Raw genomic sequence first — 72089 nt, 5'->3', positions numbered from 1 at the left:
CAGCTCGTCCCCCTACACTATCCCAACATCATCATCCATGTACTTATCCAAGGATTGCTTCAATCTCCCTAATGTGGCTGAGTTAACTATATTGGCAGGTAGGGCAGTCCATGCCCTTACCACTCTCTGAGTAAATAACCTGCCTCTGACATCGATCTCAAATCTATCACCCCTCAATTTTGGTAGTTATGAGCCCCCTCCGCCCCCCACCCCTCCCCCCACCCACCCCCCGTACAAGCCAACGTCATCATTCTAGAAAAAAGACTGTCACTCTCTACCCTATCTAATCCTCTGGTCATCTTGTATGTCTCTCTCAAATCCCCTCTTAGCCTTTTTCTTTCCAATGAGAACAGACCTACGTGTCTCAGGCTTTCTGCAGACCTTCCCTCCAGACCAGGCAACATCGTGGTAAATCTACTCTGCACCTTTTCCAATGCTTCCACATCCTTGCCGCTATATGGTGACCAGAACTGTACACAATATTCCAAGTGTGGCCGCAGTAGCGTTTTGTATATTTGCAGCAAGATATTGCGGCTCTGGAACTCAATCCATCTACGAATGAAATCTAATACACCGTATGCCTTCTTAGTAGCACTATCAAACTGGGTGGCAACTTTTATGGATCTATATACATGGACTCCATGATACCTCTGCACATCCACACTACCAAGAATCTTTCCATTTACCTTATACTCTGCCTTCCTGTTATTCTTCCCAAAATGCGTCATCTCACATTTAGCTGCATTGAAATCCATTTGCCACCTCTCAGCCCATAGAGTCATAGAGTCATAGCAATGTACAGCATGGAAACAGACTCTTCGGTCCAACCCGTCCATGCCGACCAGATATCCCTACCCAATCTCGTCCCACATGCCAGCACCCGGCTCATATCCCTCCAAACCCTTCCTATTCATGTACCCATCCAAATACCTCTTAAATTTTGCAATTGTACCAGCTTCCCCCGCTTCCTCTGGCAGCCCATTCCATAAACGTACCACCCTCTGTGTGAAAAACTTGCACCTTAGGTCTCTTTTATATCTTTCCCCTCTCACCCTAAACCTCTAGTTCTGGACTCCCCGACCCTAGGGAAAAGATTTTGCCTATTTACCCTATTTATGCCCCTCATAATTTTGTAAACCTCTATAAGGTCACCCCTCTGCCTCCGAAGCTCCAGGGAAAATAGCCCCAGACTGTTCAGCCTCTCCCTATAGCTCAAATCCTCCAACCCTGGCAACATCCTTGTAAATCTTTTCTGAACCCTTTCAAGTTTCACAACATCTTTCCGATAGGAAGGAGACCAGAATTGCATGCAATATTCCAACAGTGGGCTGACCAATGTTCTGTACAGCCGCAGAAGGGCACAACTTTTGCAATCCCCCAGTCCTCTGATCCTAAACCTGTAGACAATGACGACTCAAATATCAAAGCTAAAGGCTCTGTTATCTCCTCCCTAGCTTCCCAGAAAATACTTGGATAAACCTCATACGTCTCAGGGGACTTGTCTACTTTCACTCCTTCTAGAATTGATATCCACAACTCCACCGACCTCGGTGTCATTCGAAAATTTTCTAACCCGTCCTTCTTCGCCCTCAGCCAGGTCATTTATAAAATTGACAGACATCAGTGCACGCAAAACAGATCCTTGCGGTGTCTAAACAAGTGTCTAAACTCCAGGATGAACATTTCCATCAACCAGCACACTGTCTTCTTTCAGCAAGACATATTCTGATCCAAGCCGCTAAATCGTCCGCAAGGCCATGCCTTCTTATGTTGTGCAATATCCTACCACGGGAACGTCATTAATCGTTTTCCTGAAAACTATGTCAACCGCTTTGACCTCATCCACCTTTTTGGTCACATTCTCAAATAACTCAGTTGACGTTTGTGAGGCATAACCTACCCTTCACAAGACAGGTGTACCGTGTTGACTGTACCTAATGGAAACATTCCTTTCTAGGTGATTATACATCACATCTTAGGTTAGATTTCCCGCATGTTCCCGACAGAATGGAAACAGGCCATTGGGCCCGAACAAGTCCACTCTGACCCTCAAACCCATTCCCCTACATTTACCCCTGACTAATGCGCTTAACAATATGGGCAATTTAGCATTGTCAGTTCACCTGATCGGCAAATGTTTGGACTGTGGGGGAAAACTGGAGCACGCGGAGGAAACCGATGCAGACACGAGGGAGATTGTGCAAACTCCATACAGGCAGTGCCCGAGGTGCAAATTGAACCGAGTCCCGGGCGCTGTGAGGCAGCAGTGCTAACTACTGAGCCACAATGCTACATATAGTTTACCACAACAAAAGTGAGGTTGGCTGATCTATAATTACCAGGGTTGTCTCTGCTCCCCTTATTAAACAAGGGGAGAACATTCGCTATCCTCCAGCCCTTTGACACTATTCCTACAGACAATTACGACACAAAGATCAAAGCCAGCAGCTTTATAATCTCCCCGCTGGCTTCCCAGAGAATTATGGCTTTAAGACCATCAGGCCAAGGGAACTTACCTTTTTTCATATGTTCCATAATTGGAGGTGTTGTAGCAGTCAATTAGATGCAGGTAGATATTGTGGTTACAATACTTGTGAAAGGTGAAATATTGGAGGAGGAAGACACAACATTTTGGAGAATTGAACCGAAATTGGGAGTCAATAGTTGAGTGGGGGCACAATATTTGGAAGGTGCAAAATTTGGGGGTCACAAATATAAGGGACCAAATTTTAGGATGTGCATAATTTAATGAGGGACAGAACAAAACATTTGGGGTCTGTGATATGGTGAGGACCAATTCTGCTGTTAAAACCCGACACAGCTCAGTGTGAGAACAAGAGGTCACCTTCACAAACATTTATTTGTGTTTATCTCCATCGATACCAGAAAACCTGTGACTCCGATATTCATGGGATTCGGTCAAATAGATGTTTCCCTTATGGTATTTTCACAATTTGAGATGTGATAAATCTCTCCAAATGGCGTGCCCAGCAGGTTCAGTTGTGATATTCTTTCTCTCTACCTTCGACCATCTCAGTGACAACCATCAAAACTTGACCGATGACAATCTATTCTGTGCCCTTACTTTCCCGAAAGCTTTCTCCGAGTGGCAACTGAGAAGAAGAGAGTTTCTGGATCTGATGGAGGATGATTGGTGGGAGACAGCAGGGATTCTCTTTTCCTGTGTTTTCCCTTACCTTACCTGACATTCCAAAGCATGTTGTTAACACTAGGAATTCCCAGAGAAATCCGCTTCTCGACTGTGTACAACTGTGTTGTCAACTCTTTTGTATCGAAAACTTAGTGAGACAGGAGACAACCAGGGCTGGTGCTGTACAGGCCAGGGTCATTGCCTTTGTCTATTCTTTTAAGCAGTTACGCTCTTCTCCTCGATATCACTCTCAGTTCGTCAGTTTCCTTGTTATAGCATTCTCCCTCATTCTTTAATCTCCAGATTTCTCATATATCTCTCCATTTCTCATTCTCTCTCTCTCTCTCTGTCACTCTCTTTCTCTCGTGTGACGTTATAATTATGAGGGACATGGACAGGATAAATAGATTAAGTCTTTTCCCTGGAAACATTAAATATTTGCCTCGGCATCAGATCTGACTTGTCTCAAGTCACCGCCCTGTCTAACGTTTATAAGCAAAATTGAAAGGGATTACCTGATCCTATACATGATCCTGTAGCTTACTGATAGTCATCACCGAGATGATCTAAGGGAAAGAGGAATGATTACACAACTTAGCCAGTTGGTCACGTCCTTTGGAGAGCTTTACCGCGTCTCCGGTGGTGAACATACCAAGAGGGAAGCATCCACTTGATTTAAGTCCCATCAATCTCCGACTCACATATTTACCAGTATCAGTGTGGGTTAAATACATGGAAGTGTTTGTGAAGGTGAACTCCTGTTGTCACATTGAGCACGTTGTGTGGAATTTTCACAGCAGAATTGGTCTTCCTAATTTCGCAGCCCTCGTGCGTTTTGTCCTCTCCTTCCCTAAATTACATATTTCAAATTTGTTCTCTTGTTTTTGTTATCCCGAAATGTTCCACCTCTGAAATATTGTTTCCCCTTCATGTATTCTCCCCTCAACGTTTTAAACAATTTGTAGAGTCCCTCCAACATACACATATTCTGAGCAGGACAAAAGATGTAAGAGCAGTGCCACAGAACCCCGAGATACAGGTGGACTAATAGATGGAGAGAAAACAAGGGTGGCAGAGGAAGAGAGATAGAGAGAGAGAGACGAGCGGGGGGTGAACACCAGGGCAAAAAGGGAGAAATAAATACCGCTCCAACAAATTTTGCACTTGCACACAAATTTTCGCACCATCACGTTTTGCTTGGTACACATGCTGCAGTGCACTCCAATTTTTTGGACCTCCCAAAAATTTGCATTTTCCCATATTTCCCTTCTCGAACTCTTCCCCTCTTGATCAGTGTGACCGCCTTTCACCGTTAAGCTTACAGACTTACTTCACACACACCCTGGTCCACGACTGCAAAATATTCTTCTGCCAAATTTTGCACTTAGCACACAAATACTTTGCACTCGACCGAATATTTTTCTACCTGCATGATTTGCGTTCTCCCCAATTTACACACTCAACTATTTCCAACTCTTCAAGATTTGCACCCACCCTAATTTTGCAGCCCTCTTCACTTTCGTGTTCCCCCAAATATCGCCCTTGCCTAACATTGTGAACCCTCCCAAATACTTTCCTGTCTCCAATTTCCATTCCACCAAACAATACGTCTGTAATTTGTTACCCACCTTCAAAAACTACAGACTCTCAGATGTGTACCTTTACCTTCCAGGGCAAATCGTCGTCATTCCCAATAAATTCTCCAGGACACACCCACTGGAGATAAACGCCCCACCATATCTCGACACTTGTTTTGCACCACGTCTCCTTACCCTCACTGAGCAGCAGACAGAGAAAGGGAGTGTGAGAGAGAAGGAAAGACAGAAGGACAGAGCAGGCAGACACAGAGTGAGTAAGATAGAAGAACATGCAGAGCGAGTGAAAAACTAGAAATAGGGAGACAGAGCCCAGTTTGTGAAAAAGAGAAATTATTACAAAATGAAGAGGAGAGAATTCATTATAACAGAGGAAATACTTTTGCATTTTCTCCTGGATAACCTCATTTCATACATTTTGTGCTTGGTGTGCCTGTTCCATGATACACTGCCCTGTGCCTCTCCTACGACGTCTATTCCCTGTATTAGTCCCTCTCCCGCGCCCTTCTTCCCCCACTCCCTATCACCTCAGCCCTATATACCCCCAATGCTAACTCTTGGACAACGCTGTTAGCATTTCTGTACTGGAAATGGCAAATGTTTTCTTATATTAGATTGCATGAAATGTCATTAGAGTACTTTGCTGTTCAGTCTGAATCGTGCAGTAATCCAGTGTACCTCTTTTGTCTTACAGCACACTCAAGTTCTCTGCACAGCAAATGACAATTTACCCAACACTATATGAGCTGGAACCCTGAGACTATCCCCGAATATCTCAGGCAGCGTTGTTGCTGCCAGCTTGGGCAATGCTGAACAAGATCTCTGTTACGAGACAGATTTACAATTCTTCACAAATAAATAGAGAAATTGCTGAAATAGGTCAGCAGGTCTGACAACATCTATCAAGAGAAATGAGAATGTTTCCAGTCCAGTGAATCGTCCTCAGAACGATTCTTCTGTCAAGCCTTCCAACTCTACCTGCATGATCTCTGGATCAGTGCAACTTCGAAGTCTTGAAGTAGGAAGGGGATAGAAGGAATTAGTATATGCACCGTTTGAGTTTGGTCTGTGGTGTCTCGGAGGACTTGGTTTAGACTCTGGTCTTGCAGTAGAATAATGCGTTCGTGAATGAGGCAATGGTCTGAATCAGTAAGTTGCTGAGTGACGATATTTTCCAGGTAGACACATGATTCAGGTGGACACCAACTTACGCTGTACTTGATGCTAATGTATCGGTGGTAGAGAAGCTATTAAGTCTTTGAGGTATCCTATTAAGCAGAAGCCTGGGTATTCAGCTGAGAGGAGATGAGCAGTTATTATGTAATTAAATCATGCTGTGAAATGCATAATTGGTGATGTCTTATGGGAAGTTAGGTCTGGTCATCAGTGAGACAATTCATCCAGATGGACTTTTTTTGGTCAGCTGAATGAAAACGGTCAGTTACGTTGTTAGGAGAAATGAATAATAGCTTTTCTGAGGAACACGTTAAAATTAGTTCGTCTCTGATTGCTCGAGGATTCGTTCATACTGGTTGTGGGACAATCACTTCAGACAGGTGTGCTCTTGGTTATCACTCGGTCATGACGTTCAGAGTGGAATTGTTTGCTTTGTTGATTTAATACACTCGCCACAATCGTGGAATATTTTCAAGGTAGGAATGCAGTTAAGTCCTCACGAATTGTATTAAACCTATAATGATCAGATAGAAGGCAATACAGGCTCAATGAACATCAAGTGGTGATCGCATCTATGCCTCGAGCATTAGCTTATTTTCAGAAGTACACAACATGTCATAATTTATTGCATTTACTCTTTCCAACCATGATTTTAAAGGAGTCAGCCTCCCTTGTAACTGGCGATACTACAGCCAGTAAGAAAACATAAATTATTCAAGATTTGACACGACAGCTAAATTCGCTGAATAGGAGAAAGCAAACGAATGACGTGACAGAATTTTTCTCAATTAAGCAAGATATTTATAATGGTGAACAGGGAGAAAAAGTATTTCTACTTGTGGAAGAGCGCGAAAGCACCTGAGACTGACTCCTTCAAAAATCAATCAGTTTCCTTATTTTGTAATTAAAATGGGGCAATAGTTATGACACAGTTTGGTGTTCAGCGATAACATGATTACATTTTGGGAGGAAGTTAGGAAAATGAGAGACATCAGTGGGGCAAATAAACAGTCCCAATACAGGTTTTGAATTATATCTCAGATGATTCATTAGTTGGGATTTAATATCACACGTTTAAAAGTCTCATAACAATAACACAATACTGATGCAATAATCTGTTTAAAGTTTCCTAGCATCTTGTGTGAAAGCCGTATGCGTGAGTGACAGCGTGTGATTGCATGTCTGGATATACTTGTGCATGTAAGTTCTTTTGGGTGAGATTATTGGCGTGCGCTTAATTCAGAAGTTTTTTGTAACATGTAGAGTTAGTGTGTGCCTGTGTCTATGTGTGACCGTTGGACTGTATATGGCACGTTAACTCCAAAGGACACAAACCACTTCAGAAAATGGGAATATTTGATGAAGAGTCATTCTCCTTCGAGACTCCCTCACGTTTTTAATAAATTCTCTTGGCACTTACCGACAAAATAGTATGCGTCTTATTCATTGGCTGTGCCATCATCTTAACTTCCTGATATTTGTATAAGGACACTCTAATCCTTCTGCTAATAATGTTCAATATTTTCTCATTATCTCCGAAAAAAACACCTTTCAACTCCGAATCACATTTCACCACATTATGTTCCATCTCCTAATACTTTGAACATAATTCCACCCTGATACTGAGAGGTAAGCATATGATATGATGGAATGTAGCTATTCCTGTTAGAATCAATACATTCATGTTGTAATGTCATAATATCCAATAAGAAACCTGCCCTCACACAGGGAAACAATGTCACTTGGTCTGGAAGTGTGAACTGGGTAGTGATCAGGTATTGTATGATGTCTCTGAGATAGTTTGTAAATTACTGCTGGAAACAGAAATTCACTCCTCGTTGAATGTTAATTTTTCAATCCAATGTTCCAAGATTTTGTGATTTGTTAAAATTTACAACAGCAAAATTATTTCACACTTACGACTAATATGATTTACATTTCTATACCATATATTACATCTGTAAATTGATTGTACATTTCATGAACTTGTACATTTCATCTGTCAACAGACTCTTGAGTCCTCCACATCGCTTTATGTCCCACCCAACACTTTCTTGTCAGTGAACCTGGAGACAATACACTTGTTACTTTTATCGAAGTCATTGATGCCGATTGTAAATAACTTTAGCTTTGCCCGTAATCTTTCTAGCACACCATCCGTCCCAGATCGTCATGCAAATTAAGACGGTGTTTACTGCCCACCAGGCAACTCTTTCTGCAAATTAACAGCTTAACATCAAAGCAGTGAGCACTTCACTCGTATAACAACTTTTCATGAGGTTTTATGGAGGAAGGGAGTCAGTGGTTGTGCTTGACTCACAAAAGGATCAAAGTTCATCTTTTACAAATGTTACATGACTTCATGCAAGTAATACACAAAGACCTCACAGTTCCACTTTCAAACTCCAAATCATTAAAATTAAATGAACCCCACATTTTTTGCAACACAGCAATCCCCAAACTTAAATCTTCGCAAGATAATGCAAGAAAAGACCGGTATTTGCATCTACATCTTCCAGCTTCCTTTTATTCTTTCGGCATTTCATCATTTTCCAGGTGTATTTTTTCACCAATATTTGTTCGTCTGTTTCCACAGAATATATCACAAAGAGTCACAACTTTATTTAAAGACATCTGCGTGCATGGATATTGAATGACCCAAGTAAAAACTGATTCAGTTTTAACAAAGATATGGTGCCAGTTCCTGGGTGCCTAATAAGACGTGCAATCATTGGGGAAATTGAGCAAATTTACTTTCTTTTTAAATGTCAGAGATTGTCTCAAAACCATATCTTGTCCCATTTTAGTCGACGAGAAGAACTAAAAAGGGCAGCAACTTTACATTAACATTTCAATGTTACCTCGTCAGAGAATAAGTTAACTTCATAACCTAATTTGACAGCAATGATGTGATCTGGAACCGCTGAGCTATCGAGGATATATTTGTACCGTGCTGCAAGTTACTGATTCTACAGCCAAAAGGAAAAGGAGACTAGCAATCGATGGAAGATCAAGTAAGGTGATTGCCCGGGCAATTTAGTAGTTGAATTGCAGATTCCTGACCGGAATAGAAACCAGAAGAAAAGTCCAGCCACGACTGTGGAATGTGGTGTTAATGAACGGGAGCTTAGGGCAACTGCCAGAAAAAAAATGAGTAGTACAACTGATTGTCGAATGGAACGTTCGAAGTATTATGGATCCTGGGGCACTATACAATATGTTGCATATAACATGCAATCACTTGGGAAATTGGGCAAATTTATTTTCCTTCTAAAGCACAAGGAATGTTTGAAAACCTTATCTCCTCCTATTTCAGTTGAGGAGGTGATGAATTAACAAAGGCAGCGGACTTGGATAAACATTTCAAAAATACTTCGTCAGAGAATGAGTTAACTTCATAATGCCCCAATTTGGCATGCCAGCAAGTGCTGGCTGAACAGATTCAGACCAGTGTTCATACCAGTTGTACAAAAAAAACAAGTCACTGTATAGCAATCCTTCCACAGTAAAAAAACGCTTACTTTATTCAAAGAAACTGAATCACATGACAGAAAAATTGCTGATAAATCGTGATGCACAATGCAACAACAATCGCTTGCGTTTGATCTTTAGGTACTTAGCACAATCAATAAAGCAGATTTTGCAGTCAATTCAGTCGATCATCATTATTTAACTTTCGCTAAAATATTAGTTGTTAAATTACCGATTCAATGAGAACCTGAGATTACTGCAGGTTGTGGTGGTTGGGGAAGCATTGCTGCCTCACAGCACCAGAGACCCAAGTTCGATTGCAGACTTGGGAAAATGTCTGTGTGAAGTCTCTCCGTTATACACATGTCTGCATGAGTTTTATTGCATGAGTTTCGTGGCTCCAAATGTTCGAAAATGTCGAGTTGAGTTGAATTGAGTACGTGGGTCGAGGTGAGAACCTCTTTGTTGGTTCGAATTTGGACCTGCATGGCGTGCTGCTGCATTGCAGGGATTCTCTGCGAATGTTAGCACAAAACTTAATATGGAACGTTTTTAGATGTCTCAGAAGCAAGCTTTTACAAATGAGGTCTAAGTGAAAAGGGAAAGTGCAAGGAAGCCACAGGAGATAGCAATGCTGTGATCCAGAAGCCCGAGATTACCGAGTACATGTACGGACCGTGCAGCAAATGATTCATTCTACCATCAAAGGGAAAAAGTAAACAGCGACCGATAGAGACTCATGTGAGGTGACTGTAATGTCTATTTATTACTGGAATTACAGATTCAGGCCTGGAACAGAAACGAGAGGAAAAGGGCTCTGAACGTGGAGACAGGGCAATGAAGAATGCTTTTGGCACGCTGACCTTCACCAATCAGTGCACTGAGTATACATGTAGGCAGTTATGGTACAGTTGTGTCGGGCGCTGGTGAAATCGTAGTTGGAATACTGTGTTCACTTTTGATCACCTTATTACAGGAGGAATGGTATTAACCTGCATAGGAAGCAGAAGATATTTATAAGGATGTTGCCTGGATTGAATGGTCTGAGTTGCAAGGAATGTTTGGACAAGTTAGGAGTACTTGTTTTCTTTAGAGCGTAGAAGATGAATGGAGAAGGGAAATTTTGAAAACTGGATAGGGTGAATGCACTCAAGTCTTTTTGCTAGGGGTGGAAAATCACGAACTGGGGTTCATTAGATTAAGGTTAAAAGCAGAAAGAATAAAAGGGAAGCTATGGGGAACCTTTTTTTACACCGAGAGTGGTACACATATGGAATGAGCTACCACTGGAAGTATCGGATGTATGCACATTAAGAACATTTAAGTGGGATTTGTGCAAACACATGGATGGGAAAGCATTAGAAGGCTGTATTTGAAATGCAGGAAAATTGACAAAGCGTGGAAGGACATTTTGATCCGCATGGATCAGCTTGGGCCAAAGGGATTGTTTCCATGCTGTCGAATTTAAGACAGTCCGACTCTATGACCGTAACGACTGTAGAGTGAATAGTTAGTAAACAGGCGCTGAGTAGAGCTTCTGGAAATAACTCATGAGGAGGGACATTCGATTCTCAATTCGGAGATTAACAGTTTAATGGATCAGGGCACTCTTTTGCCCGAAACGTCGATTTCGCTGCTCGTTGGATGCTGCCTGAACTGCTGTGCTCTTCCAGCACCACTAATCCACTATTTGCTTTCCGGCATCTGCAGTCATTGTTTTTTCTCTGTATAATGTGTCGAATTTGGCATACATTCCGGCTATCAAAAACTGGAGAAATGACAAAATGTTTTTAATGCATGGCAGTCAGTGTACCCGAGTAAAAATATTATGTCGTCTACATGCACGTTTATTGAAAGGGCAACGCGATGCACTTTTGAGGTCCTTTGTGCCTGTGTCAGCGAAGTGTGGAATGAGGAATGTTGCAGAATATGCAGATGTGTGGGCGCCAACATTATCATAATATGTATACCTTTGTCCCTCCCAAGAACGTGCCTTATCCTCTCCTCCCTCTTACAGAGGAAAATTAAAGTATCAAGAGTGACTGGTTAAAAGAATAATACTGCTGAACGAGAGAGAGATATCGTAAGATAATGTGAAGTAAAGTGATCATTACCTCGTCTATTCGAGTGCTGTGGTATTGCTCAGCACAATCAAATCGATATGTATGGTATGAAACCTAATGTTGTATTCCACCAAGCTGCTGGTGCCACAGGTGCCACTAGAACACCATAGGTTCCGCAGAAACATGAGGCTGGCAACAAACGGAATTTTATTTGGAATTAACACAGGAATGCTCATCGTTAATACCTTAGACATGCACGGCATAAATGAGAACATGGCACGGTTCATAATAAAAATGAAAGAAGTAATGGTATGAACAGGGGAGGCCCAAAATGATCGGGCTTGCTGGTTCAGAAAGCAATAGAGATACATTTAGACGGGGTAGCTGTGATGGATTGCGCTCGCTAAAACAATCAATGGAAAGGATACCATAAAGGTTCGACAAGGGCAATTATGTCAAACATGTAAACTATGGAAAAGAGGCCGGATAGGGTGCAACCTCGATAGGATCCATAGAGGTCGTTAATGGACTGATTTAATAGCACGCAACTGCCACAAGTAACTAAGACTAATGAGAAACTAGATAATTTTGTATCAAAAGGCCGATCAATAGTCTAAACGGTAGTGATCGACTGAAGTCAGCAACATTATTAACAGATGATAATATTGAAGATGCTTGACAGCAAACCTAAAGCCAGGTTCTTCTATTAAATTGAAAGGATTTCCTTAGAAAGAAAATAACTTTCTTCTAAACGACATCACAAGCACAAATGCGAAACGTATGATTAATAACTTATCTCTCTTGCCGGGTTTAAGTAAAATATGAGGATCATTATATGCACAAATCCAATGCAAGGAGATCTAATAGAATGAGGATTCAATTTCATGCAAGTATGTGTTCTGAGCATCGCCTGTGCTCCCACTCCCCACAACAAAGTACACAATGATTCGCTCAAACAGTGTATGTGTCAAACGGATGATGGTGTGCATCATCCATACAAACATCATACACATCTGGAAGTTTGCACTTTTCCATCATACATCCCAATTTCCGCTTTCCAGCAATTTGATTGAGGGAAAGCTCAGATGATGCCCGTCTCACAAGAATTTGAAATGCTCAAGGTAACTGACATGATCCACAACCATGGACTATATGGAGGTAGAACATACCCCAAGACAGGCTTGAATGAGCAATTGAGTGAACTCATATAAACGTTAAACAGGCAAGTTCCATCACTAGTTGCAATTGAAATTAGACATCTTTGAAAAGGATACAGAACAGGACTGTCCTAGACAGAAATAGTGGTCAAAATGTGTATGATACGGTGTTGAACATTAATGAATCCACCTGAGGAAAACATATCACAACTCAGGATAGTATCTCACTTAGTAATCGGAGTAAAACTATTATTGAATGTGACATGAGTAGAAAACGCAAACATTGGAATTTCCAGATCGGTTGCAAAGTTGTAGCTATTGGCGTCAGTCTTTCTTTCCATATATTTATTGAGCTGAAATTTAGGGATTTCTGTGGTGAGGTTCTAACTCACATCCACAGAAAATTGGTGCTTTATAAGATCATGCGACCAGAGGATATACGAACGAGGGTAGACTGCTCAGGTCTTCAAACTTGCCCTCATATTAAATAGGCTGAACTTGCTCACGTCTACTTGCCTGAATTTTCCCATTAACCACGACTTCGCTACTGATTGGAAGTCTATCTGTCACATCACGGCACTGCCCCCCCAAACCTCTCCATGATAATGAGATTCAAATTTGAGCACACGCACCAGCGTTTTCAAGAACAGCTCCTTCTCTGCCGTTACTAGGATGACGAAAAGTTTCTAATTTCAATTCATGTTGGTCTCGTTCACCTTTTCCTTGCCTCACGCATGCTCTGTGTAATGCAACCTGTCCACCCTATTCTGTCACCTTTTTTTCACCTGTGATGTCCATGCCCTTGTTTTCAATAGTCTGCCTTCACTGTTTTCAAGCAAAATTTTCACTGTACGTGACAATACATTAACTCAAATTAGATCAAGGACTCAAATCTCTAGGAAGAAATCCCTCCTCAGTTATCAATCCGTTGTTCTGAGAGGCTGCCCAGTTGTCTTTGACTCTACTATGAAATGGAAAATATTCGTTATATTTTCAGGTCACACCACTTCTGAGTATTTTTTCTTTCATTGAGATAACTACACATTTTTGTAAACTCCAGTGAGCAAGCTTTCAACCTGCTTAGTTTATTTTGTTAACAGTACAGTGCCTTCATACCAACGATGATCCAAGTGAATTTCTCTAAACTGCCCCCAATGAAATTATACCTTTTCTTGATTGAATGATGAGGTCACTCGTCCTTTAAAAGAACAAATGCCCCATTGAGTCCAATGGGGACATATTTCACACAGACATGTAATGCAACTTACACGGTTTTTACCAAGCGTAGGGACAACCTGATATATGTTTTCATTAATATCTTTAATCCACACTCCATTTTCACTTGCTCATATTCCACATTCTGTTAACCACCCACAACACACTACTCCCCACTTACCACATGAACCCCGTTCAGCACCACGCCATGCTTGGCTAGTTTGTTATTACATATATTACTTCTCATCTTGCACCCATTCATTTCAATCTCAGTTCTGCAAACCCTCTCATTCCTAATTTTACGTATTTCGTTTCCTGACTCCTGTTCTGTATCTTTTTCTAAAGATGAAAGTTGCCTGACACTGCACAGATCACATCCTGCATCATGCCTAAAATTAATTCTGCATAAACGATTCTCTGCACTTTGGAAGAAAGATACACAAAATCGCGTTCTGATGGACACCACACCGTGAAGGAGCTAGTTCGATATGAAATGCGTTTAAATAAAAGCTTTACGTAGAGAAAATGTTTCAAAGTTATCGTTTTGTCCCTCATTTCCTACTTAATCTGATAAATAGCATACAGGGAGATAATAATGTATTTTTCAGTTGTTCCCTAAATACCCTCTGGGTTGCTGCATAAATCCATGGGTTTAGAGAGGAGCTAAAATACCTCAAGAGAGCTGCAACTTCAGTGGCGATGTAGCCTGGGTCTGTGCGATCACCTCGGTAATAAGTAGTGTTTGTCAGTTTGGTCGTTACTAATGTCACAGCATGTGTTAACCACAACAATATGAAGCTGCTTGAAATAGCGAAGAGCAAGATAACGGATTTCTTTCGATTCTTCATCTCAGAATCACTCTGATTCTCACGGGTATGGTTGTGGATTCTTCTTCTGGTTCGACTGCTCAGCACAATCTTTCTGATAGTTAAAGAGTTAAATGTGGCAATCAAAACGAAAGGGAACCAAATGAGGGAAGAGCTGTGAAACCACACAAATGTTTTACCAAAATCTGAGGAGAAGAAAGATGCCTTTGCCCGGCATCCCCACTGTATTTTGTTAACTGTTATCTCAGGATCAAATGAAAGCAAAATTGGGACGTCTTTCAAAAAGACCAAGAGAACGAGAATTGTAACAACTATAACCGCTGTTCTTTCAGTACAGTACTTTGTCTTAAAATTCCGACAGCATATCACCACAAATCGGTCGAACGTAAAGGAAACAGTGAACCAAACAGAACAATCAAGCATAACACCTGTCATGTAGATAATGAATTTACAAACGGTGGTCTGTGACAGGAATGAAGTTGGAAAGTGATAACTGAAAATATAGTATATTAAAACATTATTGAGCATGACCAGTAGATCTGCTGTTGCCATGGCCACCATATAGACAGAGATACACTTCGAAAGAGCGCAGTTTCCTCGAAAAAGAACCACAATTGTCAGCAGGTTCGCTGTAAGAAACGAAAACAGATAGCAATGTTCCATTGTCTGTTGAAGATTGCAATAGATATACCTGCACAGCAAATGTTCACCCTATCAACGTGAATGCAAACTATCGTGTAGCAAGATGATTTCGTTTAAAGCAATTGCCTTGGAAACCTACCGTAATGAGTAAAGGTTTCTTACAAACCTGGCTTTTCAAAAGGAACTGAGTGCCAAGCAATGCGACTAAATTATTCTACTAAACGTTCAAAAGCAGTGCAACACAATCTGATTAAATTACGAGTAAACTGCAAAGTAAGGTTTGGCCAAATAATACAAATATCTACTAACTGTTCAAATAAAACATAAAGAACTGCCGATAGTCGAAATATGAAACTGAAACAGAAATTGCTTCAAAGAGTCACTCGTTCAGAAACGTTACCTCAGTTCTTCTTTTCACAGTTGCTGCCAGCATTTTTCCAGCAATGTCTGCGTTTGCAACTGTTACTTGTGACTTTGTATGAATGTGTTGCATTATTCTCCATTTCGAGCGAGAAAGAAGAGAGACAGTTCATGCACGATAACAATACAAAGTAAAGTAACTCACCAGGCACACCAATGGCTGCCAAAATCGGATAGTAAATTTCTTTCATCAACAGAATTCCTGGCTGTTCCATTTTCTGTAATAGTACGAAAATTGCGTCACAGCTGAAGGACTGATGCACGGTTGAGGCAGTGGAAATCATCGTCCATTTGTACATACATCAAGTCCCCTGTGACACACTCAAGTTACGTCATCGCTAACACTATTTACAATTGTTCAATTCATATACTGAGATCAGTTTAATTTGGATTCAGCGCCTCGAAAACAAGCCAGTATTCATTAAATATAAAAAATACTAAATGGCCATCCTGGCAGGTATGAAACAGCGTAAATATGTGAAGGCAAAATATAATGACTCCTTAAGAGGCCCAGCCAGTACTCAGTCAATTTCAATTATTCCACGTGACATGTGAGTATAACAGATTTCACAAAGGAAGTGAGCCAAAAAAAAGTACTTGGCCTACGGTAGTGAATACTCCAAAACCTGATTTGTCACAAACAAACTTTTGCAATCCAAGTATAACAATGACATCTACCTAATACATTAAAAACAAATATCCAGTGATGTGCAGGGCATTTTAAGCAGGGAATTCACGCCCTATCGGCATCTTGGTTCAATGTACGACAACTAGACTGCAGTGATTCCAGAAGGCAGCTTACTGCCAACTTGTCAAAGGTAAATAGGATGGGCTAATAATGCTGGAGAACCAGCGAAGACCAAGTGCAACAAATGAATTTTAGAGATGTCTAAACCAATTAACAACGGCTCCATCAGTCTGTTCTTAGTTATCAAAAAAAAAACAGATATTCAGTGTGATCAACAGAACTATCAAGCACAATTTGCTCACAAAACATCCTGCTCACTGGCACTCGTTTGAGTCCGCCACAACGACCTAGTTTATTTTATTACAAACGTCTTGGTTTAAACTTGGTCAAACGAGCTGACCAGAGGGGATTTGTTATTCAGGTCGCATTTATCCATGAGAATTCTTAGCTAACCCCTGGATAACATGAAAGTTCGCCACAAGTTTCAATTCCAATCCCAAATGAATATTTTTTTTGAATTTATTTAATCATTTACGAAGTGGTTCAGTTCAATAATTTCTCACAGCTCCACCTCAACCTTTATTCCTCTCTTTCCTGTTTGACTCCTTCCCTTTCTTTTTGCCTGTGGCTTCTCACTTCCTTCCCTGTCATCTAATTTACTGAGAGTAAACAACAACATTTGAAAGCCTGAATACACTGTGTAATGCGTCTAAAGTGCTGTTTGTACCCACTAAAATAGAAGATTTTGTTGTGGACCACAAAAGACTATTTTGCAGGTTGGTGTGCCCGTACTAATCGGCTTCCAGAAACGTCACTCATAAAGTCGCAGCAATATATCATTCATATCAATAACTTGGATGAAGAGAAACAATGTCGTGCCTCCAACATAAAAGACAAGACCATGTTGTGTGAGATGACTTTGGTTAAGATCAAAGGGAATGCAAACAGATATGGACAAATCCACTGTTTGGAAAGATATTTGTCACATGGAACATAACATGGATTGCAGTCAAACTGCAATTGCAAACGAACTCAGTGACATGTTAAAATCACACTCTATATCCAATCTATACTTTCAGTTCCAGTCAGTATTTGTCTCTGACGGAAGTCAGTTTTCTGACTAGAAATTATAATAACAATATGAAAGTATTGAATATAGTGGAGCTTCCGACATCCCATCATACCACTTACTTTTCTATATGTATCTTATAGATGATTGTTTTAAGAATTGCAGTTGGAATATAACGTGGTGAAAGGTGATTCACGTTTGTGGGAAGAATAGAAGAAATGAAACAGAATGCCTCTGTTCTAAATGGTGCGAAATTGTTAAATGTTTTGGTCCGTCGACTTTATGATATCAGAAATTTAACATGACCATATAGACAATAATTGGAAGGACAAACACTGCATGACCAGTCAGAGCTATTTATTACAAATGCAAGGAAATGTTGTGGTTCCCTCTCAATCAGATTTACTATTTCGCTGAAGATATTAGTGTTCCTTTGGAGTTCCTCCTTCACACACATAGACATAGAAATACATAGACAAAGACACTCACGCACTCAACCTCTCACATGCACACACGCCCACATATGCAAACACACTGTCATGCTTTTGTACACTTTCTGTTGCTCACACACGCTTGCAGATACACACATTCTCACACAGGCGCTCACTTAAAGGGCATTACAATTTCACAATGTGACCGCATTTCTCAATTGTACACATAGATAGAACATGTAACATAGAACAACGCAGCACAGAACAGGCCCTTCGGCCCACGATGTTGTGCCGAATATTTGTCCTAGCTTAAGCACCTATCCCATTCGTGCTTAAAGGTCACCAATGATTCTGACTGCCACTCCCACAGGTAGCACGTTCCATGCTCCCACCACTCTCTGGGTAAAGAACCTACCCCTGACATCCCCCTGTACCTTCCACTTTTCATCTTAAATTTATGTCCTCTTGTAACACTCTGTTGTACCCGGGGGGAAAGTCTCTGACTGTCTACTCTATCTGTCCCCCTGATCATCTTATCAACCTCGATCAAGTCACCCTCTCCATTCCAATGAGAAAAGGCCTAGCACTCTCAACCTATCCTCGTACAACCTATTCTCCATTCCTGGCAACATCCTGGTAAATCTCCTCTACACCCTCGCCAAAGCTTCCACATCTTTCCTAAAATGAGGCGACCAGAACTGCACACAGCACTCCAAATGTGGCCTTACAGCTACAACATCACCTCACGACTCTTGAATTCAATCACTCTGCTCATGAACACCGTAGGCCTTCGTACAAGCTCGATCCACCTGAGTGGCAACGTTCAAAGATCTATGAACATAGACCCCAAGATCCCTCTGCTCCTCCACCTTACTAACAACCCTACCGTTAACCCTGTATTCCGCATTCTTATCTGTCCTTCCAAAATGAACACCCTCACACTTGACAGGGTTGAACTCCATCTGCCACTCCTCAGCCCAGCTCTGCATCATATCTAAGTCCCTTTGCAGCCGACAACAGCCCTCCTCACTGTCCACAACTCCACCTATCTTCGTATCATCTGCAAATTTACTGACCCACCCTTCGACTCCCTCTTCCAAGTCATTAATAAAACTTACAAACAGCAGAGGACCCAGAACTGATCCCTGCGGAACTCCACTTGTAACTGTGTTCCAGGCTGAATATTTACCATCTACCACCACACTCTGTCTTCGACCGGTTAGCCAGTTCTCTATCCAACTGGCCAAACTTCCCACCATCCCATGCCTTCTGACTTTCCGCATAAGCCTACCATGGGGAACCTTATCAAATGCCTTACTAGAATCCATGTGCACTACCTCCACTACTCTACCTTCATCCACATGCTTGGTCACCTCCTCAAAGAATTCAATAAGACTTGCAAAGCAAGACCTACCCGTCATAAGTCCGTGCTGGCTGTCCCTAATCAAGCAGTGTCTTTCCAGATACTCATTCATACATACATAAGTACATACATATCAAGTACATACACCCCAAAAATATTCAAACACAATCTCTCACTCAACGCAACTCAACCACAAACTCTCACTGGCTCAAAATCACACACATTCCCTCACAATCATACTCACTTCCTCACACGTACCAACAAACAAAGCATATGTATATCTGGGAACTAGGTTTTTTTTAAGTTGCTGAAGAATTTAGTTTGTTTTTACACAGCACAGCTTTTGAAGTCACAATTGGTATTTTATAACTTAATGTATTCGGGATAAATCAGTCTGATACCAAGTTAAAACGCAGATAGGTTCTGAAAAACAGACCTGCAAAGCTCCGATTGAATGGTTAAACAGGCATGTGATTTTTTATAAATTCCCTATCAACCTGTGTGTTTCAAATTGGATTGCTCGCAAGACACTGCTGAAGCACTTCATTATTTTAGGCGAGTGAGTTTAAAGACTTTCTGAAATTTGCATCTTCATCAACCAAAATTTGTGTATTCTTTCCAGCTGAGTTATCCATATTGTGCTGATATCTTGCTGTGGCAGATGAACTATTTATATGGCTTATTCAATTTAGTTTCAGTTTAATCATAACCATTCCGAATGTTCAATTTGGTGAATCAATCAATTTTCACTTTGGTGAATGGATGAAAACGATTATTGGTGATCACACATTATTGGTGATCTGGTGTTTGCCTGTCACGTGTGTAGTTAGGACGTTATTTGCCCAGTCAGGCCCAGTCTGAACATTTGAAATTTATCTGAACGTACTTTACTCGGTCATCAGAGAACATTCCCACGTTCCCGCCATCAGCAATGGTGAAGAAGGGCTTATGCCTGAAACGTCGATTCTCTTACTCCTCGGCTGCTGCCTGACCTGTTGTTTTATTCCAGCACCTCACTCTCGAATCTGATCTCCAGCATCTGCAGCCCTCTATTTCTTCGAGTTGCAAGATTTTCAGTGTACTGTTAAATTTTTAGATGGTCATCCATGTCTTAAATCCCCAAGAAGCACAACGCTTCTTTGTCTGTGGCGGCACGGTGGCACAGTGGTTAGCACTGCCGCCTCACAGCGCCTGAGACCCGGGTTCAATTCCCGCCTCAGGCGACTGACTGTGTGGAGTTTGCACGTTCTCCCCGTGTCTGCGTGGGTTTCCGCCGGGTGCTCCGGTTTCCTCCTGCAGGCCAGGTGAATTGGCCATGCTAAATTGCCCATAGTGTTAGGTAAGGGGTAAATGTAGATGTAGGGGCGGTGTGGACTTGTTGGGCCGAAGGGCCTGTTTCCACACTGTAAGTAATCTAATCTGTTTCGATTATTCTATTGAAAATGTTTAATCATTCCAGATAATTTAAAATTCACCCAACGTTTGTATCATTCCAGTCCCTCGCCTTTGAACTCTTGCTTTCCTGCTATTATTCTGGTAAATCTATGTTGCATTCCAATGGATACTGATTGCCAAGTCTCACTCTTTCTTCCCTTTGTGTAAAGAAGTGCTGTGCGAGCATCATCTCGGGTTTGCAGATCAAAACACACCCAACTCTTGGACTCCTGGAGTTGAAACCCAGTCTGAAATGAGCCGCTGCTTTTTAGATGTTAGACTGAAGCAGGACAATATCAACTAAATAATGTACTGTGAAACTGGATTCATGATTGGAGAAGGCTTCTGTTTATGTCTGGAAGTCTATCAGCATTCGAGAGTGGCAAATGGTTCTAACGTTGTTTTCATTGAATTGACTTTTCCATTGGAGAAATGACAGTTTGCTTGCAGAAACAGGAAACTCTACCTGAGTTATCCATATCAGAAGAGATAGGAACACTGCAGGGTCATGCAAGTGTGCATTTACATTGTGTTGAAATTTCTCCACTCTGCACTATGCAGAAAATGTCAGACGTTCCTGACCATTTGGATGATCAACAGACCAGAACATGTGTACAGTTGTACCGACACAAGAGGAGATTTCTGGAGCTTGGTGCCGGGTCCGTTGTTGTTTGTGGAATATTTAAATGTAGGATCTATGACAAAGAAATTTACGGATAACAGCAAAATGCATATTGTGACAAATAGAAAGGAGGACAGCTGAAAACTGTTGAATGTCAATGGATTCTTCGAATGAGAAGATCTGTGTGAAATACGTTCAACCCAGAAAGGATGAGGTAATGACTCGAGAACATCTCAAGAGGGCTTAATTGGGCAAGGCCCAATTACTTCCAAATTAGACAGCAACTGGGACATGTAGATTGGGAGCAGTTCTTTTTTCTTGATGGCGAATTAGTGTCTGGCATGTGGGCGGCTTTTAAAATCAGTTAATTTAAGTGTAGGATATATTCTGTCCCTGCAAAACTAAAAGATAGGATGTTTAGGATTCAGAAACCACAGATAACAAAGAAAATTGTAAGGTTCATCAATAAGGAAAATGTAACGAACATGTCTACGGAGTTACAAATTGACGAAGCTGTTGAGCAGTATGGAGAACGTAGGAAGGAAAGTAAACCTGGAATAAGGAAGCCTAAAGGGGTTCATGAAATGCCTTTGGCAAACAGATTCAAGGAGAATCTTCTAAGCATATATTAGACGAAAGAGGGCAGTGAACGAAAGATAAGGCCCGCTCAAGGAAAAAGGAAAGATTTTCTGCATGGAGCCAGAGAGGGTGGCAGAGATCCTCAATGAGTACTTTGAATGAGTATTCACAAAGAAAAACGACACGACTGATTTTGAAGTTTGGAATGAGTGTGCGGGTACTCTAATGTCAATATACTTAAGAAGGAAGTTTAGGCTATCATAAATTTCACTAAGGTGGGCAAGTTCCCGGGTTAGATTGGATCGATCCCAGCTTGCTGCGAGTGGGAAGGGAAAAAGCAACTAGATTATTAGTAGATGTTGTCATATCCTCTTTGACCGCAGGCGAGGGTCCAGAGAACTGGAGATTGGCCAGTACTGTTCCCATGTTTTCGAAAGGAAGCAGGGATAATACTGAAAATGCTGGGGCAGTGAGCTTGACGTCTGTGGTAGGGAAGCTCTTGCAGAAGTTACTGAGGGCCAAGATATATGATCTTTCTGGAGAAAATGGAGTAATAGGTGCCAGGCAGCATTGCTTTTTAAAGGAAAGGTCATGCCTCACCAATCTGATTGAAAGTTTGTTCAGAGGAAACAAAGATAACTGATGAGGGAACAGCCGTGGGTGTATTTTATATCCACTAGTTTTTTGCATCAATCTGTCATGTGGACTTTAGTAAATGCAGATTTGCACAAAGACAAATCACATGAGATTCAGGATATGTTGGCTAGAAGGATATATTGTTGCCTTTTGACACAGAAGACAGGTAAGTGATGGAAGTGTATTTTCAGCAACGCAACTGGTAACTGGTTGTGCTCCACAGAGATCAGTTTCTAGAATCTCTTGCTTGTAGCATATGTAAATAACCTGGAGGATAATCTTGGTGGTCTGATTAGCAATTTTGCAAATAACATGAAGATTGGTTTAGTTACTGATATTGCTGATGTTTGTGAAATGATACAACATAATATAAATAGATTACTTACTTGGGCAAAGATATGTCAGATGCAATTTATTCCAGGCAAATGCGAGGTGATGTAATTTGGACTATCAAATTTTGTTCTGAGTCGAACTGAAAATGGCAGAATCCTTAGCAACATTAATGGATGTGCAGGTGCACGTTTCCTTAAAAGTGGCAACACAGCTGGCCAATGTGTTTAAGAAACTGAAGAAGGAAGTTTAGGTTATCATAAATTCCACTAAGATAAACAAGTTCCCAGTGTAGATTGGATCGATCCCAGGTTGCTGCGAGTGGTAAGGGAACAAGTAGCTAGATTATTCGTGGATATCTTCACATCCTCTTTGACAGCAGGCGAGGGTCCAGAGAACTTGATTCGCCAGTGTTGTTCCCACATTTTAGAAAGGAAGCAGGGATAATCCAGAAAATGCTCCGGCAGTACTTGGGTATGCTTTCCTTCAAAGGCCGGGACATAGAGTATGAGAGTTGACAAAGCATGTTGCAGCTGAATAAAACCCTGTCAGGTCGAATTTATCGTATAGTGAGCTATTCTAGTCGCCAAACCACCAGAAGCACGTGGAAGCTTTGGAGAGAGTGAAGAGAACACTCAGAAGAATGTTACCTAATCTCGACAGCATTTCCTAGGATAAAAGTTTAAAAAGACGAGGATTGATTTCCGGGGAAAGACGGCAGCTGCGAGGAGACCTGATTGATGTCTACGAAATCATGAGTCGCATAAATAGGCTGGATTGTCAGGTATCTTTGTTTCCAGTTTTGAAGTTTCAACTACAAGGGGGCACAGATTCAAGCTGAGAGCAGTAAGTTAAAGAAGATGTGCGAAGGGCATTTTTCACGCAGAGAGTGATAGGAGCTTAAAAGAGTCAGTGGAAGCAGGGACTTTGGCCACATTTAAGATGTGATGATTACATGATTACATGAATAGGGAGGAAATAGCGGGGTATGGACCAAATAAGGGTAGAGAATTGTGTCTTAGATCCCGTTTGGAAATTATGGTCAGCACAGCTTTCGATGGCCGTGGGGCATGTCCTGTGCTGTACTTCTCAGTTGCTCTTTGTTCTTTTAAACACACACGTGAGTACGTTATGAATTGAAGGAACATGAAAAGTGCAGGAGAACAATGCGAAATCGATCTGCATATCCATAGATGTCTGAAGCATCAGTGTTGTTGAATAAATTAGATTGGCAGAGGGTGGAATTCTCAACAGCAGGGAGGCTTTAAGGACCTACCTCAATCAGAAGTAATAAAGTGAAGAGTCAGGTCAGGCCAGGACACGACAGGCAACAGTGTATTAAAATGCATACATCTCAATGCAAGAGGGCTGAAGGGGAAGACCGATGACTTCAGGGTGTGGACAGGTAAGTGGGAATGGAATATTATAGCCATTATAGAAATCTGCCTAAAACCGGGACACGTCTGGCAGCTAAATGTAGAATTGTATCGGTGCTTTAGTCACGACAGAAGTGGGGAGGTGGAGTTGCAATTTTGATTTAGGCGAGTTTCACAGCATTAATCAGAAATGAAATAACTGAATAATTATCCAGTTAAGCTTTATGGGTGCAGCTAATTAAAAAGAAGGGCATGGTGATGTGATTGAAGTTGTACTCAAGGATTCAATTAGTCAAACAGGAATTAGAGGAAAACATATGCAGGGAGATTCAGGAGACATTCAGGAGCAAGAGAGTTGTTAGAGTAGGGAATATTAATTTTCCTGACATAAACTGGGACTACCAGAGCTTTATGGGGTTAGATGGGATGGAATTTGTTATGTGCGTTTAGAAAAGTTGCCTTAAGCCGTATATTGATGGTCCAGTCGGGAAGTGGCAAATTCCGAAAGGTTCTTGGGATGTACGGCAGGACAGGTGACTGTATTGTTCAGTGGGGGAACAGTTTGGAGCCTTCAATTATTTTTGAATAGTTATGGAGAGGGGGAAAACTGATCGACGGGTTTAAGTTTTAATGTGGGGCAAGGCGAATTTTGATGCAATTAGACAGGAGCTTGCAGGGATTGATTAGCATAATGTGTTCTCCAGCAAGTAGGAGAAATTTAAAAGTTAGATCGATAGCGTTGGAGGTCCATATGCTCCGGTGAGGGTGAAAGGCAAGGTGGACAGGAATATGGAGTTCTGAATGACAACAGATATTGACGCATTTAAACAAAAAAAGGAAATGTGGCTCAGGTACGGGCATCTGGGATCAAGGGAATCACCTGCAGGTGTATACAGAATACAGGAGTATACTGAAGAAGGAAATGAGGAGGGTGAAAAAGGTGCATGGAATAGTCTTGGTTAAGATGATTTGAGTAAATCTAAAGAGGTTGTTTAATATATTAAAGGAAAAAGAATAACGAGACAAACAATTGCACCTCTCAAGGACCAAAGTGGACTTGCATGTGTGGAATCGCAGTAAGTGGTCGAGTTCTTCGATGGATATTTTTTCTAAATGCAGACAGAAACACATGAAGACCTTGGGAACGTGGGGACGTTAGTGGTGATATCTTGAGGACCGTCCATATCACAGTAGAAGAGGTGTTGGACGTATTAGAATGAAAAATAAACCTGGGATCTATAAACCAGTAATGCATCTACGTGTGGTGGATATGTTACTTGGAAGATTCTAAGGGATAAGATATGGGAAGATAGGGCTTGTTGAGCATGAATTTCTGCGTGGGAGATCATACCACACAAATTTGTTAGCGTTCATTGGTGAAGTGACCAGGAAGATTAATGAGTCCCGGGCTAAAGCTGTCGTTGATATGAATTTCAGTAAGGCCTTTAATAAATTTCCACATATTAGGCTGCCAGTAGGTTAGATCGATGAAAGCCAGAGGTGCTGGCCAATTGGGTACACAATTGCCTTGATGTTAAGAGTTTAATAGTTGAAGGGTGCTTGTTGGGCTGGAGACCTGTGAATAGTGGACAGTCCCGGGACAGTATGGGCCCATGTTTGTTATCTATATTAATGATTTGAATCAGAATGCGTAAGTCATGATTAGTAAATTTGCTGATAACATAAAATAGGTGGGATTGGACAGTACAGAAGGTTATCAGAAATTGCAGAAGGATCTTGATCAGCTGGAGCCAAGAAATGGCAAATGGTGTGAGATGTTCCTTCTTGGAGTGTCACATCAAGGCAAGAGTTTCATGGTGAATAGCACGACCTTAAGAATTTAGAGGAGCAAAGGGTCCATTGAATTCAAGTGCACAGTTCACTGAAAGTGGAGTCACAGGTAGACAGGGCAGTCAAGAAGGCTTTTGGTACTTTGGCCTTCTTCAGTTAGGGCATTGAGTATCAAAGTTGGGAAGTTATGTTGCAGCGATACTGATGTTGGTGGGGCCACACTTGTGGTATTGTGTCCAGTTTTAGTCATCTTGTTTTAGGATTTATGTCATTACAGTGGAAAGAGTGCAGAAGAAATTTACACAGTTGATGTCAGGACTGAAGTAACTGAGTTACAGGGAGAGTTTGGACAAGCTACGACTTCTTTTATTTCGAGCGCAGGAGACTGAGGGAGAACTTAATAGAGGTTAATGAGATCATGAGACACATGGATAGGATGAATGCTGACAGATTTTTTTCCGGGTTTGGTATTAGCATTAGTTTAGGTGTAGAGTGGAAAGAATGTGAGGGGAACGTGAAGGGCAGGGTTTTTTTACACATATGGTGGTACACATGTGGAATGAGCTGCCAGTGAAAGTTGTAGAGATAGATATGTTACTAACATCTGAAAGACATTTGGACAAATATATGGATAGAAAATGTTTAGAAGGGTCAAGTGCAAGGGTTTGCGTTAGTTTGGATGGACATCTTGATCTCCATTTGGTAGTTTATGCAAAAGGGACTATGTCAATGCTGTTGGACTCTATGACTCCAATGAAGGTCCGTTCGTTAATTAACCTAATATTACGACATAACATATGAAAATTGCAGCAGTCTAATGTTATGCAACTCTTCTTCATTGTTTTGCAAATAAATACACCATGTTACAATAATGGGTCCCAGTATCCCCGCCTGATGGAAACACATTCCCAGCCTCCACCATCTCTAAGTCTTGCATTATCTTGTAAATTGTTATTAGATCTCCCCTCAACCTTCTAAACTCTAATACATACAATCCCAGGATCCTCAGCTTTTCATCACAGCTACCATTGCAGGGATCATCCGTGTGAATATTCCGCTGGACATGCTGCATTGTTAGTAGTCGTACCTAAGGTGTGGGACCCAAAACTGGACACAATATTTCAAATGGGGCCGAACCAGAGCTTTATAAATTCTCAGTAGAGCATCATTGCTTTTGCATTCCAACTCTTTTGAGATTGATGACAACCTTACATTTGCTTTCTGAACCACTGACCCAATCGGCAAGTCAACCTTTGGAGAATTCTGGACTAGCACTCCCAGACCCCTTGGACTTTGGCTTTATGCATTTTCTCACCCTTTAGAAAGTAGTCCATGATTGTATTCTTTATTTCCAAATTGCGAGACCTCGCATTTGCTCGCATTGAATTTCATTAACCATTTATTGGACCATTCTCCCAAACTCTCTAAGTCTTTCTGCAGCCTCTCTGGCTCCTCAGAACTACCTGCCTGTCCGTCTAACTTCGTATCATCGTTGAACTTCACCAGAATGCCCCCATTCCATTCATCCAGATCATTAATATATGAAGTGAAGAACTGAGACCCGAACACCAAACCCTGCGGGGCACTGCCATTCCAAGAAAGAGCCTTTTATCACAACGCTCTCCCTTCTGTCAGACAGCCAATCCTCAATCCATTCACCGAGAACACCATAGACCCTCACCATATTCAGCAGCCTTTTGGAAGTCAAGGTAGATAGCATCCATTGTGTTTCCCTGGTCTAACATACTTGTCACGTCTTCAAAAAATTCTAACAGGATTGTCAGGCACGACTTCTACTTACTAAATCCATGCTGCCTTTCTCTTGTCCGACCCTGCACTTCCAAGAATTTGAAATCTTATCCTGAACAATGGATTCAAGAATTTTACCGACAACTGAGGTTAGCCGAATTGGCCTATAATGTTCCATCTTTTTTCCTGATCTTTTCCTGAACAAGCGGGTTACAATAGCGATTTTCCAATCAACTGGGACTTTCCCTGACTCCAGTCAGTTTGAAAGTTTACAATCAACGCCTCCTCTATTTCTTCAGCCAGCTCCCTCAAAACTCTAGGATGCAGCCCATCTGGGGCAGGATATTTATCAATTTTTAGACATTTTAGCTTTTTTAGCTGTTTCTCTTTTGTAATAGCTACCATACTCAACTTTGCCCCTTGACTTTCCTTAATTGTTAGGATATTACTCGTGTCTTCCACTGTGAAGACTACCACAAAATACTTACCAAGTTCTTCAGCTATTTCCTTATCTCCCACCATTGGCCTTCCAGCAACAATTTGGAGCAGCCCAATTTCTACTTTTTTCTCTCGTTTGTTTCTTACGTTTGAAAAGAACTTGTTTTATTATTTCTGATATTGCTGGTTAGCTTGCCTTCATATGTGATCCTCTCCTTCCTTATTTCTCTCTTTGTTATACTCTGTTTATTCTTGTAATCTTCCCAAACTTCTGATTTCCCAGTGAACTTGGCCACTTTATAGGCTCTCTCTTTTTCTATGATGCATTCCCTGAATTCCTTTGTCAGCCATGGCTGTCTAATTCCACTCCCTGACCGAGATAATCTCCCTTTTCTTTGCGTTGAACCTCTGTATTGTGTCCTCAATTATACACACAAACTCCTGCCATTGTTGTTGTACTGTCTTTCCTCGGTTTTGCCTCCAGTCGATTTTCGTCATGATCCTCTCATTACCTTTACAAAGCTGTAACACCATTGCATCCTATTTTGCCTTCTCCCTTTCAAACTGCAGACTGAACGCTACCATATTATGATTGCTGCCTCCTAAATGTTACGTTACTTTAATATCTTCTATAAAGTCTATAATATAATATCTTCCATAATTAAAGTCGATAATATAATATAATTCTATAATATCATCATTACATAGCACTGAGTCCAGAATACACTGCTCCCCAGATGGGCTCCATCACAAGCTGCTGCAAAAAAAACATCCTGCAAGCAATCCATGAATTCGCTTTCTTTGGATCCTCCTGCAACATTGCTAACCCATCCACTTGTATATTGAAGTCCCCCATGATCACCATGACCTTCCCTCTCTGACATGCCCTATCTATTGGGAGAAAGTGAGGACTGCAGATGCTGAAGATCAGAGCTTAAAAATGTGTTGCTGGAAAAGCGCAGCAGGTCAGGCAGCATCAAATGAACAGGAATCCTGAAGAAGGGCTTATGCCCGAAACGTCGATTCCCCTGTTCTTTTGATGCTGCCTGACCTGCTGCGCTTTTCCAGCAACACATTTTTATGCCCCATCTATTTCCAGGCACATCTTGCGCCATTGGTAATGACCTCTGCTGGGAGGTATGGACATAACTCCCATTATGTCGTATTTTTTTGCCTTTGTGATTCGTCAACTACACCCACACAGACTCCACATCATCTGACTCTATGTCATTCAGTGCAAGAGATTTAATTATATTCTTAACTAACGAGGCAACCCCACCTCCTCTGTCCACCTCCTTGTCTTTTCAATAAGTTGTAAATCCTTGGATGTTTAACTGCCAGTCCTGAACCCTCTTCAACCACGTCTCTGTGATGACTGCCACATCATAATCACTCACGATGATTTGTGCTGTTAATTCATCTACTTTGTTACAAATACTACCAGCATTCAGGTAAGCACTTTAATACTAATTTTTATATCCTCATGATTTCTATCACCTCTCGTAATGTGTCCTAAGTTATCCTTCCTTTTTGCTTCAATCCTAGTCTGCCTTGAACTTAAACCCTGCACACATGATAACCTGCTGGCTATCTTTCTACTTGACTCCATATTCCCTGTTGCTTTCCCTTTCCATTCCCTCCGACTCACAAGTTTAAAGTCCTAGTGCCCAACATATTTATCCTTTTTGACAGAACATTGGTTCCAGATCGGTTCAAATGGAGACAGTCCCAAAGGTACAGATCTCCCAGGTTCCAAAACTGATGCCAATGTCCATTGAAATGACTTCCCTCTTTCCCACACCAATCTCTTAGCCACGTCTTTGCATCCCTAACTTTCATACCCCTATGCTAATTAACACGTGGCACGGGCAGTAATCTAGAGATTATGACACTCGAGGACCTATTCTTCAATTTCCTTCCCAGTGTTTGCCTATGTTGTTTGTGTCAACGTAGACCACAACAACTGGATCCTCTCCCTCCCGCTCCAATATCATTTGAAGCTAATCATAGATGTCCGACACCCTGGCACCACCATGCCAGATTCCTGATCCAGCTCACAAAGGATCTGTCACCCTAATTACAGAAACCCCTATAAACAACTACTTGTCTTTTTGCCTCCCACCGTTGAATGGCCTTCTGTACCATGGTGCCGTGGCCAGTTGACTCATCATGTCTACATCATCTAAACAGAGAGCAAAAATCTCATACCTGTTGGACAAGGTCAAGGGTTCAGGCTCCTCCACTCCTGAACTCAGAATCCCCCTACCTACCTCACTTACAGTCACTTCCTGATCACTAACTAATTTGAATTACTTAATCTACTGGGTGTGACTGACTCGTGAAACAAAGTGTCCAGGTAACTTTCCCCCTCCCGGATGTGCAGCAGTTATTAGATTATATTCTCTTCAGTTTAGAAACAGGCCTTTCAGTCCACCAAGTCCATACCGCCCCTCTGAACAGAAACTCATTCACCTACCCAAAATTTACCCCTGACTAATGCGCCTAACACTACAGGCAATTTAGCATGGCCAATTCACCATACCTGCACAACCTTGCACTGTGGGAGGAAACCAACGCACCCGGAGAAAACCCACGCAGATACAGAGAGAATGGGCATACTCCACACAGACAGGCAAGAATCGAACCCAGGGTCCTCGTGCTGAGAGGCAGCAGTGCTAATCACTGAGCCATCATGCCGCCCAGATTCCAGACCATCAATTCTGCTCTGGAACAACACTTGCTACATGTGTGGTCCCTTCTGTTCACAATGGGATCAACCAACTCCCACACCATACAGCCCCAGCACATCACTTCTTGAGCCATCGCTACTTATTTAATTAATTTATGCAAATTTATGAGTTCAGTAATTTATTGTACTTCTCTGTCGTTTTATTCAATTAATCAATTAATAGTAAACTTTTAATCAATCACACGATACAGAAGAAATATCAACTGAATTGCCTTACCTTCGAAACACATGATAGTCCTGTTTTGTTTTGGGTAGAGGAGGAGGGCGGGTTCCAGGTTCCCAATTCTCCCAGAATCTGCACGCTTCTACATTATTGCTCATTCCTTGTGACTGTTACTGCCTCCAGGTCCCTACCCGTCTCCTGAGTTACTGCTCATATTAGGGACAGGTAAGCAACACGTGGATAATGGTAGTAAAACACAGGGTATGTAGGTCAGATGATCTTAGAGTAGGTCATCTGAATTTCTTGGGTCAAAATGCAAATATAACGAAGGCTTGACCTGCAGGAATAAATCATAAAAATCAGGAGTCCAGGGCCATAAATATTGGAATGACAATTTGGGTTGTTTTGAATGTGAAGGTGGTTGCAGCAATAAGGAGAGATCAATGCCCGTGAAGACTTTCAGCCTAACACTACGGGTCGGCACAACATCGTGGGCTGAAAGGCCTGTACTGCGTTGTATGTTCTCTATTATTTTAACTATCACCAGGGTGAAAGTCTTCACGGGCATTGATCTCTCCTTATTGCTGCAACCACCTTCACACTCAAAACAACCCAAATTGTCATTCCAATTTTTATGGCCCTCGACTCCTGATTTTTATGATTTATTCCTGCAGGTCAAGCCTTCGTTATATTTGCATTTTGACCCAAGAAATTCAATTCTCTGTTTTCGGTCTCCTCAGATCTTTATACGCCTCGAGTTTTTTTTGTTGTTTCCTCGTGTACATTGCCTCAGTCTTTATAAATGTGTTTGCAGCTGCCAATGGTCTTCGTTCCACTCATTTTGTTTCTATATGTCTTTCTCTTTCTTTCAATTTAACTTCCCTGCCTTTTCGTTTGGAAGGTTGGATCTCTCTGTTAATGCCTTGCATTTGTTCGGTTCCTGTTTCAGATTTCTCTTTTTTTCTCAATTACAACACTCAGCGCACATATCTGACACACTTGTTCATATGCCGACACTTTCATTCTTTTTTCCTGTTTCTCTTCCTTCTTAACACTCTGTCTGGCTCTGTCTTTGACACAAAACTTTCAATCTGTCTTTATCTCTGTCTGTCCAGAATTAACAAGTTTGATACATCGCAGACTAAATCTTGCATTGAATCACATCATCTAGTTGTGCGCCTGCTAATGTTTGTCTCTGTCAATGTTCCTTCATAACTGTTCTTTCATGTTCACTCGCCTTTCCCTTTGGTTTCCCTTTGATTCCCACTAGTTGCTCTGTCAGAAACCCGTCGTCCCACTTCACGCTCATCGTTTGCTTTACAAACGATCAACACAGCACAGGAATGACTGCCTTGGAAATAGTCATGTTTTAAATGTTAGAAACATCGCCTCTCATTATTCTGATCTCAAACGATTACAGTGCGAGTCTGCTCTCGCCATTGTAAAGCAATACGATTATTCATTAAATCTGCCTGAAATTCTCTGCATGTCGTGACATCAGTGATACGCATATGTTAGAGCACATGCACCCTATATTGTTATTCCAGTGCCTTGCAGTAACAGTTTCAGCACTGAAGAATCTTCTTAAAATTCAGCCATGAGAACATCTAGGAAACAGACTTTTTTTTTGCTTACTTAACTCGTTGCCATAGAATTTAATAATTTAAATTCAGAATTTGCACAATACCAGGTTACACATCAACAAGTTTGTTTGAAAACAGAAGTTTCGTAGAGCTGTTCTTTCATCAGCCGAATTGCAAGCTTGGTATTTCAAGTAAACCTGCTGGAATACAATTTGGTGCAGTGTAATATTTGACTTTGTTTATCCTAGTCTAACACCTCAACACCATGAAAAATTTAAGTCCACAGCATTGATCACCTGGGTGCAACTTGCTAACATTAAGCTGACCATTTTCTACCTACAGTATTCATACTTTACGAAGTTCTTTGCTGAATAATTCCTCTTTTTCACAACAATCTGTGATTTACTCTGCATGCATATATTTTGTTAACACATAGGATATGAGCGGTGCTGGTTTGGCCAGCATTTATTTACTTTCCCGAGTTGCCTTTGAGAAGTTGTTATTGAGCTGGCTTTTTGAACCACTATACTCCTTGTGCTATCGGTAGACCCACAACGCCATCATGAGGGAATTGCAAGATTTTGAACCAACAAAACTGATGGAATGGTGATATATTTCCATGGCTGCGTTGTGAGTGGCTTGGATTGGAACTTGCAGGATGCGATTTCCCACGTATCTATCCTTGTCTTTCTAGTTGGATGTGGTTGTGGGATTGAAAGCTGTTACATAAGGATCAGTGGTGCATAAGTGCAGTTCGTCTTTTAATTAGTAAATACTGCTACTACTCAGCGTTGGTAGTGGAGGAAATGGATATTTGTGGATTTGGAGTCAATCAAGTGGTCTGCGGTGAACTGAATGATACCAAATATCCGAGCGTTTTTTACTTGCACCCATCCAGGCAAGAGGCGAGGATTGCATATATCCTGACTTGTGCCTTGCAGACGAGCCCAGGCATTGGGGAGTCAGCATATGAGTGACTCGCCATACGATTGCCACTTCTATTGTCGGCACTTTATTGATATGCCTACTCCTATTCAGTTTCTGATCAATGGAAACCATAAGGATAATGGGGCATTCACTTGGAGTTTTGCCATTGATTGTCAAGGGGCTGTGGTAATATTGTTTCTGACTGGAGCATATCATTGTTTGTTATGCGAATGTTACTTACCATTTGTCAGCCCAAGCTTGGGTATTGTCAGATCTTGTGGTGTTAAAATATTCATTGCTTCTGTATCTGAGGAGTTGAAAATGGTGCTGGACGTTAGGCAATCGTCAGCGAAAGTCCCACTTCTGATTTTATGATATAGGGAACATATTTGATAAAACAGCTGAAGCTGTTTGACCACTGGACCCTGCCTTCGCACTTCTTATTCTATTTATTTTTCCCTAGTTCTGGTAGTCCTTTGTGGGTACCTGAAACACACAGCCATCTTAAATGTTCGTGTTTTTTTCGTGGTGCTCAGAGCCTCTTTTGATTCAAGTCGTTCTGGTTTTCCAGAGTGATTGATCGTGGTGGATCTTTCTTGCTGAGCTTTTGTCTGTTTCAATGGCATGTTCTTTTGTTGAACATTTTCCTCTATTTCTTATGACATCACTTATTCGGCAGACGAAATAGCAGTGCTGCAAAAGCTTGTGATTTCAAATAAACCTGTTGGTCTATAACCTATTATCGTGTGACTTCTAACTTTGTCCACCCAGTCCAACACAGCCAGCACTAGCACATCAATTATTAATGTTGTTATGAATCCCACCCAGCTGATAGACGAGGTTAAACCTTTTCAAGTAACTCTAGCAAATCTCCCCATCAGGATATTGGTTCCCCCTTGAGTTCAGTTGAAATCTGTCACACTTGCACAGGTCATTTTTGCCTCATCGGCGACCCCAATGAAACATCTGAATTCCTGACCTCTGCAATGGTTTCTCAGCTTTACATGCATCTGTCCGATTCGCCTGTTCCTACGCTCAAGAGTACGTGGCACCAGAGACTCCTGCGTTTGATGTCATTTTTTTTTGTTCTCCTGCCTACCACTGCAGGACCTCATCCCATTTTCTATCTCTGTCATTGGTACCAATGTATACAACGAGCTCCAATGGCTTGCGCTTTGCTTTGAGAATTTGCTGCAACTGTTTCGAGACGGACTTGGTCTAGCAAAAAGGGAGACACGCATCGTCGTGGTATCTCACTCGTTTGCACAAAAACGCCTGTCTGAGCCCCGACTAGATAGCAACCTAACTGAAATGCCGCTTTGGACGGTGCCATACTCTGCTTTACAGCAGCGCCTTCGTGGTGCCAAAGACACGAATGCTCCTGTTATTTTCTCCTAAGAGGCTATATCCCTAACCCCAACAGCATACTTATTTAAGATAAGGATAGCCACAGGAGAATCCTGTGCTACCTGCCTACCTCTCCCTGCTGGTCACCCATCCACTTGATTGTATCTGCGTTGTGACCACCGATCCATCAATCTCTGTGCCATCTGTATACTCCTCAAGCGCTTCAAACAGCTGATACAACCGTGGAGTCTGAGAGGAACCGCAGCCAGACACGCAGTTGTCGAACAGAAGTCAAGATCATGTAATTGGAGAAGTCCTGTAGAATTCTACTGAGTGACACCACAATCCTCGAACATGAATTGCCAAATGGCAGCGGGTGTCTAGTGGTAGTTGATCTTCAGACCAGAAACCCAGGATTCAAGTCCCGCATGTGCTGGAATTGTCTCACAACACGCCCAAAGAGTTTGATTCAAAATGCTTACAATTTCACTTCTCCATGGCTGACTTCTCTCACTTGCTTCATTTCTGAGAGCGTCTTTTGATGTAGCGGCAATGCCAAGATCTCATGACCGGATGGAGCAATTTCAAGTCCCTCCAGCTCCTAGAGGTGTGGCATGAAACACTGAGCTGGCCGAGTTTGGAAATATTTTCAGGTGCAGAAGCAACTGGGAAAAGAAACGCAATGTTGATGCTTCTTGCATTTGAAAAGAGAATTGTTTTGAAAACTCTTGCAATAATCTTGCCAAGAAGGCTGTGGACAGATTTAGGTGAGGCCATTTCAAAAGGAAGATGTCCTTTTTAAATTCCTGTTGAGCATTTGATTGATGAGCAAAAGATATTTGTATTTGTATTTGTGCTCAATGGAGATCAAACAATTCCGACATGATCTGATTGAAACATAGATTAGAGCTAGGTGGCAAGATATTCGAGAGTCTAAAATATTTTATCGACTGTTTTCCAACTTGAAACGTTAATTGAAAGATGTCTCGTCTGCTGGAGGAGGGGATTTTTGGAACGTGTTTCTCCACAATATCCTTACAAACCCAATCGGCACTCTGCTCCCCACTCCCATTCCCAGGAGAGTCTGGGACAATCACTATCTTCCCGTCTGAGAGAGACAGACTTTGGGTCTACTGGCGGAGTCAACTGTAATAGGAAAATGTCTGGCAGGTAGTCACAGCCGTTTTCATCACATATTATTTCGGAATTATCAGCGTCACTGAGAGTCAGAAATATGCAAGCGTGATGTCACATTTCTAAGCAATCATTTCTTGCTTCTTTCAAACGACACTTCCCTCTTACGAATTATTCCAAATACTAACTTAATGAAACCAGACAGTTCAGATGCAGGAAAAACAGGAAAGGAGAATCACAAATAGATTGTTGGCACTTATCGTTCAAGGACTGAAACATGAGGGGAATTGTTACCGCAACTGTGATAGATACTCGTGAAACTGGGCCTGGGCTACTTCATACAATTCTCATCATCTTACTTGAAAACTAATGTTACTTCTTTGGAGGAAATTCAGAGGAAGTTCACCAGGTCAATCAAGATTTAAGTGTTTATCCTGTGACGAATGATTGAGCAGTTTGGCAGATAGTCTTTATGGAGTTTGTAGAATGACAGTAGATCTAATTGACGTGGACAAGATGCTAACGGTGATTGACAAAAAAGATATCGAGGCGTTATTTCCATAGGAGGGACAATCTAAAGTGAGAGATCTTAGTTTGAGTACAAGTGACAGGTAAGGCGGTTATAATTTTCATAAAGTGTTATGAATCTGTGGACGTCACTGTTCTGGAGTGTGCAAAATGACGGGACATTGAACAAATTGACGTGTATGGATAGATTTTTAATCAGTAATGAACGAAAGGGTTCTAGAGGGCTGGAACGAATTTAGACTTGAGGTAAGAATTAGATCAGCCTTGATCATATAATATGGTGGAATCAGATTCCTGGAGCTAAATGACATTGCAATGCTCCGAGTTATTATTCTGTTACCAAAAGATGATCCGTAAAACCTCGAAAGTGCTTTTATTTTTTCTAATGACAGTAAAGGATTTTAGGTTAATACATTATTATCAAGAACTGTTGTTTTATACTGGATTCTCTCCCTGATTTGTTTTTCACCTCACTTCAGACATTGAAAAATTTGTATGAAGGGTTTCTTCAGCATATTGGTCATCTCCTGTCTGAAATTACTCATTGTCGTGATTTGTGGACTCACGTATGAGTGCAGCATGAGCTCAATTATGCACATAATCGTCGATCTGCACAGATCGGAAAACTAAATTATATGTCTACGTCTAGACAGAATAAATCATTAATGTTGACCGTAACAAGTTAAAGTTGGTGGAATAGCCAGAAGTAAAATTATGGATTTCCATCTACTGTCCACCTCTGCGCCATTGTGACTTTGCTTACTGCTCGAAACTCAAACTGGCCTGCGGGATTTGCTGCTCACTAAAATGTGCCTGACTGTGAAGGTGTAAAATCAGTGGGAATGGAGGAGAAACTCGACCGTTATCCAGAGTAGAAAGCTCTGAGCATTGTCTAATGCAACACAAAACCAAGGGAAGTTCATGAGTTGACACTTACTCTTGAACGCAAAGTACCAGAAAACATCTCTTAAGCTGCTAACTGCGGTCACGGGTTCCTTACACCACGGACGCCATCTTCTCAATGTAACATTTACCTCTGTGCTTCCGGTAATAAGGAATTGAATTGAAGTGAATTGAATTGATTGTCACGTGGTTCGAGGCACAGTGAAAAGCTTTGTCTTGCAAGCAATACAGGCAGATCACAGAGTGAAGTAACACAGATAAGTGATTAATATGTAAATAGCGGCAAAAACAAAAACATAGATACAGGCGAATGTTTGTTGATCCATTCAGTATTCTAACAACAGTTGGGTAGAAACTGCTTTGAAACTGGCTGGTGCGTGTAGGCTGGTGCGTGAAGGCTTCTGTACCTTCTCCCTGGTGGTAGAGTTTGTAGAAAAACATTGCCAGGGTGGGTTGGATCTTTGAGAATACTAGCTGCCTTTCCTTCACAGCGAATCTGGTGATGGATTCGATAGATGAGAGGTTGAACTTTGTGATTGTCCGGGCCGACAATCACTCTCTGTAACCGTCTGTGATCTTGAATGGTACAGTTGCCATAACAGGTAGTGATACATCAAGACATAATGCTCTCGATGGCGCACCTATGAAAGTTGGCAAGGGTATTCGCCGTCATGCCAAATTTCCTCACCTGCCTGAGGAAGAAGAGACGTTGTTGGGCCTTTGTAACCAGTGCATCCACATGAAGAATCCAAGAAAGCTTGTTGTAAATGATCACTCCCAGAAGCTTGACACCCCCCGCTTGTTCCACTTCTCTGCTGTTAATGTGCGGCGGAGGGGGGGGGGCATGATTAATGTTCCGGTGAAGGTCAAAAACGAGTTACTTGGTTTTGCCTGAATTGAGAGCTGAGTTCTTGTCAGTGCACCATGTTTCTAGGTCTTCCACCTCTCATCTGAGATTCGTCGCCATCTGCAATGGTGATGTCATCAGCGAACTTGTAAATAGCATTAGCCTGGTATTTGGCGACGCAGTCATGGGTATAAATGAGTACAGTAGGGGGATAAGTACGCACCCCTGGGGTGCCCCAGTGTTGAGTGTTAGTGAGGATGAAATATTGTTCCCAATCTTCACTGAATGTAGCCTGTGGGTCAGGAAACTGAGCATCCAGTTGCAGAGAGTGAGGCTTAGTCCAAGACCGCTAAGTTTAGTAATCAGTCTCGAGGGGATAATAGCGTTGAAGGCTGGAATGTAGTCAAAGAGTAGGATTCCTACGTCACTGTTCTTGGTGTCAAGATGTTCTAGGGTGGGCAAGTGATAGGGCAGCTGACGTGGATCTGTTGGTCAAATAGGCAAATTGAAGTTGAAGTTCCTAATGAAGGGCTTTTACCCAAAACATCGATTTTTTTTCTGCTCCTCGGATGCTGCATGACCTGCTGTGCTTTTCTGGCACCAATATAATCTAAACTCTGGTTTCCAGCATCTGCAGTCTTCACTTTTGCCAAATTGCAGTGGGTCAAGAGTAGTGGGGAGGCTGGAGTTGATTAATGGCATGGCCAACCTTTCAAAGCACTTCATGACTGCCGACATTAGGGTCACTTGGCGGTAGTCATTGAGACATGCTGCATAGCCTTCTTAGGCACAGGGATAATGTTGGCCCTCTTGAAACACGCAGGGACAGTTGCCTGCTGCAGGGAGTGTTTGAAGATGTCCGAGAAGACCTTTACCAGTTGATCTGCACATGCCCTGAGTGCACGGCCTGGTACTCGGTCTGATTCCATCGCTTTTCTTGGGTTCACACGAAGTACAACCGAACTGACCTCTGATGCAGTGACTGTTGGTACACGTTCGTTAGGACTTGTCATAATAGGTGCTACCTCTCCGCCAACGTTCTGCTCAAAGCGAGCATAGAAGGGGTTGAGACGTTCTGGAAGGGATGTATCATCGTCTGCTGTCTTTCACTGTCTCTTTTTTGAATACATGATGTCATTCAATCCTTGCCATAGTCTCCGGGATACAAGATTTGAGAAGGTTGGCGAATGGGGAAAGATTGAGTGAGCTGGAAATGCACTCATTGAGACTTAGAACGAAACGTTTAAAATTAAGAAGGGAATACATAAGATGGAAGAAAGCTGTTTCCACTGTCACATGAAACTACAAATACTGGCATGGGCCTCAAAATAAGAGAGAGCAGATCTACGACTGAGTTGAAAAAGAACTTCTTCACCCGTAGTGTTGTGAACTGATGGATTTCCTTGCCCAGTGAAACAGTTGACACTATATGGTTTAGCGTTTTAAAGGAAAAGCTACGTAGCTTTTTGAACAGTAGGGGAATTAAGGGTTAAGGTGTGCGAGCCGTTAAGGTTGGGCGGGGTCACTGAGGCTACGCAAAGATAACCCAGGATCTTATTGAATGGCGGAGAAGGCTCAATGGGACAAATGTCCTACTTCCGTTTCTCTTTCTTTTGTTTTTATTTACGTTTGAGACAGGGTGGATTCTCAATTAGGAACAAATCGTGGAGAGAAAATTGAATGTGACAGAATTCAGATCAGCCTTGATCCTAGTGAATGGTAGAACAGGCTTGAGGGAACGAATTACCCACTTCTCGTTTATTTCTCATTGGATTATTGACGTTTTTTGAGCAAAATAAAAATAATTGATATCTGTCCAGCTACTGCACAGCAGAAAACCTCATATTAGCAGACCATAACCCGATTGATCGCAGCATTCCAGTAATTTACCTTTGTCATAACTCCTCTTAATCACTTGTGTTAAATATATGCCCCTTGTACATTGATCCCTGTATCTAAAAGGGAATAACACTTTCTGTCTACCCTATCTAGTCACCAAGAGTGTCAACACAAGCAGAACTGAATGGATCAGAAAGCATCAGGGGTAGCATGGGAATTGCAAATATCAAATTCAAACAGTTGCGATGAGACTTGAACACAGGCCCTCAGAGTATCATCTAATTCCAATGATTAAAAAGTCATTCTCACCCACAGAAACATGGGTGAGATCGGCTGGGAAATGTCAGGTGAAAAAGACAAATATGTATTGTCTTTCTGTTGATTAATAGAAATCAGTACGTAAGATACAGGCAGTCTTTCATTCCAGTTAACATTTTCCTCTTATAATGAAATGATATTTTCAATTGTCTGTGGTGAAGACAATATTCCTCGTGTGGGTGGTTATTAACTACACATTACTTTGTGTATCCATTTAAAAGGCCTCCTCTGGCTATTCCATTGTAAATACAAAGAGCAGGCAGATCAGGATTTGGAAACGGTGGCTGATTTGCTTTGGGGTTCTGGTGCTGACGTATTCCAACAGGAGTGACGAAGTCATAGAAGCCAGGATTTCATTCGGAGATTTCTGAGTCTCCCAGCATATGAGTTTGACACCATCATAAGGATGAGCGTCGGCCATGTGGAGATGCAAAGCCTGGGATTCCATCAAGTGCAACAATGCTGATCTGCGCAGCTCTCCACACATGGAGTAGTGGAAGGTTATGGCATTTTTTCTCAAAGGGCAAAGGTCCTGGATAATTTGGTATTTTAAATCGGAGACCGCTTCTTCCCTCCTTATGTAAAGGTATTAAGGGATACATGCGAATTGCAATTATAAGGAGTGACTGAATGGCCCACTGATGTTCAGATGTTTCCACCGCTGCATCAACCCTTAGTTCTGTGACTTTTCAAACCTGAGAATGTGGAAAGGCTGCCATCTCAAACAGGAAATTATTTAATTTCGCTTCAATTCACAAAGGTAAGCTGAAACCGTTGGTTTCCACACTAAACTTATTTCTAAGGACTGCAGATGCTGGAGATTCGAGTCGAGAGTGTGGTGCTGGAAAAGCACAGCTGGTCAGGCAACATCCGAGGAGCAGGAATATCGACGTTTTGGGCAAAAGCCGTTCCTCAGCCCTCATCAGACCAAGAAACTTGGTTTCAAGCGCTGTCTACATTATAGGGGTGTTCAAACATGTTTGAACAAGGTTGATTGAAAGAAAAACACGACAGGGACTGCGACTATTATCCAAAGCATAACTTTGCACTTCCCATCCACTTGGGATACTTCGGTGACTCTTCATTCATGAAGTGCCGCATTTGCAACTTCTTCCATTGCCTTTCTCCTCAACATTATAATTTCCTCCAGACTAAATACGGATTCCCGACAGTGCTGAAAGAGGTCATTTGGGTCAATCGATTCTGCTCTGACCGTTTGCAAAGAATTCCTACCTAGACCCTATTCCCTCAACCTCGCATTGACCATGGCCAATCTACGTATCCTGCATACCTTTAGATTGTGGGAAGAAACCGGAGCATTCAGCAGAAATTCACACGGACACGGGGAGAACATGCAAACGCCACACAAGGAATTGAAACCAGGTCTCTGATGCTGCGCTAGCCATTGTGCCACTGTGCCTTTTGGACATCTGTGATACTCTTGATCTCGCCGTCATCTGTAGTCCACAAGTTAGTCACTGGTATTTCTGTGTATCTATTTAACTGTCCGAGGCCAGGTTTATGGGATTCACTCCTTGCCACATTCACAACACTTTCACATGCTCTGAAAAGCAAGTACATTCTGGAAGCTTTTCAGTCATCTGTTCTTACTCTCTGCTGAAGTGTGAAGTGCCACTGTGGTCCACGGAAACCAGGATTCGATTACCCTCAGACAGACTGTCTCCAGGAGTAGCCTTTGTATCGTTTCGTCAGAGAGGGTAAGGCCATAAGAAATAGGAGCTAAATTAAGCCATTTATCCCATTGAGTTTACTCCATCATTCAATCAAAATGAAGTAGTTTGTCAAATACATTCCCCCGTTTTCTCCACATAAATCGAGATCCCCTTGATACTCAAAAACCTATCTATCTCAGTATTAAATATACTCAATGTCCTGGGCTCCGTAGCCTTTTATGGCAACGAATCCCATCGACTGACCACTGTTTGGCTGAACAGGTTTCTCCTTAAACCCGTTCTAAAATGTCACCCATTTACTGAAAAGGTGTGACCTCGGATCCTCCTCTCTCCAACCAATCGAAACATCTTCCCAACATCTACTCTGTCCACGCCATTTTGCATCCTAAATGTTTCAATTGGATCCCTCCCCTCCTTCTTCTCAACTACATCGAGTATAAACCCAGGGTGCTCAAACTTTCCTCATAGTTTTAAGTTTTTCATTCTTGGGACCATTTTCATCAAATACCTCAGATACGCTCCAAGGCCAGTCCATTTTTCCTGAGATGTGGTGCCTAAAACTGAACACAATGCTCCAAGTATGGTCTGACAAAGCCTCAGAAGTGCATTCCTGCTTTTATATTCAAATCCACACAAAATGTCATTGTTATATTTGCCTTCCTAATTGCGGTCTAGAACTCCATATTTACGTTGAGAGAATTCTCGACTAGAACTCTTTGAATTTCAGACTTTTGAATTTAGAGAATGGTCCACACCTCTATTCTCCCTACCAAAGTACATGACTGAACACTTTCCCACGCTGTGCCCCAGCTGCCACTTCCTTGCCCACACTCCTAACATGTTCAAATCCTTCTGCAGCTTCCAACTCTCTCAGTTCTACCTGTCCCTTTACCTATATTTGTATCGTCTCATACCTTAGACAGCGTATTGCATTTTTAGGCAGCTACACAATAATTGGGAGAATGCTTATAAGTTGTTTTTCCAAGTTTAACACTTATTTTCTATTATATTTTACTTTCATTAGATTTAATTGTATTACTGATACATGAGGCACAAATCACTCCATGAAAACGAGTGTGAATATTCTTTCACCTAGGTTTGTAATGTATAAAGTGAAAAGATATATTGTCAACACTGAGCATTATATAACAACACTTGTCAACGGCTGCCATTCTGAGAAGGCCGTTTATATCTCAAATGTCTACTTTCTGCCAGACAATCAAGCTTCTACCCATGTTAGATCCTAGCCACGCACACCAAAAGCCTTTATCTTACTCAGTAGACTCTTTTGCAGCGCCTTGTCAAAAGCCTTCTTGAATTCCAGAATGGTAGCATGCATTGGCTGACTTTGGTCTAACATGTTCGTTACTTACTCAAAGAGTTCCTGAAGACTTGCCAGTCATGACTTATAGAACATAGAACATAGAACATAGAAGAATACAGCGCAGTACAGGCCCTTCGGCCCTCGATGTTGCGCCGATCAAAGCCCACCTAACCTACACTAACCCACTATCCTCCATATACCTATCCAATGCCCGCTTAAATACCCATAAAGAGGGAGAGTCCACCACTGCTACTGGCAGGGCATTCCATGAACTTACGACTCGCTGAGTGAAGAACCTACCCCTAACATCAGTCCTATATCTACCCCCCCCCCTTAATTTAAAGCTATGCCCCCTTGTAATAGCTGACTCCATATGTGGAAAAAGGTTCTCACTGTCAACCCTATCTAACCCCCTAATCATCTTGTACACCTCTATCAAATCACCCCTAAACCTTCTTTTCTCCAATGAAAACAACCCCAAGTGCCTCAGCCTTTCCTCATAGGATCTTCCTACCATACCAAGCAACATCCTGGTAAACTTCCTGCAATCTCCTCCCTTGCTTCTCAGAGAATCCTAGGATAAATGATGAAATGATGAAACCATGCTGACTTTTCCCTGTTTTACCATACACTTTCAAGTTTTCAGAAATCTCATCCTTAACACTGGATTCTATTATCTTATCGACGACCCAGGTTAGGTTAATCAGTCTGTAATTTTCCATCTTTTGCCTTACTGACTTTTTTAACCTGGGGTGTCACCTCAGCTATTTCTCTACCCTCTGGGGCCCTCGCTGCTTCGAGCAATTCCTGAAAGATCACCACTAATGCCTCCACTACCTCTTTAGCCATGTCCCTTAGAACTCTGGTGTGTTGTCCATCTGCTCCAGATGATTTGCCATCTTCCGGACTTTCAGTTTATCGAGCGCCTTATCCTTGATGGTGGCCACAAGACTCAGTTCTGCCATCTCACTTCCGTGATTTTTTGGGGGGACATCTCCCGTGGCAATCAATGATGCAAACATTTCAACCAGGGATCCGAAAATTCTTTGCACGCCTCTTCTCGTGCTCTTGGATATTTCTGAAAAGAACCAGGAGTTTTCTCCAATTTCACACCTTCAAATGCATTCAAGACCACTTGTATATGACCACCAAATTCCCCAAGTTCAGAAAGCTTCATATCTTTCTCCATGGCCAACAGAGAGGAAAAGTATTTATTGACATAATTGCCCATCTACTGTGGTTCTGCGCATACATGCCCACTTTGGTCCTTGAGGGTTGGCATTCTGTCTGTAGTTATTCTTTTTCATTTAATAAATTTAATTAGTTATTTGGATTCAACACTGTCTCGTGCCCGGTTTTCACCCCCCCCCCTCCCGCCCCCCGCTAATTTCCTTCTTAATTGAACTCGAGCATTCCCTGTGTACATTGGGGAATTCCGTTCATCACAGCTGCCCGTACTTGAGCTAGGACTCCTTCTCAATTTTGATCAAAGCTTCAGTATCTCATGACATCCCGGGCTCCCTATTGCTGCCAATCTTGCCTGTGAAAGGGTGAGCCTCTCAGGAGTATATACACCTTGAACTCTAGCTATCTCACTTTTAAAGCACCTGCACCCGAGCACATCACGCTGCCAGTACCGCCTTTTCTTTGGAATGTTTCTGTCATAGCTATAATATCTCTGTCCCGCATACTTATCCACGTCCTCAGCTCACCAGCCTGACCTGTCAGTCCTCTTGCATTGAAAAAATGCAATTTAATTCAACAGGCATTCCTTGTTCCTTGACATCTTCATATATGTAGATAATGGGACGCAGGCTAGGTGTCAAATCTCTCTGGGAGAGCACTTTGGTGACGGTGATCACAACTCCCTGACCCTTACGGTAGTCATGGAAAGGGTTAGGTGCAGACGGGAAAGTATTTAAATGAGGAGGGGGGAATCACATTGCCTTTAGGCCAGAAGTAGAGCACCCAAATTAGGAACAGACATTCTCAGGGAAATGCACAACAGAGTTGTGGAGATTGTTTAGGTCGCACTTATTGATACTGCAGGATAGGTTTGTCCAACTGAAGCAAAAAAGGGATGGTAGAGTGAAGGAACCTTTCGTGACACCGATTTAGAGGAAGAAGCGAACTTACTTGAGAATTGCCAGGTGATGTGCTGAGTGGAGGGCATGTCTTTTGAAGTTGAGGGCGCTCGATCATTGAAGAGACAAGGGGATGAGAGGTGATGTGACAGAGGTGTAGACAGTAATCATGAGGGGACATAATTTCAAGATGTCAAGTTTAGGGGGAATGCAGAGGTCGGTTCTTTACAAAGAGAATCATGAGTTCGTGGAATGCACTGCCAGCAGTACTGGTAAAGTCAGAAACATTAGGCTCACTTCAGCGAGTCTTCGATAGGCACATGAATGATTGTAAAATGTAGGCTGTGTCGGTTAGTTTGAATTAATGTGCCATACTATTCGATGTTCTGCATGTGAGTATTGCCAGAGCAACGCGGGTTTGATTCGCATCAAATATTTCTGATTCCATAAATTCTGTGCAGAATGAGGATAACAAAAGATAAGGTGGAACTCTCAGCTGAAATGTCACCACTCAATCATCAACTCCAACTTTTGCCTGACGGTCAGAGTCTTTTGAACATGAAAATCACCACTCGTTTAGAATTGCCAGAACAAGATCCATTTCATTCTCTTCAACGCATCTCAGCGTCTTGTTCTAGCCCTCCAATCGTGCAGATCTCTCTGAGCTGTAACCCTTCGACGATACAGAGCTTACTCAATATGGACCCTCTAACAGTGTCCACTCACTCAGCACTGACCCTCCGACAGTGCGGTGCTTCCTCAGCGCTGACTCTCTGGTGGTGCGTTGTTCCCTCAGCGCTGACCTCCGACCGTGTAAAACTCCCTCGGTGCCGACCATGAAAAAGGATAACTTCCCTTCAGTCTTTTCAGAAAGCCCCACTCAATGTCGTGCCGTGGGTAAAGTGGATGCAGACAGCAGGTGAATGTCAGTGCCGTGATATTTCTTCTGAAGACTCTCCACAGTTGAACTGTTGAAGCTATGTGACTCCATAAGCCTGGCGATAGTGCCCTCTGACAGGACTTGATTCGATATCATCTCCAAGAAACCCCATAACTGGGCATGGCTTCCCCCATAATTTCAGCTAGTGCTCAGGTGGATCCATCAGCCATAACTCCGGAGGCTGAGGTTGCTTCTTCGTATCTCCCCTGGCTCGTAACCATCCATCAATCAGACCATACTGTCAGTATGGTACACAGCTCCTCTCTTCATATCCTTCAGATATCCTCACAGTGGGAGATCTGCACACATTATGATTATGATTATGATTTCAGTAGAGACTTTGGGAGAATCCCGATTTATAGGAATTGTCTGAAGGAACAATCAATTTCCAGGGAGTGTCGTAAAACCTGTGATTTTGCAGCATACCTATGTTCGTCTTCTGACCAGACTGAGATACAGCAATCAAGCCGTTGGGAAATCCGAATTATTCGTCTGAAGATAGAGATTGGAATTGGTGAACGTTTGGCAGTCAGTCTCTAACGAGTCCACTCAGAGGATTTCGATTTTCTGAAAGCATAGATTCACACAAAGAGGAATAGATTTCTCCAAACCTCGAACCTTCCAGCCTCGAGGCCAGCCCCCGACGTCATGCAGATGACACCAAGATCAGTCAGGATGACTCTCACTGGATAGAAAGTCTTGTTGGAACTGGGCTATTAAGTTCTGGGGTGGAAAGCGGTGCGTAGACAGAGGTACAATCCTGTTTCTCGATCCATTACCGACTCAAGTGGTGAAATGTATTCGAGGAACTGAATGGCCTGGTCCTGTCCTTCAGATTGGTAACTGAGAGGTTGGTCAGACCTCCGAACGAGACCATCACCATCTCCACTTCGGCGATTAGGGGGGTGCATCAAGGCCAGGGCTCCAAGAACCAACAGCAGAGCATTCCTCACCATCCCTGAGCACCTTCGAGACATGATAACGTGACTGCAGTGTATTCCCTCTTTCAGCGAATGGCGTTTTGGAGTGAATCAACACCAGAGCTGATTGTCAAGTTGCTTCTCCTTGATTCTGGTTAAATGATCAGTTGACTCGCTGACACTTAACTTCTAATAGTGATGATGATATTCATCTTGCCGAGTGTCCGCCCTGGGCGGTGTAGGCTGTATGCCTTTCTCTGTTCAAGACTTTTATTTCACCATCTGATCTGTATTTCTTTGCTTACTTTAATCTGTGTGTATTGCTTGCAAAGTTTTTTCACTGTGCTAATGTTCACCTGACAATAAATCAAATCAAATCTAATCTAATCAAATCAATAGTATATACGTTCAAAGTTCATACAATCCCCGAAGCAGGTTCTTTGTTCACTAATATTATCAAAGAAACAGTACTTGGGTAATTAATGATTGCGATTATGTTCATATGACACTGTGTGTACGTGTGTGTGTGTGGTTTTGACATTAATAAAAATCGGATGCACTTTAACTTTGTGTCCAGACAAACCTTGCCTCAATCCTGACACGTAGACTCTGACGAGCTTGGCCAACAATGTGGAACCCATTGCATTTAGGTATCTGCTGCTGGCACTGCTATCACTGACAATGGTAAAGTGCAACCAAGGCATTTTGTGCCAATTGGCTAGATTCATAATTGAACAACCTATCGCAAATTCTGAGCAAAAGGAGAAAGTTATTCTGCCTTTTAAATATATCCTGCGTCTTAATGATGTAATAGCCAATTCCTATCATCATAATATTTTGTTGCTGTAACCCTTCTACCACTTTGCAAATAGAAACATTTCAATCTCGGTTTTCGACCTTTTAAACATTTGAACATTATACTTTGGTTTTTGATGAAATATCCTCCACCCACTTTCTACAAAGCAGCCTAGATGAGTGTCCTAAAATCACCTATTCATTACTATCTCGTGGTAGTATCTTGCGTTAATAATATCCCGAAGTTGAAAATGCCGCCCAGTCCTTAGCTCTGTCAACTTCTACAGTACTGAAATGAAACATCTTCATGATAGCTGTATTCATCCCATTCTGTCCTCTTGCTCAGTGTGATGTTTAAATGACAGAGATGAGCAGTTTATCTTGTGAAGAGAGATTAAGCAGTTTGGACCTGTTGTCTCTGGGGTTCAAAAGAATGAGGGGAGATCTAATCGAGGGATATATCACAAAAGGGAAATGACAAATATGGGTTGAACAGGATGTTTTGTCAAGTGGGGGCCATCTAGATAATTTTACCACAGTTTAGCAGGTTTAACACAAAGATGAGCACGAATTATATCCCTCACAGTGGCAAAAATCTGTGGCATTCACTTCACCAGATTTTAGTAGATGCTAGGACAATGAGCAAATTTGAGGAGCAGAGAGGCAAATTTTTAAGTTAGAATGGATTGAAGGGTAATGGACGCGAGCAGCAAATTGGACTTGAGGCCGAGATGAGATCAGTCATGATCATATCAAATGGTGGAGCCGACTCAAGGGACTGAATGGCCTCCGCATTTTCCTAACTTACATATTCTTGCAAGTATCCATTGGCATTGGAGTACCTGCAGACCTCAACTTAGGCCCGGAGCCTTCCAAGGCATTTAACAGGGATAAACGGCAAGAAGCGGGAGTAAATCAAATAACAAAATTATTGAATACATTGAGAAGAGAACAACTTTGTACCCTCTCTGCTCAATAAGGGAGAAATCCAGTCATACCCCAAGTCCCACTGTCACTGCCATATCTCTGCCCTGTTGTGTAAACGGGGTGCACGTTTTGTGAGGTGTGGATCTTCGAAACTATACCTTGCTCATTAATAATTAATCGATTTTTATAATTCAAACTTGATTCAAGAAACTTCGTGCCTCTCGTTCAGGTTGATGAAGATACAAATCTATTATCGTGCAAAAGTGCCGATTGTAAATTATTTAATGTCCCTTATTAACTGTCGCTTTGCCTTATTTTACTTAATGATTTTGTCTGCTGAAATTGAAAGATTATATACTGAAGACTACAACAATGGAGAAAGGTTTTTCATTGGAGTATGACTATCTCTGCAAATTATGACAGAATACCATTAGCATCTCCGCTTAGTTTATCTCTTCAGACATTCCAGCACATTTTCTATCCCATTCTCACAATCGTGGGTGCGACTGGTAAGTTTCATGTGTCCAACTATCCATTCTATATTTCAGATCTAGAGGCATCTGAAGTCGAGCATTTTATGATTCTTCCAACATCTTGAGGCACTTAAGAATAGTTAGGAAGAGTACTCGGCTATTCAGTCCTTTGAACGTTTTCCGCCATTCAATGAGATTGTGACGGGTCTGTGGTTTAACTCCATGTAGCTGTCTTTGGCCTATACCCCTTAAATAAAAGGTCTATGTAGCCCATATTTAAAATTAACATCTGATCCAGCATCCACTGCCGTTAGCTGAAGATAATTCCACATCTCTCCGACACCCTCCTTCCTATTATCTCTTTTTAACGTTCTTGTCCTAATTCTCGAACTATGACGCAAGTTTCAGAATGCCAAACCAGTTGAAATCATTTATCTTTGTCGTTTATCATCTCGCGTCGTTTTCCTATTAATATTTGTATGGCTTTCGCCAGATGATCCCTTAACCAGTATTCGAGATGAAACCGGCCTGACGTGTATAACTTCTCTTAACCTCCGGTTCCTGTAAACCTACTTTGCAATCCCGCCTCCCATTCCCAGCCCAAAGCCCAAAATATACTTGTTAAGATGTGGTGAACAGATCGACTCACATTACTCCAACTGGAGCCTGTCCAGACTTTTGCATGTCTGCAGCGTAACAGCAGCATCTTTGTATTCCAGTCCTCCAAATATGAAGGTTAGCATTCTATTGGCTCTTCTGATTGCTGCCTGAGTCGGTTCCTGTCGTTGTAACTGTCTATGCAAGTGACCTTCCAAGTGTCTTTCTGAATTCACTGTATTTAACGTCACAACACTGTTAAAAACCAAGTCTATTCATTATCCATCGAAATTTGCTTAGATTGAAATCCATTTGTCACAGTGCTTAATCTCTCAATATCACTATGTAATTTTCTGCAATCATCCACGATTACCACAATACCGCCCAACATGTTAATCTGGTCAATTTCTCAATGGCAGATCCTGTATCAGTGTACTGGGCTACCTTTTGGCACTGACGTTTTGGAAGAAGAACATCACTGTCTGTGTTGACTTCGCCAGTTCCTGCCAAAATTTGACAATTTCCACAATCATCACCCATTGTCTCCCCACACCCATTATCTCTGCCTTTCCTCTCCTCAGATATTTCTACATGTGCTGAGTTTCTCCAGCGACTTTCCTTTTGTTCTGTAAGTGCTTTCTTTTGGTTTTGAGAGTGGGATTTATATCATACAACTATACTGTTACAGGAGAAAATGGGTACGCAATGAAGAGGTTCTAAACTGAGGTAGTCTCAGGTTCCGAATGATGCTAGCTATTATTTCTACAGAACTGAATGTTTTCTATTTTGTAGATCAATTACCCTGACCTACTGTTTTCTGAATCACCTCAATGAAGTGCGTTGCATTGACTCTTGTCCAAGTCCCACATTATTTGTCTATTTGATCGGTGTGCGATTATATTGACCAGGCAAGAGGGAGATCCAAAATAGGTAGTTTTGCATCTGCATCTTCTGACTCCAGAAGTGCCAACCTCACAGAAAAGTCGTTTCCTTCCAAATCCATTGGTTCAATGTGGGTGAGCCAGACTACCATTCTCAGGGAAGCCTTCTTATTATGGTAGTTATGGTAAAGGAAACCTCCAGGTGATTCGCATCTACCTTCCCCCCGACAAATGATGGTTCCGTCCTTTTCCATGTTAAACTATGCTGCTAAATCCATTGAAAGAAACCAACACTCTTGATCATTCTAGTTTTTGTACTTGAATCTCCATCACTAAGAAAGTCTCAGCAACTCCAGGACTGGTCACACTCATAGAGGCCTCATAGCCAAAGCTTATAGCGAGACAACGAACAGAAGGGGAAAATACTCTTGACCTACTTCTTACAGATCTTCCTGCCTCAAATCCGTCTGCTCCATCATCATTGGCAGGAGTGAACACTATTCCGTCCTGGTGAAGGTAAAATGTTGTCTTCACACGAAAGGCGTATAGTTGGGTGCAGTCATTCCACCAAATGGCTGAGAGTCAGAACAAATCTGGAAGCTCCAATCTGGGCATCCAATTGGCACCATAGGAGTTTGATTTAATCACAATCTCTCAAATCACGATTTGTAATATTCCTCCTACACCATCCTCTCAGACCATCCTTCATTTATTTTCGAACCTCTGATAACTCATCATGTCTTGGCTTTGGAAAGTGATCTCTGAGGAGGCTGGGTGAGTTTCTGTAGCCCATCATTTACAATGTGCACAGTTTTGTTCCTGAGTGTCCATGTTGATGGGAGTCAATATTTGAGAATGTGAACCGCAAAGCGTTAAATCTATCTTCTGTACAAAGTTACTGCCAGACTTGCTGAGTTTCTCTACCAATATCTCATTTTGTTAATCTGTGAGGCCGAAGGCCAAGGTTTCAATGTAGTTTTACTCTAGACTTGTGTCATAACAAATCCAACTGATGGTGGGTCCTTATCAGTGGATGGAGCAATGACATTTGGTTCTCCCACAATCCCGTGCGATTTTGAAAAGCCTCTATCACTGAGTTGGTGTGTATGTCCATGAGGGAAGTGAGAGGCCCACTGCTGCCAGTTGGGGGTGGCGGGTGGAATCCCGGTCTCGCCTTCCCTGCCAGCCAGAGGGGAAATAGTTTATAGTGACCACAAAAGATAAATGCAAATTTCTTTTTTTACTATCAACCACTGGAGCTGTGTTCAATAGACACACAGCTCCAAATCTTTCCCTTCATGATTTTTGTTCCCCCTTGATGATGATGTGAGTCAAAGATGTGGGCCCCCAAAAAGAGCCAACAGTGATCAATTGACCAGCATCTGGACTCTGAAACCAGGGACAAATGCAGCAGGTATTGAAAGGCCATCCCGAATGAACCCCCAAGCTCTTAAAGCAAGGGGTAATAACCCCCCCCCCCCCACGTAGAAATAATTTAACCCATGCTGCTATTGTTGTGGAGAAGATATAGAGTAGCACCAGGAGACGCAGAGAGTTCTTCAAGGTCTGTTATTTGCAAACAAACAACCGTGACAGTGAGAAAACAGATTCTCGAATGCCCACGAGCTGCAGGGTTATTTTTATCATGTTTCTATTAGCTTATCAGCATGTCCAACTATTAATCGAAGTACCTCACTCTAGCTAGACAATAAACCAGTGATGTTAGTTCCCATTATCTCTTTAATTGTACATTCTGCTTAATGTTATTCTAATGTCACGGTTAGATATTTATTGCTAACTCTGCTACAGTGATCTTCAATTCCAGACTAACCTGCCATGAGAGATATTTAGCTATTTCATCCATTACAATAGTCTCCTGTCTCAAGCTGCCTCTCGTAACTATTAATTAGATATCTTAATGTCATGTCCCAAATATTTATTGTCCCAATCCTGTCATAATAACACTTAACAGAGAAACTTGCTTTATTACTTGCGTTCTGGGCAGCACGGTGGCACTGTTGCCTCACAGCACCAGAGACCCAAGGTTCACTTCCTTCCTCGGGCGATTCTCTGTGTAGAGTTTGCACATTCTCCCCGTGTCTGCGTGGGTTTGTTCCGGTTTCCTCCCACAATCTAAAAATGTGCAGGTTAGGTGAATTGGCCATGCTGAATTGCCCGTAGTATAAGGTGAAGGGGTAAATGGGTCTGTGTGGGTTGCGCTTCGGCGGGTCGGTGTGGACTTGTTGGGCCGAAGGGCCTGTTTCCATACTGTAAGTAATCTCATCTCGTCATAGTAACCTTTCAGCCATAACCTTACTCTGCTTATTGGTGTAAGAACATTTCACTATTCTTATCCCATCTTGCCTTCCACAGACCACAGATTGCCAGTGGCCTTCATGCTTTAACCCTTCTCATACTTTCATGTTCTTTATTTTCCATGCTATCTGTTAAAATTCGAGAGGCAAAGAGTTATCCCAAAAGTCACTATTTAATGCACAAAACATTTAAGTCTAATATAAAATATTAACTGACAACTACTTACAACTCCTTTCTCCAAACTGTCGTTTACTTTCCCTTCAATAATACAAGTCCAATAAAACCACCAATTAAGATTTATGAATAAATTCAAATTGCAAACCAGCCAGTTTTTGCATCTTCTCTTTGCATCTTCCTCTGTCATTCTTCCCTTCTTTTTATTGATTTCTGTTTCACAGGACATTGATAGATAAAGGTACCTTTAAGACAGTTGTTCTGCGGGCAGTCTGCACATGTTGGTGGCTTGGGACTTATCCACCAACTGTTCAACTTTCCCTGGTCTTATATGCCAAAGCATTGGATCGTTTCGTTGGCCTTAATATTGTCAAAATACTGAATTCAAACTTGGTTGGAGTTTGTTTTTTGTGGGTATAATTTAAACTGATTGGCCGAATTTGCATTTGAATTTGTCTTTTATCTCATAGGAATCCTGCCAGTGCTAGCTGTTCTGACCAAGCATTACATTGTTACCTTGTTCTGAATTCTCTGTGCCAATCGAAGTCCTTGCTAGCTTTTCCACTGTCTTAAAGGTACAGTACCCCTTATCTTCATGACAGCATCCATTCTTTATATGTGGGTTAACACAACCTTTGTGTGTTTTGGCCAATCTCTCTGAATTCAACGATGGCACATTTGCTTCAAACCCTCACTTTGTTTTGTGCTATTGGATTGAGGAAAGAATCATTGGGAGAGAATGTGACACCAGATGCCACTTGCAGAGAAGGACAGCCAGAGCTCGATCCATGTTCTCAAAATGGACTCAGAGTGGACTGAAGGGGGCAGTGCTCATCGTGAATACTAACGTTGTATCAAAGAACATAGAACATAGAAAAATACAGCGCAGTACAGGCCCTTTGGCCCTCGATGTTGCGCCGATCCAAGCCCACCTAACCTAGACTAGCCCACGATCCTCCATATGTCTATCCAATGCCCGTTTAAATGCCCATAAAGAGGGAGCAGAGTCCACCACTGCAACTGGCAGGGCATTCCATGAACTCACGACTCGCTGAGTAAAGAATATACCCCCAACATCTGTCCTATACCAACCACCCTTAATTTAAAGCTATGCCCCCTCGTAATAGCTGACTCCATACGTGGAAAAAGGTTCTCATGGTCATCCCTATCTAAACCCCTAATCATCTTGTACACCTCTATCAAGTCACCCCTAAACCGTCTTTTCTCCAATGAAAACAGCCCCAAGTGCTTCAGCCTTTCCTCATACGATCTTCCTACCATACCAGGCAACATCCTGATAAACCTCCTCTGCACCCGTTCCAGTGCCTCCATATCCTTCCGATAGTATGGCGACCAAAGCTGCACACAATACTCCAGATGTGGCCGCACCAGAGTCTTATATATCTTCAACATGACCTCAGGACTTCGGAACTCAATTCCTCTACCAATAAAAGCCAGGACGCCATATACCTTCTTCACAACACTATTTACCTGGGTGGCAACTTTCAGAGATCTGTGTACATGATAGATGTGGTGTCTTTGCTAATTGTCAACGCTTCCATTAGCCAAAGTTTAAGATTTCCACACATAACGGCGTCAGTGAAACAAATTATATAATGACGTATTGATATGTGGGATTTTGCTGTACATCCATCTCTTCCACTCTACTAACAGTTTCATGCCTCACCGGTAATTCATTGTTGTCTCAAGGTTCAGAAAGACAGTTTCCCTTTGACCCTTCATGTCCCTGCTCTTGGTGTTCTGCTTTCTCCTGATCTCCTTCATTCGTTCCTTCTTCATCTGTTTGTTTCTCTCTTTCTCTCTTTCTCTCCTGACCTACCTCCATTGCCACCTGCATCTATAATCAGAATCCTCTCCCTGACATTCACTCCCTCTTTCCTTCTTTTACCGTCTGAAAACTCTCTGTCTGTTTTTCGATACTATGTCTTTTCCTTTACCCTCCTGCCTTTTGCCGTTTCACGAGTTGTAAGCAGCAGTAGCCAGATTGGTGGCAATATTATTGTACAGGGGCACAACGAGAAAGGCTAAAGGCAAACAGAACATTAGTGATAGGAGACTCGATAGGTATGGGGGACAGGTATAAATTCTGTGGCCGCAAAAGGATGGTTTGTTGCTTCAAAGGCTCCAGGGTCCAGGATGTCTCGGAGCGGCATAACGTTCTCAAGGAGGAGGAGCAAGAAAAAAAATCATTGTGCAAGTTGGCACAAATGATACAGATAGAAATAGGGATGAGACACTCCAGAGTGATCACAGAGAGCCAGGACAAAAAGGTAAAAACCTGGATACTCTTGGTGATAATCTCTGGATTAATTCCAGTGCCAGATGTTAGTGAAGGTAAAAGAACGGTAGGATGTGCCAGATGAATGATTGGCCAAAGTATTGGTGCAGGGGGCAGGGATTCAGATTTTTCGTCAATGGGATGTTTTCTGGGGCAGAGGTGACCTGTTCAAGAGGGAAGGGTTACAGCTGAACTGGAGGGAGATCAATATATAGGCGGCACGGTGGCACAGTGGTTGGGCGGCACGGTGGCACAGTGGTTAGCACTGCTGCCTCACAGCGCTAGAGACCCGGGTTCAATTCCCGCCTAAGGCGACTGACTGTGTGGAGTTTGCACATTCTCCCCGTGTCTGCGTGGGTTTCCTCCGGGTGCTCCGGTTTCCTCCCACACTCCAAAGATGTGCAGGTCAGGTGAATTGGCCTAAATTGCCTGTAGGGGTAAGGGTGGGTTACGCTTCGGCGGGGCGGTGTGGACTTGTTGGGCCGAAGGGCCTGTTTCCACACTGTAAGTAATCTAATCTAATCTAGGCGGCCAGGTTTGCTAGTGCTGCAAGGAATGGTTTAAACTCAATTGACAGTGGGTGGGATCCACAACAGCAGTGAGGCAAGTGCGAGGCCCCAACGAGATACAGTATCAGACATAGTAAGTTGAAGAGTCACGTCACGCTGGAACACGACAGGGAGCAAGAAATTCCTGTTGAATTAAATTGCATTTATTTTAATGCAAAACGGCTGGCAGGTAAGTTTAATGACTCAGGGAGTGGATATGTTCGTGGAAATAGGATATTATACCCATTACAGAAACATGGCTAAGGGAAGGATAGGACTGGCAGCTTAATATGCGAGGATACAGGTGCTTTAGGAGGGAAGGAGGAGTTGGAAGGAGGGGAGGGGGAATTCTGTATTTGCTCAGAGATCCCCTTGATCCCACTGCCTGTACCTGAACCATGCATCCTCCTTTTTTCTGGTCAAAGCCTCAATATCTCTTGTCATCTAGAGTTCCCTGTTCCTGCCAAACTTGCCCTTCATCCTCACAGGAACATTTAGACCTTGAACTCTAGTTGTCTCACTTTTAAATGGCTCGAACTTGCCAGACGTCCCTTTTGCCTGCAAACGCACTGCTCCAATCAATCCCTACAAGCTACTGTCTAATTCCATCAAACTTCGCAAAGACTTGAACCTTTTGATTAAGGCGAGTATCACAGCAGTGATTAGAGATGAAATAACCGAAGGATCATCCAGTGGAGTGTTGTTGGTGGAGCTAAGAAATAGGTCTGGGATGGTGACATTATTGGGGTTGTGCTACAGGCCCCCAAAAATAGTCAACAGGAATTAGAGGAACAAATATGAAAGGAGAATGCAGAGACTTGCAGGAGCAATACACTTGCCATAGTAGAGGACTTCAATTTTCCTAACATAAAATGGAGCTGCCAGAGAGGTAAGGGCTAAGATGGGGTAGAATTTGTTAAGTGTGTTCAGGAACGTTTCATCAAGCAATAATATAAGGATCTTGATCGAGAAAAGACCAAACTCCACCTACACTTGAGAAATACAGCAGGACACGTGACGGAGGTGACAGTGGGGAAGCATTTTTTTTAACCCGTGATCACAGTTTTATTAATTTTAAAATAGTTATGCAGAGGGACAAAACTGAACCACAAGTTATAAGTTGGGTCAAGGAGAATTTTAGTGCAATTAGACAGGAGCTTGCAGGGATTGATTGTAACAGTTCGTTTGCAGGCAAAACGACGTCTAGGAAGTGTGGGCCATTTAAAAATGAAATCATTGGAATTCGAGGTCTAAATATTCCTGTGAGGACAAGTTTGGCAGGAATTGGAAACTCGGGATAACAAGAGCTTTTCACCAGGAAAACAAAGTAGGATGTACAAGCTCACGTGCAAGCATCTGGGATCAAGGGGATATCTGAAGCTATGCAGCGAGTACAGAAGTTTACTGTAGAAGGAAATCCAGAAAACGAAAAAGGGGCACGCGATAGCATTGGCTGAGATGATGAGGGTGAATTCAAAGAGGTACTTTAAGTACAGTAAAGTAAAAAATAATAACAAATAATAACAAATAATAATAAAAAATAATAACCTATCTGAGACAAGAGGACCCCTCAAGGAGCAAAGTAGATATGTATTGTAGAACTGTAGGGAATGAGCAAAGTTCTCAATGAACATTTCGCTTCGGCATTTCCCCTGGAAAAAGACATGAAGACTTGGGAACTTGGAGAAGTTAGTCTTCATATCTTGGGGTCTTGGGTGTATTCCAGCACAGGAGGTGTTGGGTGTATTAGAATGTATGAAGGCGGACAAATGTCCTGATTCTGACCAAGTATATCGTTGAGCACTTAGATAGACCAGAGAAGAAATTGTCAGGGCTCTGGCTGATAGTTTTGCATCATCGTTAGCCACAGAACAGAACCCAGAAAGCTGAAAGGAATCCTGAAGAAGGGCTCATGCCCGAAACGTCGATTCTCCTGCTCCATGGATGCTGCCTGACCTGCTTCGCTTTTCCAGCAACACATTTTCAGCTCTGATCGCCAGCATCTGCAGTCCTCACTTTCTCCTCAATAGAATCCAGGGAGAGTTGACAAATTGGATTAAAAATTGCCTTCATGGTAGGAAGCAGAGAGTAACAGTGAAAGGATATTGGAAGGACTGGAGGCCTATGATTTGTGAAGTGCCTCGTGGGACTGTTCTAGGCCCATTACAGTTTGTTATCTATACCAGTGATTTGTATGAGAATGTCCAAGGTATGATTTGTACTTTTACAAATGATGTTAATACAGGAGGTACGTTGGACAGTGTGGAAGGTTGTCAAAAATTGAGCTGGGCAAAGGGGCTGAGAAATGGAAAATTATGTTTAATGTAGATAAGTGTGAGGTCTTGCATTTTTAAAAGTCAAATCAATGAAGGAGTTCCATGGAGGGTCCATCAGGAGGGTAGTGGAGAGAGAGAGATCTTGGAATTCGGGTTCAAAGTTTTCTGCAAGTGGAAAGGGTTAGGGTTAGGGTTATGGTTCGGGTTATGTTTAGGGATAGGGTTAGGTTTAGAGTTAGGGTTAGGTAGTCAAGGCAGTCAAGACGTCCTTTGGCACACTGGCCTTTATCAGTCAGGGCATTGAAGGTGGAAATTGGCATGTTGTAGTTTTCCTCCATGTTTGTGAGGCTGCACTTGAAGTTTGTCTTCAATTTTGTTCAGCTTGCTATCGGAAGTGATTTGTGAAACTAGAAAGATTGCAGAAGAAATTTACGAGGATGTTCCCAGGATTCCAGGATCTGAGTTAGGGGAAGAGGTTAGACAAGCTCACTCTTTGTTCTTTAGTGCGGAAGAACCTGAGGGAGGATCTTTTAGATGTGTATAAGCATGAGAGAAATGGATAGAGTGCAAGACAGCAGCATTTGACAGTTAGAGGGTAATAAATAAAAGGGGAACTGAGGGGCATAGAGGGCGGTACACATATGAACTGAGCTGCCAGCGAAGATGTTGAGGCGGGGACATAACGAATGTTTGAAAAAGCATTTGAACAAATGCATGAATAAGAAGCGATTAGAGATGTTCCGGCCAAGTGCTAGGAAATGATATTAATGTGGATGGACATATTGCTGTAGGATTCAAGATTAGAGTCGTGCTGGTAACGCACAGCAGGTCAGTCAGCTTCCAAGAAGCAGGCAAGTCGAGCTCCTGCCCAAAACGTCGATGGTCCTGCTCCTTGAATGCTGCCTGACCTGCTGTGCCTTTCCAGCACCACTCCAATCTTGACTCAAATCTCCAACATCTGCAGTTCTCACTTTCGCCTACATTGCTGCAGGATTCAATAATTCTATGTTTCTGCCTCTCCTTCCCAAACTTCCTCATACGCTACCCATCAAAATGTGTCACTCTGTGACCGATGTGTGCATGTTTATTTAGTTTTATTAACTCCTGGGCCCAGCATTTATTATCGATTGACAATTGCCCCGTGAGAAGGGCCTAATGCACTGCAGTGGGTAGACCTCGTGTTGTTTAAGAGTGAAATCCAAGGTTTTGTCCCAAAATATTCCCCAGTCAAGATGGTGACTGTCTTGGAAGGAAACCTGCAGGTGCTGGTCCTCACGTGACACAACTTTCATTGTCTTTATAATTGTTTGTGGGTTTTTCAAAATTCAGTCGAAGTATATTTACTGATCTTCGTATGGTGGAAGGAGTGGAAATGTGGGTGCGAAACACTCTCTCTGTTTTATCTTCATATCTGGTTCTTGAGCTGTCGAGCTTCTTTCAGCAACTTCTCCTTTTATTTGTTTGCTTCTGAACAGGAAATCCATTTTCAAGGATATTTGTGGTTGTGGTGTCAACCAGGTTTGCTGCTTTTGGTGGATAGCGTCGAGCTTCTCGAGTGTTCTTGGAGCGGCATCCATCCAGGCAAGTGAGAATTTTTTTTTTGATTAGATTACTTACAGTGTGGAAACAGGCCCTTCGGCCAAAAGGTCCACACCGCCCCGCCGAAGCGCAACCCACACATACCCCTACATCTACCCCTTACCTAACACTACGGGCAATTTAGCATGGCCAATTCACCTGACCTGCACATCTTTGGACTGTGGGAGGAAACCGGAGCACCCGGAGGAAACCCACGCAGGCACTGGGAGAATGTACAAACTCCACACAGTCAGTCGCCTGAGGCGGGAATTGTCCCCGGGTCTCTGGCGCTGTGAGGCAGCAGTGCTAACCACTGTGCCACCGTGCCGCCCACCAGTATTCCCTGAACTGAGTCTCAGCTTTGGCAGGAGTCAGAATTTGAGTTCTATATACTGGAGGATTCCCAGCCTCTGTCATGTCCTTATGGCTACGAACTGATTTGGTGAATCTAGTTACGTTTCTCGTCAAGTTTAACTCTCATGTTCATAGTGAGGAAAGTGAATGTTGGTAAAGCAGACGGTTAGATACCCTCTCAATACTAATCCTTAAGATGTTAATAATGAAGGAATTCAATTATGGTAATGCATTTACACGCAAAGTGGTAAGGATTATATTCTTTCTTCATGGTAATTGCAGGAAGTTAGCAGTGGGCGATTTAGTAATAGTATGTCACAAAGTTAATGCTTGTGTTGTCCCTTATTGGAGGTGGTCATTGCTTGGTATTTGTGTGACACGGATGGTCCCTGCCAGGTTTCAGCTCAAGCTTCTCATGTCAAGTCTTTGCTGGGTTTGGTTAAATATTCACCTCTAAAGCAAAACTGTTCTGTTGCCAGTCACCATTCTGTCTGTCACCCTTCAATGACGTTGCAAAGAATGAGCTGGCGCTGAATGTGAGGCAAGAGCTCACTATCAGTTTACGGGGCCAATGCATAAGCTCGTGATTATTCAGTATTCTGTATCATGTGTATAGTCCATTACATATTGTGAAACATTTTGTGTAGATGGAGGAAGAGAAACCAAACATGCACGCACTCACTCTTTCAGAGAGACATGCATACTCATAAACACACAGCGAGCAAACATGATTGGAAAATGGAGCAGAAGAGAGAGGAAGGCAGGGACACAGCAAGTTAAATCGAGGAGCACAGCAAATAGAGAAAGAGATACTAAATATTGGGTGAGGAGTGGAGAGGGAGAGTACTGAGAAAGACGGGAGGAAACAGAATACACAGAAAGACAGCATCAGTATCGAGAGAGCTGTATGAGAGGGGCAGTCTCATCACTGTTTGTTATCTATATCAACGATGTGGATGTTAATGTACAATGCATGATAAACAAGAATGCTGATAACACTAAAATAGTAGGTACCATGGCCAGTGAGGAAGGTTATTGGAAATTTAAGCAAGAACTTGATGAGCTGGGTAATGGGGCTGAGAAATGGCAAATTATGTTTAATGTAGATAAGTGTGAGGTCTTGCATGTTGGAAAGTCAAACCAATGAAGGTGTTCCATGGAGAATAATATGACCTTAAGGAGTGTAGTGGAAGAGAGAGATCTTGGAATTCAGGTTCACAACTTTCTGAAAGATTGAAGGGTTAGGGTTAGCGTCATAGATCGGGTTATGTTTAGGGATAGGGTGAGGTTCAGAGTTAGAGTTAGGTAATCAAGGCAGTGAAGACGTCCTTTGGCACACTGCCTTTATCAGACAGGGCATTGAATATGGAAGTTTGTATGTTGCAGTTATCCTCATTGTTTGTGATGCTGCACTTGAACTTTGTTTTCAATTTTGTTCAGCTTGATATCGGAAGGGGATTGTGAAACGAGAAAGACTGCAGAAGAAATTTACAAGGATGTTCCCAGGTCTCTAGGATCTGAGTTCGGAGGAGAGGTTAGACAAGCTCACTCTTTTTTCTTTAGTGCGCAAGAAATTGAGGGAGGATATTTTAGATCTGTATAATCATGAGTGTAGTGTATCGAGTGCAAGACAGCATCATTTGACAGTTAGAGGGGAAAGAATAAAAGGGAATCTGAGAGGCATAGTGGGTGGTAAACATATGAACTCAGCTACCAGCGAAGATGTTGCGATGGGGACATTAAGAATGTTTAAAAAGCATTTGAACAAATGTAAGGATAAGAAGCGATTAGAGATGTACTGGCCAAGTGGCAGGAAATGATGCGAATGTGGATGGACACATTGCTGTAGGATTCAAGATTATAGTGGTGCTGGTAACGCACAGTAGGTCAGTCAGCTTCCAAAAAGCTGGAAAGTCGAGCTTCTGCCCGAAACGTCGATTTTCCTGCTCCTTGAATGCTGTCTGACTCAATGTGCTTTTCCAGCACCACTCCAATCTGACACTAATCTCCAACATCTGCAGTCCTCACTTTCGCCGACATTGCTGCAGGACTCTATGATTATGTGTTTCTGCCGCTCTTTGCCCAACTTCCTCATATGCTACCCTTCAAAATTTCTATCCCTTTGGCCGATGTCTGCATGTTTATTTAGTTTTATAAACTCATGGACCCAGCATTTATTTTCGATTCATAATTGCCCCGTGAAAAGGCACTGCAATAGGTAGACCGAGTGCTGTTACGGTGTGAAATCCGAGATTTTGACGCAAAATATTCCCAAGTCAAGACGGTGAATGTCTTGGAGGGGAATTTGCAGGTGCTGGTTCTCCCATGTTGTCTTTATACTTGTTTGTGTGTTTTGCAAAATGCACTTGAAGTATATTTGGTGGAGTTCTGCAGTGCATCTTCATATGAGGGGAGTAGTGTATGCTTGTAGATGTGGATGGGAAACATTCCCTCTGTTTTTTTTATCTTTATATCTGGTGCCTGAGCTGTCGAGCGTCTTTCAGCAATTTTTTTTTTGTTTGTCTCTGAACAGGAAACCTGTTTTCAACGATACTTGTGATTGTGGTGTCAAACAGGGTTGCTGCTTTTGGTGGATGTTGTAAGTTTCTCGAGTGTTGTTGGAGCTGCATCCAAACAGCCAAGTGAGAAATATTCCCTGAATTGAGTCTTGCCCATGATGGATAGGCTTTGGCGGGAGTCAGAATTTGAGTTCTGTACTGCAGGATTCCCAGCCTCTGACTTTGTCCTTATGGCTACGGTACTGACTTGGTGAATCTAGTTACGTTTCTGGTCAAGCTTAACTCTCACCTTCATAGTGAGGAAATTGAATGTTGGTAAAGCCATTGAGCATCAAGGGGCGAATGTTAGAGACCCTCTCAGTACTAATCCTTAATATGTTAATAATGAAGGAATTCCATGATGATAATGCAATTACACACAAAAGTGTGCGGATTATATTCCTTCTTAATGTAATTACACGATGTTGACAGTGGGGGATTCACTAATAGCAATAGCATGGAATGTCATAAGGTAATGCTTGTATTGTCTCTTATTGGAGATGGTATTTGTGCGACACTGTTCCCTGCCAGTTTTCAGCACAAACTTCTCCTGTCAAGTCTTTGCTTGTTTTGGTTTAAGTAAAACTGTTCTGTCGCCACTCACCAGTCTGACTGTCACCCTTCAGTGAAGTTGCAAAGAATGAGCTGGCACTCAATATGAGGCAAGAACTCATATAAGAATCTGGTGCAGCCACATCTGGAGTATTGTGTGCAGTTTTGGTTGCCATGCTATAGGAAGGATGTGGAGGCACTGGAACGGGTGCAGAGGAGGTTTACCAGGATGTTGCCTGGTATGGTAGGAAGATCGTATGAGGAAAGGCTGAGGCACTTGGGGTTGTCTTTAGTGGAGAAAAGAAGGTTTAGGGGTGACTTGATAGAGGTGTACAAGATGATTAGGGGTTTAGATAGGGTTGACCGTGAGAACCTTTTTCCACGTATGGAGTCAGCTATTACAAGGGGGCATAGCTTTAAATTAAGGGGTGGTAGGTATAAGACAGATGTTAGGGGTAGGTTCTTTACTCAGCGAGTCGTGAGTTCATGGAATGTCCTGCCAGTAGCAGTGATGGAGTCTCCCTCTTTATGGGCATTTAAGCGGGCATTGGATAGGCATATGAAGGATAGTGGGCTAGTGTAGGTTAGGTGGGCTGGATCGGCGCAACATCAAGGGCCAAAGGGCCTGTACTGCGCTGTATTCTTCTATGTTCTATGTTCTATGTTCTAACTCACTGTCAATTTACATGGCCAATGTAAAGCTCTTGATTATTCAGTGTTCTGTATCATTTTTACAATCCATTACATATTGCAAAACATTTTGTGTAGGTGGTGGATTAGAAACCAAACATTCACTCTACCAGAGAGATATGCATACTTATATACACACACCAATGAACCATGATTGGAAAATGGAGCAGAAGAGGGAGGACGGCAGAGACACAACTAGTTAAATCGAGGAGCACAGCAAATAGAGAAAGAGATACTTAATATTGGATGAGAAGTGGAGAGGGCGAGTACTGAGAAAGACGGGAGGAAACAGAATACACAGAAAGACAGCATCAGTATCAAGAGAGCAGTATGAGAGGGGCAGTCTCGTCACTGTTTGTTATCTATATCAACGATTTGGATGTTAATGTACAATGCATGATAAACAAGAATGCTGATAACACTAAAATAGTAGGTGTCATGGCCAGTGAGGATGGTTATTGGAAATTCTAGCAAGAACTTGATGAGCTGGGCAAAGGGGCTGAGAAATGGAAAATTATGTTAAATGTAGATAAATGTGAGGTCTTGCATTTTGGAAAGTCAAATCAATGAAGGATTTCCATGGAGAATGATATGACCATAAGCAGTGTAGTGGAAGAGAGAGTTCTTGGAATTCGGATTCAAGTTTTTCTGCAAGTGGAAAGGTTTAGGGTTAGGGTCAGGGATATGGTTCGGGTTATGTTTAGGGATAGGGTTAGGTTTAGAGTTAGTGTTAGGTAGTCAAGGCAGTCAAGACGTCCTTTGACACACTGGCCTTTATCAGTGAGGGCATTGAAGGTGGAAGTTGGTATGTTGTAGTTTTCCTCCATGTTTGTGAGGCTGCACTTGAAGTTTGTCTCCAATTTTGTTCCGCTCGCTATCGGAAGTGATTTGTGAAACTAGAAAGATTGCAGAAGAAATTTACGAGGATGTTCCCAGGATTCCATGATCTGAGTTAGGGGAAGAGGTTAGACAAGCTCACTCTTTGTTCTTTAGTGCGGAAGAACCTGAGGGAGGATCTTTTAGATGTGTATAAGCATGAGCGAAATGGATAGGGTGCAAGACAGCAGCATTTGACAGTTAGAGGGTAATAAATAAAAGGGGAACTGAGGGACATAGAGGGCGGTACACATATGAACTGAGCTGCCAGCGAAGATGTTGAGGCGGGGACGTAACGAATGTTTGAAAAAACACTTGAACAAATGCATGGATAAGAAGTGATTAGAGATATACCGCCAAGTGCCAGGAAATGGCATTAATGTGGATGGACATATTGGTAAAGGATTCAAGATTAGAGTAGTGCACAGCAGGTCAGTCAGCTTCCAAGAAGCAGGAAAGTCGACCCACTTAATACTAAATCTTAAGATGTTAATAATGAATGAATTCAATGATGGTAAAGCAATTACACGCAAAGTGGTAAGGATTATATTCCTTCTTAATGGTAATTGCAGGACATTAGCAGTGGGGGATTCGTAATGGTAATGCTATGGAATGTCACAAGGTAATGCTTGTGTTGTCCCTTATTGGAGATGGTCATTGCTTGGTATTTGTGTGACATGGATGTGCCCTGCCAGGTTTCAGTTGAAGATTCTCATGTCAAGTCTTTGCTGGGTTTGGTTAAATATTTACCTCTAAAGTAAAACTGTTCTGTTGCCAGTCACCATTCTGTCTGTCACCCTTCAGTGACGTAGCAAAGAATGAGCTGGCGCTGAATGTGAGGCAAGAGCTCACTATCAGTTTACGAGGCCAATGCATAAGCTCGTGATTATTCAGTATTCTGTATCATGTGTATAGTCCATTACATATTGTGAAACATTTTGTGTAGATGGAGAAAGAGAAACCAAACATGCACGCACTCACTCGTTCAGAGAGACATGCATACTCATAAACACACAGCGAGGAAACATGACTGGAAAATGGTGCAGAAGAGATAGGAAGGCAGGGGCACAACAAGTTAAATCGAGGAGCACAGCAAATAGAGAAAGAAATACTAAATATTGGGTGAGAAGTGAAGAGGGAGAGTACTGAGAAAGACGGGAGGAAACAATACACAGAAAGACAGTATCAGTATCGAGAGAGCTGTATGAGAGGGGCAGTCTCATCACTGTTTGTTATCTATATCAACGACTTGGAAGTTAATGCTCAATGCATGTTAAACAAGAATGCTGGTAACACTACAATATTAGGAACCATGGCCAGTGAGGATGGTTATTGGAAATTTCAGCAAGAACTTGATGAGTTGGGCAATGGGGCTGAGAAATGGCAAATTATGTTTAATGTATATAAGAGTGAGATCTTGCATTTTGGAAAGCCAAATCAATGAAGGACTTCCATGGAGAATGGTATGACTTTAAGGAGTGTAGTGGAAGAGAGAGATCTTGAAATTCAGGTTCACAGCTTTCTGAAAGATTGAAGGGTTAGGGTTAGCGTCGCGGTTCGGGTTATGGTTAGGTCTTCGGTTAGGTTTAGAGTTAGAGTTAGGTAATCAAGGCAGTGAAGACGTCTTTTGGCACAGTAGCCTTTATCAGACAGGGCACTGAATATGGTATGTTGCAATTATCCTCATTGTTTATGATGCTGCACTTGAACTTTGTTTTCAATTTTGTTCAGCTTGCTATCGGCAGTGGGTTGTGAAACTAGAAAGACTGCAGAAGAAATTTACAAGAATGTTCCCAGGTCTTCAGGATCTGAGTTAGGGGGAGAGGTTAGACAAGCTCACTCCTTTTTCTTTAGTGTGCAAGAAATTGAGGGAAAATATTTTAGATCTGTATAATCATGAGTATAGTGTATCGAGTGCAAGACAGCAAGATTTGACAGTTTGAGGGTAAAGAATAAAAGGGAATCTGAGGGGGATAGTGGGTGGCAAGCATTTGAACTCAGTTGCCCGCGAAGATGTTGAGACGAGGACATTAAGAATGTTGACAAAACATTTGAACAAATGTAAGGATAAGAAGCGATTAGAGATGTACCGGCCAAGTGGCAGAAAATGATGCGAATGTGGATGGACACATTGCTGTAGGATTCAAGATTATAGTGGTGCTGGTAACGCTCAGCAGGTCAGTCAGCTTCCAAGAAGCAGGAAAGTCGAGCTCCTGCCCGAAACGTCGATTTTCCTGCTCCTTGAATGCTGTCTGACTCCATGCGCTTTTCCAGCACCACTCCAATCTGACACTAATCTCCAACATCTGTCGTCCTCACTTTCGCCGACATTGCTGCAGGATCTATGATGCTGTGTTTCTGCTGCTCTTTGTCCAACTTCCTCATATGCTATCCCTCAAAATTTCTATCCCTTTGGCCGATGTGTGCATGTTTATTTAGTTTTATTAACTTCTGGACCCAGCATTTATTTTCGATTCATAATTGCCCCGTGAAAAGGCACTGCAATAGGTAGGTCTAGTGTTGTTACGGAGTGAAATCCGAGATTTTGACGCAAAATATTCCCAAATCAGGACGGTGAATGTCTTGGAGGGTAATTTGCAGGTGCTGGTTCTCCCATGTATCTACTTTCGTTGTCTTTATAATTGTATGTGTGCTTTGCAAAATGCACTTGAAGTATATTTGGTGGAGTTCTGCAGTGCATCTTCATATGAGGGAAGGAGTGTATGCTTGCAAATGTGGATTAGAAATATTCCCCATGTTTTATCTTCATATCTGGTACCTGAGCTGTCGAACATCTCTCAGCAATTTCTTTTTTTTTGTTTGCTTTGAACAGGAAACCCATTTTCAACGATACTTGTGGTTGTGATGTCAACCAGGTTTGCTGCTTTTGGTGGATGGTGTTGAGCTTCTCGAATATTGTTGGAGCTGCATCCAACCAGGCAAGGGAGAAATATTCCCTGAATTGAGTCTTGCCCATGATGGATAGGCTTTGGCGGGAGTCAGAATTTGAGTTCTGTACTGCAGGATTCCCAGCCTCTGACTTTGTCCTTATGGCTACGGTACTGACTTGGTGAATCTAGTTACGTTTCTGGTCAAGCTTAACTCTCACGTTCATAGTGAGGAAATTGAATGTTGGAAAAGCCATTGAGCATCAAGGGGCGAATGTTAGAGACCCTCTCAGTACTAATCCTTAATATGTTAATAATGAAGGAATTCCATGATGGTAATGCAATTACACACAAAGGGATAAGGATTATATTCCTTCTTATTGGTAATTGCACGACGTTGGCAGTGGGAGATTCAGTAGTAGTAATGCTATGGAATGTCACAAGGTAATGCTTGTATTGTGTCTTATTGGAGATGGTCAGTGCTTGGTTTTTGTGTGACACGAACGTTCCCTGCCAGTTTTCAGCTCAAGCTTCTCCTGCCAAGTCTTTGCTCGTTTTGATTAAATATTCACTTCTAAAGAAAACCTGTTCTGTCGCCAGTCACCATCCTGTCTGTCACCCTTCAGTGATGTTGCAAAGAGTGAGCTGTCACTGAATATGAGGCAAGAGCTCACTGTCAGTTTACAGGGCCAATGTAAAGCTCTTGATTCCTCAGTGTTCTGTATCAAGTGTACAATCCATTCAATATTGCGAAACATTTTGCGCAGGTGGTGGAAGAGAAACATGCATACTCATATACACACACCGATGAACCATGGTTGGAAAATGGAGCAGAAGAGGGAGGAAGGCAGAGACACAACTAGTGAAATCTAGGAACTCAGCAAATAGAGAAAGAGATACTAACTATTGGGTGAGAGGTGGAGAGGGAGAGTACTGAGAAAGACGGGAGGAAACACAGAATACACAGAAAGACAGGAGAGTGCATAAGAGGGGCAGTCTCATGACTCTTTGTTGTCTACATCAACGATTTGGATGGTAATGTAAGATGCATGTTTAACAAGATTGCTGATATCACTAAAATTGTAGCTATCATGGCCAGTGAGGAAGGTTATTGGAAATTTCAGTAAGAACTTGATGAGCTGGCAAAGGGGCTGAGAAGTGGCAAATTATGTTTAATGCAGATAAGTGTGAGGTCTTTCATTTTGGAAAATCAAATCAATGAAGGAGGTCCATGGAGGATGATATTACCTTAAGGAGTGTAGTGGAACAGAGAGATCTTGGAATTCGGGTTCACAGTTTTCAAAAACTATAAAGGGTAATGGATCGAGATATGGTTCGGGTTATGGTGAGGTATAGGGTTAGGTTTAGAGTTAGAGTTATGTAGACAAGGCAGTGAAACGTCTTTTGGCACACTGGCCTTTATCAGACATGCCAGTGAATATGGAAGTTGGTATGTTGCAGTTATCCTCAATATTTGTGAGGCTGCACTTGAACTTTGTTTTCAATTTTGTTCAGGGGGTTGTGAAACTAGAAAGATTGCAGAAGAAATTTACAAGGATGTTCCAAGGACTCCGGGGTCTAAGTTAGAGGAAGAGGTTAGACAAGTTCGCTCTTTGTTCTTTAGTGCGTAAGAAACTGAGGGAAGATCTTTTGGATGTGTATAATCATGAGAGTAATGGATAGGGTGACTGCACTCATTCTTGTTCCGAGCTTGAGCAATCGAGATCAAGACAGCATCATTTGACAATTACAGAGGAACGAATAAAAGGGGATCTGAGGGACACAGAGGGCGGTACACATATGAACTGAACTGCCAGCGAAGATGTTGAGGCGGAGACATTAAGAATGTTTAAAAAAAACATTTGAACAAATAAATGGATGAGAAGCGATTAAAGGTATACTGGCCAAGTGCCAGAAAATTATATTAATGTGGATGGACATATTGCTGTAGGATTCAAGATTAGAGGGGTGCTGGACAAGCACAGCAGGTCAGGCAGCTTCCAAGGGACAGGAAACTCGAGCTCCTGCCCGAAACGTCGATTTTCTGCTCCTTGAATGCTGCCTGACCTGCTGTGCTTTTTCAGCACCACTCCAATCTTGACACGAATCTCCAACATCTGCAGTTCTCACTTTCACCTACATTGCTGCAGGACTTTATGATTCTGTGTTTCTGCCTCTCCTTCCCCAACTTCCTCTTACGCGACCCCTCAAACTTTCTCTCTCTGTGACTGATGTGTGCATAGTCTTATAAATTCCTGGACCCAGCATTTATTGTCAATTCATAATTGCCCCGTGAGAAGGGCGTAGTACACTGCAGTAGGTAGATCTAGCAAATCGAAGGTTTTGACCCAAAATATTCCCAAGTCAAGATGGTGAATGTCTTGGAAGGGAACCTGCAGTTGCTGGTCGTCTCGTGTATCAATTTTCGTTGTGTTTATAATTGCTTCTGGGTTTTGCAAAATGCACTTGAAGTATATTTGGTGAAGTTCTGCAGTGCATCTTCAAATGAGGGAAGGAGTGTATGCTTGTAGATGTGGACACGAAACATTCCCTCGGTTTTATCTTCATTTCTGGTGCTTGAGCTGTCGAGCTTCTTTCAGCAATTTCTTTTTGTGTGTGTCTCTGAACAGGAAACGCGTTTTCAACGATATTTGTGGTTGTGGTGTCAACCAGGTTGGCTGCTTTTGGTGAATGGTGTCAAGCTTCGATGTTGTTGGAGCTGCATCCATTCAGGAAAGTGGCAAGTATTCCCCGAACTGAGTCTCGGCAATGATGGATCGGCTTTGGTGGGAGTCAGAATTTGAGTTCTATACTGCAGGATTCCCAGTCTCTGTCATTTCCTTATGGCTACAGTACTGATTTGGTGAATCTAGTTACGGTTCTGGTCAATTTTAACTCTCACTTTAATAGTGAGGAAATTGAATGTTTGTAAAGCCATTGAGCATCAACGAGTAGTGGTTAGAGACCCTCTCAGTACTAATCCTTAAGATGTTAATAATGAAGGAATTCAAGGATGGTAACACAATTACACACAAAAGTGTAAGGATTATATTCCTTCTTAACGGTAACTTCCAGGATGTCGGCAGTGGGCCATTCAGTAGTAGTAATACCATGGAATGTCAAAAGGTAATGCTTGTGTTGTCTCTAATTCGAGATGGTCATTGCCTGGCATTTGTGTGACACGATATGCCCTGCCAGTTTTCAGCTCAAGATTCTCATGTCAAGTCTTTGCTGGTTTTGGTTAAATATTCGCCTCTAAAGTAAAACTGTTCTGTCGCCAGTCACCATCCTGTCTGTCACCCTTCAGTGACGTTGCAAAGAATGAGCTGGCGTTAAATATGAGGCAAGAGCTCACTGTCAGTTTACAGGACCAATGCATAAGCTCGTGATTATTCAGTGTTCATTGTCACGTGCATAATCCATTACATATTGTGAAACATTTTGTGTAGGTGGAGGAAGCGAAAACAAACATGCCCACACTCACTCTTTCAGAGAGACATGCATGCTCATATACACACATCGACGAACAATGATTGGAAAATGAGCAGAAGAGGGAGGAAGGCAAAGAAACAACGAGTGAAATCGAGGAACACGGCAAATAGAGAAAGAGATACTAAATATTGGCTGAGAGGTGGAGAGGGAGAGTACTGAGACAGACGGGAGAAAACAGATTAATCAGAAAGACAGAATCAGTATCGAGAGTGCAAGAGAGGGGTAGTCTCATTACTTTTGTTTACATAGAGAGTGCTACCCATATGAAGTGAGCTGCCAGCGGAAGTGGTTA

This window comes from Chiloscyllium punctatum, chromosome 51 (assembly GCF_047496795.1).
Source record: "Chiloscyllium punctatum isolate Juve2018m chromosome 51, sChiPun1.3, whole genome shotgun sequence".
NCBI lineage: Eukaryota > Metazoa > Chordata > Chondrichthyes > Orectolobiformes > Hemiscylliidae > Chiloscyllium > Chiloscyllium punctatum.
This window is presented reverse-complemented; position numbering follows the sequence as displayed.